Source organism: Parasteatoda tepidariorum, chromosome 6, assembly GCF_982258835.1.
Source record: "Parasteatoda tepidariorum strain Cologne lab strain chromosome 6, Ptep-v5.0, whole genome shotgun sequence".
In the NCBI taxonomy this organism is placed as follows: domain Eukaryota; kingdom Metazoa; phylum Arthropoda; class Arachnida; order Araneae; family Theridiidae; genus Parasteatoda; species Parasteatoda tepidariorum.
The window spans coordinates 37,191,149-37,263,237 of NC_141760.1; the positions used below are offsets into that span (position 1 = coordinate 37,191,149).

General features: G+C 30.2%; 2 protein-coding genes and 1 long non-coding RNA gene across 9 annotated transcripts in view; 1 reads left to right on the plus strand and 2 right to left on the minus strand.

The window, feature by feature from the left end:
* The window catches only part of LOC139425161 (uncharacterized), a 4,223-nt gene extending 176 nt beyond the window's left edge, over nucleotides 1-4,047 (minus strand). The window contains exons 1-2 of one of the 2 annotated variants that reach the window (XR_011636434.2): nucleotides 3,731-4,047; nucleotides 1-558 (exon numbers count right to left, since the gene is read on the minus strand). The exon at nucleotides 1-558 is cut by the window's left edge and continues 176 nt beyond it. This is a non-coding gene — a long non-coding RNA (uncharacterized LOC139425161). Of the gene's footprint in view, nucleotides 634-3,730 lie in introns of both variants that reach the window. The other variant, XR_015434579.1, reaches the window with a different exon arrangement.
* Nucleotides 4,048-13,767: 9,720 nt separating this feature from the next.
* On the plus strand, nucleotides 13,768-57,774 carry LOC107444022 (sulfotransferase ssu-1). 5 transcript variants are annotated; one of them, XM_087165645.1, is made up of 3 exons: nucleotides 35,490-35,665; nucleotides 42,090-42,159; nucleotides 56,662-57,774. In XM_087165645.1, the coding sequence occupies exon 3, from the start codon at nucleotides 56,676-56,678 to the stop codon at nucleotides 57,639-57,641; it is 966 nt and encodes a 321-aa protein (XP_087021771.1). In that variant the 5' UTR covers nucleotides 35,490-35,665; nucleotides 42,090-42,159; nucleotides 56,662-56,675; the 3' UTR covers nucleotides 57,642-57,774. The 5 variants fall into 5 exon arrangements, with proteins under 5 accessions (XP_071034931.2, XP_071034930.2, XP_087021771.1 ...); XM_071178830.2 differs by lacking the exons at nucleotides 35,490-35,665; nucleotides 42,090-42,159 and adding an exon at nucleotides 13,768-13,919; XM_071178829.2 differs by lacking the exon at nucleotides 42,090-42,159 and having other exon boundaries at nucleotides 35,476-35,665.
* LOC107444972 (uncharacterized) lies at nucleotides 17,701-28,638 on the minus strand. Of its 2 annotated transcripts, XR_015434580.1 has the most exons (4): nucleotides 27,369-28,638; nucleotides 26,299-26,349; nucleotides 18,659-19,379; nucleotides 17,701-18,619 (listed from the first exon to the last, which is right to left on the minus strand). XR_015434580.1 is itself a non-coding variant. In XM_016059262.4 (3 exons), the coding sequence occupies exons 1-3, from the start codon at nucleotides 28,004-28,006 to the stop codon at nucleotides 18,806-18,808; spliced, it is 1,263 nt and encodes a 420-aa protein (XP_015914748.1). In that variant the 5' UTR covers nucleotides 28,007-28,638; the 3' UTR covers nucleotides 17,701-18,805. The 2 variants fall into 2 exon arrangements, 1 of the variants encoding a protein (XP_015914748.1); XM_016059262.4 differs by having other exon boundaries at nucleotides 17,701-19,379.
* Nucleotides 57,775-72,089: the final 14,315 nt, after the last annotated feature.

Below are 72,089 nucleotides of genomic sequence, written 5' to 3' on the forward strand. Positions count from 1 at the left end.
TACAGCAAGAGGGAACTTAGCCATATTCACCCTTTGACTCACTTTATGGATGTTTTTGGCGCACTTACTATTTTGGGACTCCTTGCTCTGCATCATCTCTCCCCCGCCACAGACAAGGGATTACCGAGAAATTCATTGACGCACGTGGTGAGGAACCTAGTTCTTTAAAAGTGAAAAAATTTAATTAGTGCCCAAGGCAAAAGTCCACGAGTTCAAGAAGTTACAATCCTTGAAAACATCTTCTGGCACTGGAAACAATGTCGAGCTGGATCTCGCAAGCTAATGTCCAAGCTTTTGCTTCGTCTCTTGTAGTCAGATGTATTCTGCTGAATACTTTCGGAGGAAGTGGTGAAGCATGTATACTGGGTGGAGCGTGTATTTGAGATGCAGCTGTTTTTGGCAACGAAGGTGGTTGTGGAGGAATCCTACCAAATGATAAAACTGGAGGAGCAGGGAAATCCAGTTGAAGGATAGGTGGAGGAACCATGTGAGTGGGAACAGTCGTGGCACCAACAGTACGTGGAGGCTCAGAAAACAGTTGAGTACGATCAGCAAACACTTCATGAGAACGATCACCAAACAGTTCATGGGGACGATCAGATAAATAATAAATTATAAATTTATAATTATTCACTAAAATAATAAATTTATTTTAGTGAACTAAAAAAAAAGAGTATTTTACAAGCATTTATGAACATTGAAATATTTTATTTAGAATTTATTTATCATTTGTATTTAATTCTTACTGTGACGTAAATTATATTTACCAACCGGTTCATTTGTCTCTTTGAAATTTGCCTGCAGGTGTGCAATGTTTTTAGGAGTAAAATGAAAATAATTATATCTTCGAATATACGGTGCCAATCTGTTTACGTGACAATTAAAAACTTTTCAATTATTTTCGACACTTCTCGATAATTCACTTTTCACTCGATAATTCACTTTAGAAGAACACTCTATTATGCGATATGGCCAGTCAAATTTTTTTAGTAATTTATTCGACAAACCTTACTTTTTTAAATTTGGAGTTCTTACGAAACAGAGGAAACCTATTGGATAATTAAATTTTTCAATATTTTTCCCGATCTCACTTCTCCCAATATTTTTCTCTTCTTAAGTTTTCAAATTTTCTAAGACTTTTGAAAAAATTTCGTCTAAGGACCGAATTAATTTAGATTATATGAGCACTACGTCTGGATCATATTCTGATTGGGATTGAAATTCTTCACCCTCACCCAAACTGTAGGGCAATCTAGTGTCTCTAAGGTGTTCTATAAAAGATGTAGAAGCTTGTGTGCTTTCGTTAATTGCCAACATAGTTAGTGAAAGTTGCTTGTCCCATTCGTTATTTTCATTGCAAATTGTTGCCAAAATATTTGCAATTGATTGGTTTGGTTTTTATATTCTACCGTTAGCCCAAGGTGCATACTTTGAAGTATGAATTTTCTCGATACCTTGGATCTTACAAAACTCAGTAAATTCATTTCCTGAAAAATATTTGGCGTTGTCGGTTACTATAATTTTAAGACAACCCCTGTGAACTATATAATTATCAAAAAATGCTTTTGAAATGGTTTCGGATTTTATGTCTGGTAAAACTGCTAAATGTATGTATTTAGAAAATGCATCAATCATTGAGAAAACATATTTGTTCCCCGATGTGGTAACTTTCAATGGTCCAAAAATATCAGCGTGGCAACGCTCTGAGGGATATGTACTTTGTTCGACCATCTGCGTCGGGGTTGATTGCATTTTAAAAACACTACGTCTGGATAAACAAGTGTAAAAGTGTGAACGTGAACATTAATTATATTCTTATTACATATTTATTATTCCATGTTTTGGCAACAGCAGTTCTTGTGTACAATATAGATTTTGAGTTTTTAGAATGACGGTGTGCGTAAATTTTAATAAAAGTAAACAGTAAATGAACTGCGTTTGTTTTGTTTTTCTTTTAAAAGTTGTTTCTTACACAAGGAATACAGGAATTTACAAAATTTTTCGTATCTTTATACATTTTATCCCAAAAAAAATTTCAGTTAATCTATTGCAGGTTTTAAAAAATCTGAGATGACTTCCTATCTCTGAATGGACTGATTCTAATACTTTAGGTTTTAAGGAATTGGGTACACAGATTTGCTTTTTAACATCTTTTCTTGGAGATTTACTGTTCCGTTTGGACAAATGAATTAACACTCCATTTTCATCTAACAAATAATTTGGATATTCAGAATTGTTATTTCCTTTTAGTTTATCAATAATTTTCTTCAATTTAGGATCTTGACTTTGCAAATTAACTAGTTCTGATTTTTCTGGAAAAACAATTGTTAAGTTATTGACATATCGTGATAAATGGTCAGCGACCACATTGAGTTTGCCTTTGATATAAATTATTTTGTAATTAAATTCCTCCAGAGCTAGTTTCCACCTCAAAATTTTAGACGAGGGATTCTTATTGGATAAAAAACCTTCGAGAGGTTTGTGATCAGTGTCAACATTAAATTTTCTACCTATTAAGAATGCTCTAAAAAAATATTAATGATGAATAGATTGCGAAAAATTCTAATACCGTAGCACTATATTTAGCTTGAGAAGGATTTAATTTCTTTGAGTAAAAATAAAGAGGCTTAACCTCCCCATTTGGATATTTTTTGTTCGAGTACTGCACCGATCTTTGAAGAACTGGCATCTGTTGTTAATTGTAATTCGGCTTCCGGGTCAGGTAGGGCTAAAACAGGTGGGCTCAAAATTGTATTTTTTACATCGTCGAAAGCGTTTTGTGTTTCATCATTCCAAACAAAGAGTACATCTTTACGGAGTAAGTTAGTGAGATGTAAAGCACGTTTTGAAAAATTCTTCATATATCGACGATAAATCCAGCTAACCCCAAGAACGATTTAATCTGATTTTGATCTTTAGGAACTTGAAATTAATTTATTTTAACTGTTTTATCGCGGTCTATTGACTACCCTTGAGGTGTTAAGACAAACCCAAAAAATTTACGCGTCCTCACATACTATTACTTTAATACTGCCAGTTTATCGTTATCATTCCAATTATTGATGCGTCCTACTTCTTCTATTTTTTTAATAAAACTATGAATTGAATCTTCCTTTCCTTTAAATTTTGGGATTAACTCTATGAAATGTTTCGTAATCCTTGTTCCGCACCCGCGTCGTACGGCTCCGGTTGCCGCCTACCTGCTCTATTTCTGTTCATAATCATTCAAAATTTAAACAAATTATATGAAATAAATATTTCCTTAACTTTTATAAAATACATAAAATATTCCTATCATACATATTTGACCTGCAAGCATTTAAAACAAGAAAATGAAATCGCGTACATAAAATTTTCAGCACGTGCATAATTAAATATAAGTTTTTTTTAAGCATATTAATTCAAAAAATTTTAAAATATATCTAAAACTAAAATATATCTAAATATAAATAAATGAATTTTAAAAAAACACTGCGTGCATAAAACTTAAAATTTAAGCTGGGTGAATTAAGATTAGAAAAATAATGCGTTATACACCTTACCCGCGTGGTAAGGTGTATCGGCACCATTGATACAACTATTGATATGACTTTAGTATGTATCATGTTAATTAGAGTTAAAATCTATTACACATATTAAAGTTAATTTAAGATTTTAATGATTAAAATTCTCTTGATTACAATATTCAAAATTTCAGAACATAAGTGGGGGAGAAACTACGATCTCTCACCAGGGCATCATGTCTCCATCGAATCAACCTTCGTACTCCAAGGCAACGCTTCAACTGATTCCTAAAAGGATGCAACCCCTACAGCAAGAGGGAACTTCGCCAAACTCACCCTTTGGCTCAGCAAGAGGGAACTTCGCCAAACTCACCCTTTGGCTCACTTTATCGATGTTTTTGGCGCACTTACTATTTAGGGACTCCTTGCTCTGCATCAATATGTTAACAAAAATAAATAGTAGTTTGCGCTCTGCAACAAATTAAAGATTTTGCAAACTTTTTACTTATCAGTAAACTGAATCACTTGTTTTTTGTTTACCCCGATTAAATGGTTCGTTTGTATTTTTTATCAATTTCGCTCCTTTCCTATCTCCTTTCTTCAACCCCATCGATGAAATGACCCAAAAAATTACATAGTCGACGAAATCAGCGAATCCGTAAAACTACCCAGTACACTAAGAAAAAAAAATTACAAAATAGCCCTGTTGACAAAAGGACTCATTATGCTCAGTTATCATCTGAGGATAATTTAGGTCTCCGTTATACGCTTCCCATCTAATTGTCAGTTTATTAAAAAATGAATTAAAAATGCAATTTCCTGTTCTTAAATTATTTCTGTATCCAACAATATCAGATTGCTTCCGCCGATTTATTAATTCAGTTTATTTTCCCCCTTGTTTATCTCTTACTTTACTTGCTCTATAAAGATTTATTCAAAGTAGTTACTACAAGTGCCTTTACCATGCTAATCCATAAAAACCTGTTATAAAATTAAATCGAAACAATCAAACTCAAAAATAGATACACTGAAACTGCAACTTAAATACCGAATGTGCAGGTATTTCATTTCTGTAACGTGATGTACAGCAAAAAGAGTAGTATTTAAAATTTAAAAAGAAAATGCTTCCTCTTTGGCAATTGCAACATAGGATAGGGGAGAGTGGGGTCAATTGTAACATTTTTTACTTAACTATTTTTAACTAACAAAAAATCCAACGTATTATTAGTATTAATTGACAGACGAGTAAAGTAGACTATCCTCTAATAGAAAAAAAAATAAACACCTTTTTTTAAATGTTATTATATTAGCTATTAACAATTTTTGACAGTCGTGCACTTGTTTCAATTGTCCCCACTAAGGGGGTCAATTGTAACAGTTCTTAAATTCAACTAAATCATAGTTAATTATACATATTATCATAGTTGTGATATATTTTTTTATTGATCAAAATAGTAGTGATACTTTAGGAGTAAAATTAATAATGAGCAGAGACTTAAAGGGTTAAAATTTTAACTTTAAGGGGTTAAAAAATTTAATTTATGCTGTGAAAAGTGACAAATAAAATAATGCACATGCAACATAATATAAATGATACAGGAAAGTATTGGTGGTTCTCAAAGAGTTAAGTAATGGTTCGTAAACATAAGATTATTTATTTTCAGCTGTTACAATCGTCCCTCTACTTATTGTTACAATCGTCCCCAAGACGCCATTTCAGCTTCATTTGTTATAAACTATGGTAGTTAATTAACAAAACTAATTTTTTTTTATTTAAATGTCAATTAAGGTGTCCACTTTAATATTCAGTTAATAATTTTTATTTGTTTAAACAAAATTGTTTTGTTACAATATAATATTCTAATACCAAAAAAAGTGCTTACGTAGCGTGAAAATATCTTTTGTGATGTAACTCTTTAAAAAGTACATAAAAATGGTTGCCAGCAGGGGTGTACATATAGATTCATTAAATACATCTTGTGCGCCACTGAGGAACCAAATCTGGAACCCGACACTCGAAATGTTTGCTCTGTTACAATTGTACCCTGTTACAATTGACCCCACTCTCCCCTACTCATTTCGTTTTAGATTCAGTTTTAAAAATTTAGACACGAAAAAAATTAATGACGCAACCCGCAACCTAAAAAACCCTAAAAATAGTTTCAGAATTGCACATGACAATGAAATAGCCCTATCGGCGAAATGCTAGTTAATGAAATGTCACTGTCAACGAAACAACCCCGCCGGTGAAACAGCCCTGTCTTTAAATAGACTTATCGATTGTCAACGAAATGACCCTGACGACGAAATGACCCAGTCGATGAAATGATCTGTCGAGGAAGTGTTGTTGAAGAAACGGCATGTCGATGAAGTGATTGTCGATAAAATGAACCAGACCCATTAATACGATAGAACTTATATTAAGACTTAAAGATCATTGAAACAGCCTTAGCGGGTGGACGAGCCTCGTTTCTGTTCAGCACAAGTGACGGCATAACCAATCAGGGATCATTTTTGATTGAATCACTTACTGGGGCCTTTTGGGGCAATTAAATGTTTAATAACTAAATAAATAAGCATTTGGAGGAAAAAACAATCAGATTTTTGGTTTCAGGAGAGAATTTCTAATAAGTTGGAACTGAAAGTGAGAAAAAATTAAGAGTTGCTGTAATTATCCATTTTAACTTACAAAATCTGAAATTAGAAATGAATCAGTTGAATGTTTCTTGAAAAACAGAAATTTAAAAATACAACTTTTTCTGAAATTTCCCTACTCCGAAACTATTCAGCCGATTTCATTCAAGTTTTGCATTTTTCATTAAATTTAAAAAATTTGAAATGAACTAAAAATTTTATGCCTTACAGTTCAACAATTTTTCCACTATTATTGAATAAAATAGTAAAAATGAGCAATATTTTGAAAAATTATATTTAAATGAAACTATCCTTGGATAAACCAATAAGCCACAATCATAAACAAGCGAGGTTTATGATTGAGTGCAAAATGCATTTGATCTGTTTAAATAGTCTCACTGATCTAGTGAAGAAAATAAAATTAAAATTATGAGGCCTAATTTTTTGACAGTCAACTATTTTTTAAAACTATTGAGTAGAACCCCTTCCCTTTAATCTAAGAGTTAAGAATCCAAATAAGTAAAAAAAAAGGCATGTTTATTCAAAGAAAGTACGTTTTTAGTCTGATTTCGTAACTAAAAATATCATCTGCATTGATTAACATATTAAAAGTGAACCTCTTGAATCACAAAAATTGTTATTTTGAGCGTGAAAATCTTTTAATGAGATCAAAAATTTCTTAACGTGTTTCCTTTTTTATTTTAACACACTTTAAACACCAAATTTTCCTTTATCAATCAAATAGGTTTTTTTCGCATAAATACAGTCTTACAAAGTACATAGTTTATTTTATTTTTTATTTTTCAGAAATTTATTATCAATACAAAATTGCGATGTATTGAAAAGAAATAATTTGTAGTAAAATATTATGCCGTCAAAAGAAATGTCTAGTGAACTCTACAATCTATAGAAATAATCTGCTATGTGAAAGAATATGTGTAGTTTCGGCGACTAAATAACAAAAAAATGTCAGAAAAATATTGTCAATAGTTTAATTACATAGTATTATTGGCCTCTGTTCATTTTCTGAGAAGCTAAGAAAAAAGCAAGAGCAGCTTTCACTAGTTGGAACCACGAATTTTTTATTCCTTTTTCTGATATACAACCAAAAGTGGGAGATAAGTAAAGCAAAATAATGAATTAACCATTTCCAAAGTTTCCAAAAAAAATCTTACTGTCTTATCTGAATCAAAATTGGAAATTAATTTTTGGAAAAGGACTAGCTCAATGTCTGCCATATAGCTCAAGCTGGTTATGACTTACAACTCTCTGTAATGGTAAATTACTGACTTCAAACGACACAGAGAATGACCATTAAAACCTATGCTAACCAATACTGACACCAATCCCACCAATATTGACACCAATGCGACCGTAACATTGGCACTAAAACTACCGTAGCATTGATACCAATGCTTAATTAAAATTGGTAAAATGTATTAACATAGTATTTCTGATGAAATTAAAAAGCAGCAGGCTTATATTGGAACGCCAGTGCATTCGATCAAAATTTGTGGAACAGTTTTGACAGGGCATTCATATAGTAGAAAATCAATCTCATTTGAAGAAAATCATGATGTTCATGGAAAAAAAATAAGCAAATAAAGTTATGGTAAAAACAGGAAATATGTCATGTAAAAGAATATTTCCGAAAACTCTCTAATTATATTTCTCAGACTAAATTTTACCCAAAGCCCTAAATCAGTGAAATTATGAATAAGTAATTACCTGGCAAAAGATATTAAGCTCATAAAGGAGAGTAAGAAAGAGAGGCTTATTTTAATATCGGAACTCACTGAAGGGCTCTGCATAATTATCTAATGAGCTGCAACTTGACAAGCTCTCCATTGAGCTCATAAAATATCGAAAGGATTGTAGCGAACAGTTAATAAATTCTTTAGTTCCTAAAACAAAATTTTATCGTGAAGAAAAAGCAATTAACCCTTGAAATTTGGCTAATATGCCAGGAAAAACATTAGTCAATTGAAAACCATTGATTATAAAAACTAATAAGAGAGTTCTGGAGAACTGCAACTACGTACACTGCTTGACAATTGCGAAGAAGTAGCAGATTTATGCAAAGTAGCGTTGCCGATAGCCCACCAATTACCGTAAAACTAAAGCACATAGGGCTTTATCTGTATAAAAGGCAGTTTATATAAGCTCTTCATTCATTCAAAAACTCATGCTGCTATGCGTTTAATTTAGATAACACCGTAAGTTGTTGAACTTAATTCTGTGAAATTGAAGGTGGTGTTGCAATAATTAAGTACAAACTTTCAGCGAGACATCACGTGAGTGTTCACGATCGTGAACGAGCAGTTGAATGATTTGCAGCTGGCTAAAGTGTAAATTGTGACCATAGTAATGGGAGTGTCAAAAAGTGTCACAACGCGATCAAAAAAGTCACTGAAGCTGGAAATGCTGTGTGAAGGCATGGCGGTGTTGGTAATAACATCACACCTGAAGAAGATTGATAGGCATCCCTAGTGGATGATGAAGGAAAGATGATGCGGTTTTCATAAAAAAGGCGGCGTGTTGCTGCAGCTACGTATTCGGGGCTTTAGCCGACGTTCTAACGTCTAACGTTCTGAAATGGGAATGTAGCGGTTTCGTACCCAACTGTAACCTAAGATGTACCATTAAGCTGTCCATTTTTAATTTGTGGTACCTTTTTTACAACTTGACAAGCCGCTCTAAATCAGTCAGCCAATATGAGATCCTGAAGATCAGGATTCAATGACATTATGAGATTCATTCCTATAACCAGAAATTCTTTGCCAGTAACTCAAAAGTCTGGTTGTTTTGTAGAATTACAGAAGTGTTTTAAGAAAGTTAAATTATTGGCCTGACTCATAATTTCTGAAAATATGCCATTCTAAGGAAAAGTCTGTCATGACACTACTTAGGATACGAACAATCGTTAACATAATTTTTGTTTAGATTTACACTTATTGTATTTCCAATCCCAAAATTTTGACTGCTACGCGAGGTTTTAATTTAATAATTTCATTTAGTTCCAAATTCAACGAATTGTGTTGTTTCTAAAAAAGACTCACTATGAAAAGCACCTACCTTAAAATAGTGGAAGCACATTTGCGATGATTAACACCAATTGGGTTTAAAATTTTATTTGCACGTGGTTTTAGAACTAAATATAGATTTTAATGATATTTATTCTTTTTTGGAACATACAAATATTTCGTATGTTTAAGATAAATGCTAATCATAATGTAATAAATTACCAGTCTTTAGCTTTTTGAAAAAAAATACATGTTATAAAATTGGAACAATGGTGTTAGGGTGTTCACATTCGGCCACTTAAAAAAGTTTGAACTGATATTTTCCTAAGAAGAATATATTTGCTAAAAGACTGAAAAAAATAATATGATATAAATCAAAACTAAAAAATAAATTCTTTTAACTTTTCTATGTCTAGAAGGTGTATCACATTTACTTAAAATCAATTTAATGCGTATTAAAAAGTTCTGTCACTGTTAGGAAGTAAAATAAACTTGAGAGTTATTGGTGAATATTTTATTAAAAATATTTAATTGATGTAATCATTAAAATAAAAATATAAAAGTGTAGGGAAAAACTTATTCATAGAAGAGTATTTTTAGAACTCTGTTTTAAATCCTTAAGGTGTCGAGGGAAAAACTTGCAATCAAAATATCCACCACTTTCTGACTAGCTAGAGATCTGGAAAGTCTGCAGGAGTCCAGTACTCGGCAAAAACGTAGTTTTCTATCATTTTATTACTGCTACAGGCAGAATTTGAATAGACTTTTTATTTTATTTTAAAACCGGTGTTGAGCAGCAGACCCAATTCTAAGTTAATAACTATCAATGTTCAACTCCATAGCCTTGTAATATGAACCCAACCTAGAAGACAAGGCAGCTTCAGAATCAAGTGTTGAGACAAACTAGTCTTAGTGGAAATTTTTTTTACTGAACTAACCATCATTTGTGTAGCATGATGAGTAAAACCACGAAAACTTCCCACGGTTAGCCCGCCGTCAAGGAGATTTTAACCCATGATCCATCCGCCACTGAGAATATTTTTAGTCAGCACTGTAATAACTGCAAGTCTGGAGCAGATTTCATATCAAGCAGACAACGCTGGAATTCGAACTTGGGTTTACTTCATTGGGATGCGAACGCTCCCTCCACTGACGGGGCTTTGTGTGGACATTTTGTCGCCAATAAAGCTTTATTTTCAAACAACATTTCGACCACTATGCGACTAACTACAACACAAGAGCACGTAAATTGCTGTTAGAGCTCCATGCTTGAAGACAATGTAGGTTTCAATCATTTGTTTACTGTTACAAGCAGAAGTCAGAATAGAATTTCAAAAAAATACTGTATGAATCTGCATTTTATACGCATTTTTCAAAGTATTCATTTCATGACTAAAATCTAACTCTAATTATCAATAAAAGTTTTTAAATTTATCATTAGTTTTGAAATTTATTATTTGTAAGTATCTTAAAAGTAGTTTTATCAACTCTCATCACTCATTTGGGGGAATTCTTAATTTTTTTTCTTTAGTATTACTATTTCAACTAATTTTTATCCCTGTAACCAAAACAACTAGAACAGAAATTCTATAAATAATATTTTCTAGCAAAAACAAAGCTATAAATAAACCACAAAAAAAAAACCCCACAAGATTTGACGTTTTGAGTACTCTGTTTTCTAATTCCTATTACATTTAATTAAAAAAAATGACTTTGAATTAATAACTTTCGTGACCTCAATGAACCAAATACTGTGAAATTTAGTCTAAATATTCAAAAAACTGTAAAAATTTCAGACTCTGCTGATCAGCTGAATGTAGCAATAAAACGAATAATCTCTTAATAACGCTATAATGTTACAAAATTTTAGAATTTTAAATTCATATCTTCTACTAATCCTCACTGAGGTTTGATTCAATCAATATTTTGTTGGAACACAGCCTTTCAATTCTGCCACCTCAATGGACCAAACAGAATATCGATGCCGTTGAAGCTACAGTGAAGATAAAGTTACAACTTTAAAAGTTGGTGCAATTGGTTTTGCTATTAAAAAGTTAGATTTTCAGAGCTATCCGATCGACAAAATCTTTTTTTTAGTTTTGGACGTCTTTAGTCAAACTTTTACAACTTTTGAGCAGAAGATAAGAAGATAAGCGGCAGAAGACAATAATTCAGACATAATGTTTCAATGTTAATTTAGCAATAAAACGAATAATCTCTTAATAACGCTATAATGTTACAAAATTTTAGAATTTTAAATTCATATCTTCTACTAATCCTCACTGAGGTTTGATTCAATCAATATTTTGTTGGAACACAGCCTTTCAATTCTGCCACCTCAATGGACCAAACAGAATATCGATGCCGTTGAAGCTACAGTGAAGATAAAGTTACAACTTTAAAAGTTGGTGCAATTGGTTTTGCTATTAAAAAGTTAGATTTTCAGAGCTATCCGATCGACAAAATCTTTTTTTTAGTTTTGGACGTCTTTAGTCAAACTTTTACAACTTTTGAGCAGAAGATAAGAAGATAAGCGGCAGAAGATAATAATTCAGACATAATGTTTCGGAAGATTCTTAACGCTGGAAGTAAACAACTCTTTTGCACTTTCTCTAAAAGATCTATGACACTTTGATTTTATTGAATCCGACCTAATGAATTACTTAGTGCCATTAAGCTACGAGTTTTAATTTAAAATAATTTCATTTCAAGTGTAAACAAAAATTTACCATATAGATCTTTTCCATATAGATGTGAAGATATTTTTCATTATCAAGATGGCTCTTGACTAATTTTAGGCAATTCCAAACTTGAAATTATCTATGGATATATTTTGTCGAAAAGGATCGATAGTGAAATGAAAGATTTTTTATAATAAAAGAACTGTTTATGATAATTGTTAAGAATAAATTGTTTTATTGTTACACTTTAAAGATGCATAAAAAAATATAGATTGTTTTAAAATTGTTGTTTGTTCAAAATTGATTGTTTGTTCAAAAAATATAGATTGTTGTAAAAATAAAGATTGTATAAATTTATATTGTTGATTTATATTAACAGTATAGGTATAATATTGGTATACCTTTGTTATCGAGAGGTCGTAAGCCGCACATGCGCCCTTCGCAATAATTTAACAAATCAATCCTAATTTACCATTTCATCCCCTAAACAAATTATTTTTGTAATTTCTGAAAAAATAAAATAAAAATGTTAGATATTTTGCATATAATTTAATAAAGTAGTCCACTGTCACTTTTTTTACGCCAATCTTAAAAGTATATATTGATTTATCTTAAAAGTATTTATCTTAAAAGATATCTTATATCTTAAAAGTATTTATTGATATTTTTAAAAAAAACTATCTGAGTCTGCTTGCTGCTCACTCTGCTCAACAATTCCCGTTTTTGGTCCTCAATTCATCATAGATCTCAATCAATAATAAAAAAATCATTTTATTTATGAAATATATAATTATAATATTTTTGATTTACAACATGTTGTTAATATATTAATTTTTACAAAATGAATGATTTATTTGATCTGAAAGGAAATCAATTATATTTAAAGAAAATTTTTTTTAAATTTAAGAATATTGAATGCGTGACAAAATAAAAAGCAATAAATAAGAAATAATTTTGCTGGTTAACAATATGTACAATTTTCAGCACACAATCGTTAAATTTTCTAAATTTTGAAAAATTTTGTATAGTAACGCAAGGCAAAAGAACTTAATATAACGTAATATAAAGTAAAGCAAAAAAAAAAGAAGAAAATCTCGCGAAAATAACTCTTAAAATTGAAATATCTTTTGAATAAAACGTGTCTTAAATTGATAACAAATGGCCCTTCCAACACGTCAAATTTCAATTCAGTTTCCGTGGCTTGCAAAGCGCCCCTGTGGCATATTTTACTACAAGTTTAACAGTTAATAATTCTCGAATTAGCTATCTAAGGTCAAATTATTTTATCATATTGTGCTTCCTGTACATTTTTCTATTCTTTTTCGGAATTCCAAATTTTTAAGTTTTGCTAAGCAGCAAAACAAAATCTAACGAAACTCGATACAACAACGAAGCTTACAATTTTTTAATATGATGGAAGACTATGGCCCTGCACATATCGTTTGCCAGCTGCCCTTGTATTCTCTTATTTTTAAATCTCATTTTTATATTATCCATTTATTTATGTCTATTCTTCCTCTTAAAAACCGAATTATAAAAAAAAAGAAAGAAACGAAGACATCATTTCGGTTTATAAAAACATATAACTATAAGAATTTTACGTAAGAACATATTATTAATACGCTTATCATATAACAAAATGGACGATTACTTGAATTTCGCATATGATCAATTCAATATGAAAAAAATATTAAAACTTAGGGATACATAATGTATGACACAATAAGAAATTATTTTACTTGTTAAGGACACATAACGATAACTAAACTCTCAATTTTACATTTTCTTACGTCATTTATTAATCTTTATTTGTTCTTTTGATATCAAGTCAAGCACGAGCTTATAAATCGAAGATCTCGAAGGGAGATAAACTTTCATTATTTAAAGCAAACAAAGGGGGAAATCCCGAAAAAGCACTTAAAATTGCTTTTAAGTGCTTTCTGGATCGTGAAATTCAGTTTTTTCCCCTTTATTTTTTATCTTTATTTTGTTATCAACTCTACTAGTATTGGAGCCATTAAATAATAGAGAAGCATATATTGTTGCACAGATATGACAAGTTTTAGTTATTTTTCTAGGTAAGTTCCAGGTTTGTTTTTCTACTTTTAATTTGATTGTAACTGGTTTGAGATTTTTTTCCAGAAAGAGGGGAGGAAAAGAGGATTCCAATTTCAAAACTTAGTTGCTGCATTTATATACAAGCTCTACAGCTGTCATGATAACTAAATTATAATGTAATTATTGAATGAAATTATTTTTTTATCATGCTAAAAAGTCATGCTCACTATAAAATTAAAATTAGCCATGAAGTAAATTATTAATTCAGAGATATAGCCTCTGCAATGCCTGTCAAAAGCCATTAATTTTTTTTATCTGATTAAGAGGTTGAAATATAATAATATAAGTGATTATCTTTAAACATATTTTGTACGATTTAAAAAATAGTGTGTAAATTTCATACTGATTATTTCATATTGAAAAATTTCAAATTGCATATTAAATACACATATAAATACTATTTCTTAGGAACATAAGTTATTAAATGGCATATAGGTTATTTTATTTAGAAATATAAATAATATTGTCTGGATATCATTTAAAATATATATATTAGAAAAAAATATGTATGTTAATTTTCATCTTTTTCTGTTTAGATGTAATACCTAGCTTCCTTTTTTATTCCCACGTTTATATAAACTTGCCTTCGTGTATGTCTGTCCGGGTGGAATTTTGCAATCGATTTTAAACTAACTTCCCGACTAGCCACAAACTTCAAATTTGGCGCATAGTTCAGAATTGGAAGACAATGCATGAAAATGAAGAGAAAAAAGACATACAAAGTAAAATAAAATTAAAATTTAAAAAAAAAATCATTTTCGAGAATGTCTTTTGTTGTCGATTCCATTATTTCAAATTAGTATTACATGTCAGGTGAAAAGATTTTTATTGTCGGAGTATTTTTATTGGCTGAAAAATCACGTGGTAGGATCCAGTTTTTCCTAATTCATTTCCAGATCGTTTTGGTTGTCATCAGCATAAAACTAATGAAAGTCGTAAAGGTATTCGCGATCGCAACGCTCGAGTACGCCGTCTAGCGGGAGCCTGTAAATATCAGACATTAATTTATCACGTTTTCATTTAGTTCCATCGAAATCATTGACATAATCAGACGCCATTTTTTAGCAGCAAATAAGAAACAAAATTTCCCTAAGGAAAAGGCCGAAGAACTTGAAAAAAATCTCCAGAATATTAGTAAATCTTTCAGGAACAGAACACGCCAAACATTTGAAGAAAAATTCCTCAATTATTTTTAATTTCCATTATCAACAAACTTGCAACTGATGACTTCCGATTTCGGATACTGTTATACAGATGTGTGTATTAAGGTAAAATGCATTTCTTCTGTCTTCAATTCATTACGAATTAAAGTGAAGTCAACATTGCTTTCGTCATTCCAGTGAATAAATATGAATTCAGAACATACAGAATTGTAATAGTTATAGCATATTCTTCTTCGTTATAGAATAGTATATATTTCTGTATCCATATAATTCGGAAAACAACAATAAAAAATTATCCAAGTTACTTGAAATAGTGCCATTTGTGCTGATTCTTAATTAATTTTAGTCGTTTTCTCGGTAAGTATTTTTTAGTTTTGAAAGAGTAAGTTCAACTAGAATTCAGCTATTCTGTTTTTAGCTACATATTCAAATTCATATAGATTATAAAATTTTGCTGTGTAGTATGTTATCTAAAAGTAATGAAGGGATAAACTATGTATCTATTATTTGAGAATAAAGTTTTCAAACAAGGAACTTATTATTTTGGAATTCTCCGGGAATTATAAATCAGGTAAGTGCAATGATTTTTACAATAAAAAATATGCTTGTAAATATTTTTTTTTCATTTGATGATGGTTCTCTACAGAATGGTTTTTTACGTCTGATTAAGAACTATAAGAATAATAAAAAAAGAAACAATATGAAAGTTTTTAATTCAATGTAAAGAATTCCTAAAATCGTTTTTTTATCCTAAGAATTCTTTATTTTCCGTTTTTTAGTTTATAATTTTTCGATAAAAATTGTTCTCAAAATACTTTTTTTGAAAAATTAAATGGTATAACATTATGTGTTTATGTATACTTCTTGTATATTCCAATGCTTGAAGTAATATGATTCAGAAAAGTATGGAATAAAAATTCGGTACTTACGTATTAACGCCACCGCCGCTACAGATTTGGCGGTTTTTAAGTGCCGCTAATTTACACTTAAAATTTTTGCGACAATTTATAAAATAAAACACTTTATTTAAAATCAAAATAGTCAATCGGATTTCGGTGGAAAATGAGCCGATATAGAGTTTAGCATAGATTCAAAATAATCATATCGCCATATGAACTCTAAGATTCCAAATGAAATAACATTTCCAAAACGTACGTTTACCAAGATAAAGTTTTATGTTGTGGGAATTGGTACATTTTCGTTTCTTCGGTAAAATATTTCCCTCCTGAAAATATAAAATTGCATCTTGTTTTGTTTTTGGCAAATCCCAAAGACGAATTTTTGTAGCACTAAAAATGGCGACAAAAAAGAATTGTTTTTTTGTTTTTGTTTCGTCAGCATTCTTTATTTTACGTTTCTTAGTTTCTAAATAATGATTTTTATTGAAACTTGAAATTTTTTGATAAAAATTGTTGTCAGAAAACTTTGTTTACAAAATTAAATTTCATAAAATTATGAGGCTTATGTATACTTTTTGTTCATTTTAATTTTTGTAAGTAATATGATTCTTAAAACTATAGAATGTAAAGTTTAAATGGGCCTTTCATGTTATATCATTAAATTTAGTAAAACTATTTCTCGGGCATTAGGTTTTAACTCTTATAAGAATATACATGTTTTTTTTCTGTTAATGTACAAATATTTTTCCGATGTGTTTTGGATATTCTTTCTCTAATAAAAAGTGATACCATTTTGTTTTCGTTTGCATAAGAAAGAATATCAAGCATTTTTCTTTTTTAAATTTAATTAGCCCCAATAAAGAAGGAACGTTGCAATGCTACGTACTACATTAACGACGTCTCTAGAGTAACTGAATGACTGTTCATATAGAAATCGCAGGTATTAGTCTCATACAACAACGCCCCCTGTAGTTCGTTGCGATCGCGAATTGTTTTTCTATAAAGATTTTCGTATCCCTAATTTAAAGCGAAAGTTCTATTATTTTAGTAGTGATCTTGTAGTAGTCTTGACTACTCTTGACTAAGAAAAATAATCTAAATAAAAATATATGTTTTTAAAAACCACGTTTTTTGTAGTGAAGAATAATAATTAAAAAGTAATAATTTTTAAAAAATATAAAATAAAAATTAAAAAAATTATAATTTAAAATAAAAAAATTCAAAATAAAAAACAATTTTTTAAAAACCACGTTTTTGTAGTGGAGAATAATAATTAAAGAAAAATTGAAAAACGAAAAACGTGGGGCGAATGAAATACATAACAGTACATATACGTATATATATACACATTTTCTATACACATTTACACATGCACAGCTACATACATATGCATATACGCAAACATATTCAACATCTACATTCAGATACAATTACAATTACTGATATACATACACATATTCTCAAAAGCACACATACACACACTAATATAACATTACTGTTATGTATTTCATGCGCCCCACGTTTTTCGTTTTTCAAACTTTTTTTAAAATTATTATTCTCTACTACAAAAACGTGGTTTTTAAAAATATTGTTTTTTATTTTGAATTTTTTACTTTCATTTTTATTTCAAATAATACTAAATTCCAATTCAAAGAGGCGAGAATTACTAAACGTAAATATTCAGTTAAACATCTTTAATGAACAAACAGTACAACTGAAATTATATATAAATAGGCTCACACATTTAAAATTCCAGAGTTAGATATAATTTAATATTTGAGAGTGATTTGAATAAAACGCACTTAGGTTCATAGATTAGCTTTAAAAATCATCGAAAAAATGTAAAAGAGTTTGTTTATATGCATTGCATCGTAAAACAATTTTACATACTTGCATAGATAATTTTCGATTTTTGTGTTTAAGATAAATTTTTGATCAAAAGTCCAAAATAGGTTGAAATACGCTTAGTACTCGTTTATATATTTTTATTCCTTTTTTTTAGTTTTAAAAATCATTGTGAAGAAATAACGAATTGTTTGTTTTACATGCATTGCATAGTGAAACAATTTGCATAAGAACAGTGCGCCAGGAAGAAAAAAAATGGACAACCCTGAATAACTTTTTATCCAATGATTGGATCTTCACGTTCTGGGATTCAATCTTAATGGGTCGAGGGGGCGACTTTAAATATGTTAATTATTTAGACGATATTTTAAGTTATGAAGTTATTAAGTAGACGATATTTTAAGTTATGAAGTACAAAAATGTATTTTCTCTAATCAAACATATCTGATTCAGATTTCTGCTTTTTAAGAGATAGGGAGTAGCCGCAATCTGGGAAATATGGTTCCAATAATTTGGTCAGGACAGCTGTCGAAAGTTTTGACCCCTTAATGTTCAATTAATTTTCAATAATGTTAATTTTTAATATAATTTTAATAATGTAATGTAATATTAATATTAATTCTTCAGTCTGTTAAAAGATTTCTCGAGATATGGTGAAATACGAAAAAAAAAAAATTAAATTAACATTAGGGGGTCAAAACTTTGGATCGCTCTCTTGACCAAACTATTAAGACAATATTTCCCAGATCATGGCTACACCCTTTATTTTCGAGGCAGAAATCTGAATCCAACGAAAAAAAGTATGTTTATTCAGAAAAACTACGTTTTTGTGTATTTTTTGAGCACTGTACTTAGTTTTTATCGTCTAATAGAAATTTATATTTCTATAAATATTAAGTAAACCATCAATTTCAGAAATAAACAAATTGTACTCCGGTTTCATCGTTCTAACAGCAAAAAAGATTTGAGTTCTGATGGCATGATTAAAGCATGCACTCCATTAGGTAACTGATGGTTTTTTGCGAGGCAATGTCTTATTTCGCATCGGCAAAGATGTTTCAAAGATCTAGGGTTTGCGATATTGTTATATCCGAGAATTTCACTTTTGGCATATTCTTCTTGAGTTAAAGAAACACTTTCTTTTTTCACGAAATATCGACCCTCATAAAGAATATTCATCAACTCGAATGGATTAACATATGTATCAGGTATAGATCTCCAAATTAGATCTAAAGTTTCCAGCATCCTTTTCTGTTCGCAATAATTACTGGCAAATGCATGGAGTGTTTGAAGAATTAAGAAATTCCTCCTCACTTGAAGTGAGCACTTTCTTGTTGTTGTGGCATGACGATTTTCAAATTCTTCTGACATATCGGCCAATGAAGCTTCTTTTAAACAGAAAAAAATTTCCTGGAATGCTTTGAAGCGATCATGACGTTCTGTTTCTCTGTCTTCAACTTGAAAACACAGATCACTCAATTTATATATGGTTGAGTTGTCATCAATTCTTTTCCTGTAATAATGAAAAAATAATTTAAGAACATCAATAAATTTTTTGATAAGTTTAGCAATTCGAAGTCTACCAAGAAACTTGAAAACTGTTTTAATAAGTAATCTAAGTGAAAGGAATTAGCATTATTTTAAAGAACTATTTTCTAAAAAAGATTTTATAAAGGAAAAAAGAATTATTTTAGAGAATTACTGTTTAAAAAGTTATTTTGTAAAAGAAAACTAACATTATTTTAAAGAATTAGTTAGTAAAAAGGATTTCATAAAAGGGAGTAAAATATTTTAAAGAATTATAAGCCATAAAAAATTTTGTGAAAAAAGAGAATCTTTATTTTTTTACGAAAATTACTAATAAAAAGCATTTTGGAAAAGAACAAACTCACTTTATTTTAACGAATCATTAGCCAAAAAGAATTACGTAAAAGAAAAAAAAACTTCACTTTAAACAATTCCTTACTAAAAAGGATTTCGTTAAAGAAAAAATAATATTTAAAAGAAATGCTAACTAAAAAGGATTATGTAAAAGAAAAAACTTTATTTGGGAGAATTAATGCATAAAATAATTTTTGTAGAAGAAAAAATATTTTAAAGAATTACTAACTAAAATGGATCTTGTAAGAGGAAAAAAAGTAAATAAAAAAATGATTGTGGTAAATTAATCATATATTTTACCAAAGGAATAATTGCAGGAAGCATTAGTGGAAAGATGTATTTAGTTACGTGAAAACTTCATTTTCTTAAAAAATTATGAAGTTGGCACGTTTCGAGCACTCAAAAAGAGACATTTATTCTCATGGTTTGTCTGACTTATATGAGGGAATGACGAAATGAAAGAACTGCATATAATGAGTATGAGAAAGTAAATAGGCCTGAAAAAAATATATTATATTGTAGATTAATGTTGAATTTATTGTATGGATTAAGTAATAAAATGTAGTAACAGACGTATCACATATTTTTTGCATTATTTATAATGTGAAATTTGACTACTTGAGATGTGGAAGAAATGTAAAATAAATAGGAGTTTTAACCCCTGCTCGCTCTATTCGCTAACTCTCGTATATTTATCTTGGCTCTTTGCTCTTAAAACCGTTAAAAGTTGATATTTTTCGAAGAAAAAATTATTTTGTGCATAGAATATGTAATTCTTTAAATTTTATAAAATAATGTTATGTTAATATGTTAATCGTAAACAATGAATGCAAATTTAAATTTGCAAAATGATCAGTTGAACTTAATAAAAAAGATTTCAAATGTAGGAATAAACAATGTGTGATACAGTAATAAATAATAAATGAGAAGAAATTTTTCTTGTTAACAATAGATAACGATCACCTTACATTATATTATAATAGTTCAAATTGGAGGCTGTTTCTTCTTGAGACATTTCCAATTTAAATGTTTTCAAAATTTTAAAGGTTTGGCAGCATCATTTGAAAACATTTAACCTCTTTCTCTTGTTTTTTTTTTAAGAATTTAATTTATTCTTTTTTTATTACTTTTGACATCAAGTCAAGCACGAGCTTATAAAACAAAGATCCCCAGAGAGAAAAATAAATTTTTCTTCAATGTATGAATAACCGTTAGATAAAGTAGAGAAAAACGGAAAAAAAGAACTGGTGAGAAATTACTTTAAATTGCTATATCTTTGGAATTTCGGAGAAAATAGTTACCCTCTTTTTGTTTATAGAAAAGAAACTAGCTCTTTCAGCACGTAAAATTTCAACTCTGTGGCCTACAGATATTTTTAAGGTATTTTTTTACTATGAAGTTTGGCAATTATTAATTTAGTTAATTATCGAATATTAAATTTTTTATTTGATTTGACATTTTCAATTTTTAAAATTTCAAATTACTGGGCAAAAAAAAGCTTTTTTTATTTTTAAATTCAAATAAAAGCAGAATTTTTTTTTCGATTCCCCCACCTCCAATTTTAGAGTAAGTTACAAAACCAAAGCAAAATCCTTATCTAGTTCAACGGTCATTATGAAATATAAAACAGATCTATTTATTTCTACAGAAAATAAGTATCTTGAAAAATGTGCGGAGATAGATTTATTTTTATCAACTTTCTTCCTTTTATAAGTGTCTATTATTCGTATTTGAACAAAATCAAATTATAAGTCTCAAATAATCAATCTGAATCAGTCTCATTGCGCGAAAAACAAAAAAAAAAGATTGCTAAAGCAGAAGCGAGAGCGTGAGCTCTACTTCTAATTGGCAAGATGCAGTAGCATTAAAGGTCCTAAATAGTGTCTGTTTTAGAAAGGCGCTACCTTCGTCCCGGGCGTTCTTATTTTCAATCATTGTTTGTAATGACTTAATGAAGCTCAGTGAAAAAAAATCTTGGATGTTACTTTTTCTAAAGAAAGTGTCTAATTTTACTAGACTATAACAACAAAACTGAGTTTTTTATATCTTTGAAAACCTATATAACTTCTTAAATATTCGTCTGATTGTATCTAAAGTGGTTTCACTTCAATTTACATGAATCAATTACATGAAAAAATATACCTTACATGTCCAAATAGTCTCTGGAGTTCGTATTTTCAATCATTGTTTATAATGACTTAACCCCTTAACGATCAGTTAATTTTCAAGAAAACGGTCATAAAAGTGTCTATTTTATTGGCTTTTATATTTGTATTACGTATTTGGTTAGTGCTGACATCTAGTTTAAAATAAACGAACTATCTGCAATTACATTAAAAGTATCCTGGTACTGCCATCTGGTGTGTAAAATGAGAAATAAATTGTTTTCCGGGCAAAAGAAATGAATCAGTTTTATTCTTATTGGCGCGTTATTACTGAACACTCCAGCCCGTCAATATCACGGGAACACGAAATAGAGGGCGAAACCTCATCCCGTCATTTTCACGGGAGAGAGAAAAAAGGGGTTAATAAAGCTCTCAGTAAAAAAAAAAAAATCTTGTGTTGAAAAAAGTTTTCTCTGAAGAAAATGACTAATTTTTCTGAACCATGGGTACAAAATTGTGTTTCTTATACTTATGAAAACCTTTATTATTTCTCAACTTTTAGTCTGATTCTAACGAAAGTGGCTTCAATTAAATCAAAATAGAAAATTACATTAGAAAAATATACTTCACATGCCCAGATAGTCTCAAGATCTCAAAAGTTACTATTATCATAAGAAAAGAAAAAGACTGAATTAAATATCAAATGTAATCTATAAAGCAATTCTTAATAATTCAAATAAACTTAGACATTCCGATATCTTTCAAAAACGATTTAAAATATTTTCGTAACTAGTTTGCCAGATTATAAAATATGAAATTGGAAGCGTAAATAAAAGGCTAAAATCGTAAGGAGAGAGGTCATTTTATGGTGCGTTCTTACTGCAGTACTGAAGTGCATTGAATTTGTTAGTGACTTTGGATTTGCCTGAAAATAGATACGCGCAAAGTAATAATACTGCACTAGATAATTTAAAGCTTATAATTTATAAGGTTGCCATTTAATTATACAATTTTAATGACTTTAGAAAATTATTAACATTTATTAAAACAAAGCACAATTAGCCCGGTATGTACAGATTTTTAGCCATGGATTTTCCCGAATTTGATTTGCATATGGTAAAAATATAAATTTAGTTAACAAGGAAGTTTTTAATAAATTTACAATGAATTATTACTTAATCATCAATAAATCTAAAAACAAATTTAATATTTAGAGCATAATAGCGAAAAAAAAGTTAGTTAAGAGAGATGAAAAATTTTATCCTAGTGGCATTCCAATAATTTGAATAAAATATGTTTTTCATTGTAAAGATAATAATAATTATTATTTATTGTAAAGATAATTATTAAATTAATTTGATTTTAAAAATTGCAACTAAGGATATTTTTATAATCATAGTAATAATTCAAAAAAACATCTTTTAATTTAGAAAGCATAATGCTATTAAAAAGATTTTGGGATTTAAAGATCTCAATAGGATTAATATTATTTTGTTTAATAAATTCTAAAATCTGTTGATTATTAGTGATAATCCAAGAAGAGCTTTCCTTATTAGCATTGTGAACAATTTTATTTCAATAGCTAGAGAAAATAGTGACAGGTTTGCTTAGGTAAGTACCTACTACTAGACCTACTAGTGTTTGTATAAATTTAATAGGAATTTTAAGAAAATTTGGACTAATAATTAAGTATGGAAATCCTATATCATTAATTTTAATTTTTAACCTCTTATATAAAGCAAAAATTGTTTATGATACTATCATTATTGTAATTAGCACACTTAAATTTTTTGCATTTTTTAACAATTTATTTGAAAGTTCAATACAGATTTTTTTACAGAACATTGCATAGTTATTGTTAGTTTTGGGTTATAGTTAGTTGTCTAAGGGGTTAATCGCCAATATTGTTTGTAATTGCTTAATTGATCGATCAATTTTAGAATTTTTTTTTGAATTGTTATTGTTATTTAAATTTTCCTTATTATTGAAAACAAAGTTTTTAAAGTAATAATAAACAGGCAATTTCCATTCTGTTAACATACTTAAAGGTTAAGAAAATCTATTTGACATCTTTAAACAAAAATTATTGAGCTCATTGAGAAAGTATTTTAGAATTTTATTAATTTATATATGGTAAATAGGTTCAAAATTTGTGCATTTTATCATTAAATTTCCTTGTTAACAATTTTTTTTTCTGTTTCCATTAAAAGATTTTAACATTAATCTTCATTAAAATCTTTTAAAATAATAATTTATTGGTAGAACTGTTTTTAATTATAATGATGTTGGTAAAAGTTTTAGGAAAATTAATATATTCGAGTATTCTCTGTGAAGAAGAGAGATATTTTGAATTTGTTAATAAACATCATAAACATATTATTACTGGGGATTTAAATATTATAGAAAACTTATAATTAAGTAATTTAATGATTAAAAGGCACAAAATTTAGACCCGTTTACCATATATCAATCAATAAAATTTCCAAAATACTTTCTTAATGATCTCAATAATTTTTGTTTAAAGATATTAAGTAGATTCTCTTTACCTTTATGTATGTTATCAAAATGCAAATGGGCTGTTTATTATTATTTCAAAAAATTTTTTTCAATGGAAAATTGAAATAATAATAATAATTCAACAAATTTTTCTAAAATTGATAATTCAATTAAGCGACTGCAAAAAAAAATTAGTAATTACCCCCATAAATTAAGTTAAAAATAATTATGCAATCTTCTGCAAAAAATTGATTGCTTAGGCATTTTTTGTTTAGCTTGCAATGATAAGGTATGATGAAGTCAGGCCGCAACTGCTCACACATTTATTCACAACAATGTAAAAAACGAGGCAAAAAAAGTAAGTAAATAAATAAAAATTAAGTAAAGAGTTAAAAATAATAAAAAGTTTAAGCTTAGTAATTTGGATAATAATATTATAATTGAAAATTTTTTAGATTCATATAAGAGACTTAAAATTAAAATTAATGCTATACAATTTCCGTACTTAATTATCAGTCCAAAATTTCTTAAAATTCCTATTCAATTTTGAACTAACACCTCTGGGTCTAATCCCTATCTAGCTAAACTTGACACCATTTCCTCTAACTACTTAAATAAAATTATTAACAATCTTATTACAGAAGGTTTTTTCTTGGGTTAACACTAATAATCAACCGATTTTAGAATTTACTAAGCAAAATAAAATTAATTATATTGCAGCATTTAATTCCCAGGATCTCATCAATCCCATTCCCTTTTCTGAAATCAAAGATGTTCCTTTGAGTTAATACTATGATTATAAAAATATCCTTAATTGCGATTTTGATTATTGGGAAATTCTATTTATTATTTGTCTTTATAATAATTATCTTTTTACAATGGAAAGCATATTTTATTCAAATTGATGGAATACCACAAGGATCTAATTTTTCATCTCTCTTAGCTAACTTATTTTTACACTATTATAAAAAAGAGTTCTACTCATAATATTAATTTTTTTAGATTTATTGATGATTTAATTATTTTCAAATTTATACTTACTATGTTCTATCTTTTTGCAATTTTTTTGGGTGCTCCTCACACTATTGTATTGATATATTTTGCTTTTGCTATAATTAATGCAATATTAGATAGCATCTTTTTTACAGATAAAATCGTGTGAGCTGATGACGAGATTACATCTCTCCATTATTTTATTTTCTGTTTTTTTTTTTTTAAATTTGTTTTCAAGCAGATTCTTTTAAATATTTTGAAATATTTTATTTAAATATGGTTTCTTCTTCTTTCTGCATTAATATTTATTATATTTTTTCCATGTTTTCCTTTTCTTTTTAACTTATTTTATGAGTTCTACATACTTGCAACTTATGCGCAGTAAATAAAACTTTTTATCTTTCTTAATTTTCGTCGTCATTTCCTCTATTCTTTTTGTCCTTATTGTGCCATATATATATATATATATATATATATATATATATATATATATATATATATATATATATATATATATATATATATATATATATATATATATATATATATATATATATATATATATATATATATATATATATATATATATATATATATATATATATATATATATATATATATATATATATATATATATATATATATATATATATATATATATATATATATATATATATAAATATATATATATATATATTATATTATATATTATATTATATATTAATTATATTATATATTATATTATATATTAATATATTATATATATATATATATATATATATATATATATATATATATATATATATATATATATATATATATATATATATATATATATATATATATATATATATATATATATATATATATATATATATATATATATATATATATATATATATATATATATATATATAATCTAATATATATAATAGTAAATATGAATAAAATGCTTACCTTTTCTCCAATGTTCTCAAATATTTTCTGATTGTCAGGAATGTATTAATTCTGAAATAATAGATTAGATTAATCAGTATTTGTTAGTCTTAATTTTTAACAATTTTTTTTCTTCAAATATTAGCTTAAACATCCTTTTTTGATTCATTTAATGCCCTGCCAACATAATTGGAATTTGGGACTGTTACAAGCCACGGAAATGTAGAGAAATATAATTTTGAAATCACGGCATCATGACCTATAACTAAGATGTCGTTTTAATTTGCTGCAGTCTGAATGAGATATTAAATATTACTATGTTACCTTTCAATCGAAATCATATTATAGATTAATAAAATTTAAACTTGTTTAATGTACTACATATTAAGTTTTGCACTAAATTTGCTCGTTATTCTGATTCAATGCGCTCTGAAAAAGTAACAATGTTTAGTCAATCTCAATAAATTAATCTAGTAGTGGTTTAAAGTGGATCTCAAACAGTTCTTAATCTATGTCTACCTAATAAAAATATTAATAATGTTCTCATAATTAATAATGCATTCAATAACATAAGCAACTTGTTCAATACCTGTATTTTGTACAGGGTGAAAGAAAAGGGATTAATCAATCAATAGGTATTGATCAAAACTAAGAAATCATGCACTCATGCACGAAATATGCACCGGCGCAACTATTATTATTCTATGCACCACACAACTATTAAAGCTGAAATAATTCTAATTATTTTACATATTTGCTATTATTTGTTATCTTCTCCTTAGCTTTACGCTATTAGATTTAAAAAAACAAACAGATTTTTACAAGTTAATCCCATCAAAATAAAAGTTAATTTAATTTGAAATTTTCTATAGCTGAAGGTCAACTCTGGATAGTCAGCATTTTCCACTGTCAAGAAGTTTTTCCAGTGCATATCCCTTCACGGGAGAAATGTAAAAAACCTACTACTACAGTACTTATATTTGGCTATGTCGAGTGTAAGTAGTACGAAGCATAGTTTTAGCTTAAGGACTTATAATCAATAACTAGAAGCACTTATTTCAACATTACCCGATTAAAAACTTCTATATTACCTGATCAAATACTCGAAGTTAGCAATACGTCTTTGTCCTCTGTTGCAAGAGAAGGAAGTGTAGAATAGCCTTTTAGTGTCATTAAATTCCAATCTATATCCACTATTTAAAATTATAGATAACATTTCAAAATTTCCCTCCTTAAAACTTTCATGTAATGGGCTATAACACTCTGACATAACCAAAGATAATGGATCAAATGACCAATTCCCAGTTTCTTTATGTAATTGATGCAGCGCACGGTGATAATGATGCAAAAAGTATTTCAGTTTTTGACCACTGAAGCTTTTGAACATATTTTCTCCGAATCGGTCATCCTTTAACCTCCAAAGCGTTAATTTTGCAATAAACTCTGATTCTTCAGAATTTATTTCGAACATTTCATCTACGATGCAATCGAATAGAGTCTGAATTCCCGAGTTTAAGAAATATCTTCTGTAGTCTGATAAAGTAAGTACTATTCCTTCATTGAAGATAATTTTATAATATATTTCTGAGTTCATGTAAACACGCTGATAGTAAGATTTGGGAAAAAACTTCAGATCCAAAGCTGAATTTTTCTTTAATGATTCGTTTTCTGCATCTGAATCCGATCTGTAAAAAGTCTCACGAAACCATTTGAGTAGACTAAGTATCATTTTTTAAAGTAAAAACTTGGTAATTAGATGAATTTATTATATCTAAATGACTATTATGCCTTGCTCAAATGAAAATGTCTAACTTTACGACACTCCGTTTGAATACCAGATATGCGTTATATTGTCATCTCATGTTCAGATAGTTCGTTAAAATTTATGAATTTTAGATGGCGTAGTTCTGTCTCTGAATCTACAGATTTAGATCAAGTAAAAAGAAATTTCAAACTTATTTAAAATGGGGCTTAGCTATATGATAATCTAGAATTGATTCCGAAATTCCTTGATTGTTTCCTTTCAATTTAAGCATCCATAGGCTTAACTATCAAGCATAAATAACCTGAATCTTATCAAGTGGACAGAATCGAAAAGTATCAAGATATCAACAGCAGAATCGTATAACCAATTCACTTATTCCGAAAAATTACAGAATTCATCAGCTATTTCACATATCAATAGAAGAATCACTAAGTCGTTTTTTGCTAATCACAGGAAAAAAACCCAATTCGACGAATGAGGAATATATTTATAAAAGATATCAGAATATCTGTGATTTCGCAGTGATGTGGTAAACGGGATGAGCGTAGCATGTTTCCATAGCAACGATACTGCATTTGCGCTATCAATGATGCTCCGTAAAAATGATTATTGAATATTTTTTTAAATTACTATTTATAGACAATGCACTTTTAATAAAAGTTACTTCAAAATAATTAGTTACTTCAACTTACTTCATCATTTATTTAATTTAAATGCTTTAAAATAATTATAACTATGATAAAAATAATCAATATTTGTCATTTTTTCAATTAATCGATTAAACTTTAATATTTTTAAAGAGTATAATTTTGTTATAAATGAAAGGAAGAGGTAAAAAAAAACTGGAAAAAGAACATTAAAATAATGAAGAATTTAATAAGAAAAAACATGAATTTTTGTCACGAAAATTTTTTAAGATTCACGCTGGTGGAAAAAAAAAAGAAAACCAGCGTGGCATGCATTACTTCTGAAATTTTCTGTTGTAATCCTTCTATTTATTTTCTTCTTCGTTTTATTTTTCAGTCAACATTTCTATATCTTTTATAATATATTTCATATTTGAAAACAACGAAAAATTCGTTCACAGTTGGTTGCATTAAAATTAAAACATTTATCTTTACAAATTTCATCCTTTGACGCAGAATTTTTATTAAATATATTTTTCATACTTTTTCATTCTATTTATTTAATTTAAGTCAAAATAAGTGAAAAATATTATATTTAGCATTTTAATAATTTATGATTATAAAGTACATCATGACACACAGGTATCTTTTTCTGCTTTAAAGGTAAAATCTTCAAAACACGTCTAATTTCCAAAAATGATTTTTTCAAACCTGCATTTATTTGCCGTTATTTTGATCTAAGAGAAACAGTTATTTATCATTGAAATTTATTTAATTTACAGAATAAATTATTTTTTAATTTTTAAATATGAATAGAGGGAAAAATCAAACCACTTTTTTCTATTTATATTTTAGTACGAATATAAGATTTGTTTAGTAACTATTAGACTGCTTTTTATAAGCATTAGAAAATATATATATAGCGTAAACCAACCAGTGAAGGAACATTTCCTATATATTGATTAAAATGAGAATTTGAAAGTTTTTCTTCAGATTGATTGGTAACAATAGCTTACTGTCAAACAATAGGAAGTCATCTAGCAATGTTTTGGTTTAGCTGGTCAAATAGACTTCTCTGGAAATTTTTTTTAATTTGTTATTATCCCTGAAACACCTTGTTTCTTTGAAAAAATTATAAGGTGAGTGTTTGTATTTATATGCTTGAAGTGGAATTAATTGCATGAAATAGTTTTATTTTTTCTTACTGTGAAAAAGAGAATTCAAAATATAGTTATTGAAGTTACGTTTTATTTTTTTTAAGCATCATAGCATAAGCAAGTACTGATATAAGGGGGTGTTTATTCACTGGATCACCAAACGATGAAAAACCAGTGAAGGAACAAGCTTTCCTTTACTGGTTTTTTTTTTCTAAGTTAATGAAAATAAAAGATAAACTTTAATTTTGTTGTGCTTTTAGTGATGTCCCGCATCAAAAGTATGTTAAAAATACGAAAAACAACTTCTGACCAGTGAGGGAACAGGCATGTTCCTTTACTGGGCATAGACTTCCCAGTGAAAGAACAGCATGTGTTAATATGTTGACACTTTAATTTTCAATTCATAATTACAAAAAAAGTTAAAATTTCCAAGTATTTATATGTTATAATTTCAAGAATAGGCTTGTTTTTAAATATTTGTATGGCTTATGAATTCACAAGGAGCATTAAAAAATAACCAAAATTAAGTGTTCCTTTACTTGGTGTTCACTCACTGGTAAGAGCTGTTCCTTCACTTGGTCTTCTTACTACTTGTTATTTGAACCTCCAAAACTTTAAAACAATATTATGTAAGTTCTCTACAATTTTTTTACATGATTTGCAATTAGTAGCAAATATGTTGACACTGTCATTTAACTAAAATTACGAATTTTGAAATTAATATGAATTTTTAAAAGGCAAGCGAAGCTCAAGTGTTCCTTCACTGGTTAGTTTACCCTATATATGTATAAGGGACACCGGTGTCGCATCTGAGTGAAGGGATTAATTGTTTTCAATTCTATTTTACTTCTACAAATGCCATATAACAAACGATAAAACAATAATTGTTTCTATATTTCTTCGTTTATGCATTCTGCATATTGTATCGCTGTATTTATGTGATCGAGTTTACGCTCTAGAAAAAGAACAAGTTACATATTTCAGTCTTAGTACTTTTCAGTTTTAAAAAATACTGCATCATACCTTTACACTTTTATTCTTTCTTATGAAGAACCTACAAAAAGTTCAGCTTTCTGCGCATCAGAATGAATATAAGTTGTAAAAATAGACTTATATTTTAATATTACTTATTAAAAGTAGTATATTTTCTGAAGAAGTATATTCACGAATTATGTTTTATTCTAATTAGCCACCAAATTCAGCTATAAAAATCGTCATTTGTACTGTTGGAAATTTTTCGGAAAAAATTAAATAACTATTTTTTTAACCGTTATTTTACCATATTCAAGCAAAACAGTCAAATAATCATAAATAAGATGGTATGGAAACTGTTACCTGCGAGAAAAACCGTTTATTAACTGCTTTCACATAATTAGGCTTAACAATCAGTGTTTTATCGGACCAATTATGCAGACCTAATGAAGCCGTTTAATTCTTTACAGCTGGGTACATAATATAGCCACGAGGACTAAACTGTCAATCTCATGCCTGCTGCTATAGCATCTTCACCACAATATTTCCTCTACTCTCTTCAACACATGAAGAGTTTCCAGTGTCCTGAACTCCCTAATTTGTGACCCTGGACTATTAGAATACGATGCTCTCATCCACGCATAGATGGCAGCACCATAAATCTGCTTCGCAAAATAGTCTACTATTTTTCCTCTCTTACGAAAGGTGAAACAACCTTGTAAACTTATTAAACCACATTTATCGGTTCAGTTAATAAATTGATAAAACACAACTCAACCACAATCTACTTTCAGTGCCAACTACCTAACAAAAAGCCTAGCTTCAATGTCTAGTTAAATTTCGTATTTACGGTTTTGAAACTATCCTAGTTGTGAATAGTTAAAAAAAATCCGCATAGTTTTGTATTCATGGTTTTTTAACCATACTAGTTGTAAACGGTTTCTAAACAGTAAAGGTGAAAAATGCTTTTTTTTACCATAAGATTTACGGATAATTGGATAGACAGATTGCTGCCTGTTATTTTACCGTAATTGTAGAATGAAAATAATTCTTACAGTGTGATAAAACCATTGGAAAATGGAGCAGGCCAGCTACTGTAGCTTTGATAATGTTTAAAGGTTAGTGCATTGAGTAAAGCATTTAGTGCATTGAGTAAAGCATTTAGTACAATTATAAAGCAATATGTTCAGCTGTGTGAGTATAAAAGTTTAATATTGTTAATAATCATACAGCAGAGTTTTTTTTTAATATTTTTTAATATTTTTAAATCGGCTATTTTGGTAAAATGCTCTGTATAATTACTTCTTGTATCTCCTCCTTGCCGATACAAATCACTGTAACAACGCCAATAAACCATGAAAAGTATTAAGAACGATAAAGGAAATATTATTCACGAATAGTAATCAAGATGTTGAGGTGAAATACATTATTTGCTTTTTCGATTTTGAATCAACGGTTTTATATATATGTCCATTTTTCTAGAAGGCTCTAAAAGGATCTGGAAAAATACGAATGATATTAATAAAAATGAAGTGTCACACTAATATTAAATAAAAAGGATGTTTTCGAGGGCGAAAGTTTGCCTTTTTCACTATAAGAAAGTGTGTTATTTTCATTGGTTCTGCCATCAAGTATAGGACTCCAGTTAATTTTTAAGCGCTATGGCTTAGATGGACAGTGGTTAAAGTTTTGATTGATGATACATTTTCTCATAAAGATTATTAGAAAATAAAAATACTATTAAGAGTAACATTCCGCTTTTTTATTTAACATTTAATTATTTTATGAAATTAAAACAAATGTGCAAACTCTTAATTTAGGGGTTATATATAATTTAAAGAAATATAATTATGAAATCTGATATTAGTTAGTGGTCAAGAAACTATGGAAGCTTAAGTTGTCATCCGGCAGAGAGTTGCAGATGATATTTGAGCACTTTAATTAATCGTTATTTTGATTGACTATAAGTTCCCCCAGGCGATAAATTGACGAGAATTTTTATATGTGAACCCAGCTCCCGACTTAACCTAATTAGATCCCGGGGCAAAATATTCTTTGGAGGCCCCCTTCTGTTTTACTACTTCAGCAATGTAAAACCGAACTTATGGAGGTATTTAAATTTTTCACCTCATTATGGATAACATAACAAGAAAACTGACTAGAACCTAAAGTAGTTGCAAAGTCTCTCCCCCCCCTCCTCCGATGGCCAGACGAAATATCGTTCGTCCATTTTATTGATTGACAATTCCATGTCCATCATGTCAGTTTTCTGATTGTCATCTAGCTGCGAAAAATTTATATCCTTGGATTAGGAGGGAATTCAGGAAAATGTTCTCAATTACAATGGCCCAATTAAGCCAATCGAAAGCCAGTATTTTTGTAAACATATCGCATTTTATAAAAATACAAGCTATTGATTGGCCAAATTTGTCCATCGTAATTGCGAAAATTTAGCTGGATTACGCCCTAGAAAGCCATGGATTTACGAAATATAGACTTTTTGTGTTCATACGATAGATTAATGAAGATGCTAACGTAAAACTGACGGATTTTACACAGTACTGATATTTTGCTTAAAAAAAGTTTATTAAAGAAGGAGGCGTAAAATAAACTTTCTATTCGATTTGGGGCCCCTTCTGATGTGGGGGCCTGGGGCAACTGCCAGTATGCCCCTGCCTTACTCAGGCTCTGTGTGTACCTACCGTTAAAGAGTTGCAATTTGCATTGCTATGAGCACTATTGTAGTAACGCGCTTTTCAGTAAAATGCGATAAAAATGCTAACTTTCTTGCAGATTTTTTTTTTGCAAAATGCGATTTGTTTTTGTTTCCAACTGCATTTGATTTAAAATTCTCTAAATTTATATATTAACTACCTTAATATAAAGTCTTATACACTCGTTTTAATTTAACAACATAATTTAATGCTAAATTAAAAAAGCGAGGAATGTTATCCCCCCCCCCCATTAAACAGTGCTTTTACTTTTTAACCATCTTAAAAAAGCAAAAGAATTTTACAGTAATAAAAAATGCAAGTAAATAACAGCTGCAGAATTGAACGAAATTTACCACTAACAAAAAATTTGTAATTCATAAGAAACTGAAATATTGACGAAAAAATAGGAATCTTTCGAAGTTGATGTACGTACCCTCTCCATTACACCTCTGTTATGGAGCTCCCAAAGAGATTTAAGCTCTTTTTGATAGCCAGGAAATCATCAAAATTTTGGTTGTAACATTCCATTTTTACGCACACGAAAGTGACTTACAACGTTGTAAAAATACTACGTTTCATTACAAAATTATAATAATAGTGCATGTCTCGGTGTATCATTCAAACCCTTATTTTGCAATACAAAATGCGTATTCGATAGATAAGTCAAACCGTGAATTCACACTTATTAAAAACAAATTTCTAACCGACTATTAATATCGTTTTCTAAAGACATGAGTTAAAAAAACAATTAAAGTACCTGAAGTATTGTACATAATAATAAAGTACATAAAGTATTGTATATAATGCTCTGAAACGCTTTGAAAATGAATCAATTCTTGCTCTTTTACTCTTTATTAGTAATAATTGCACAGGGAAAATTTTTTCTTTGTATTTATACAAATACTTGATTTGCCTATTTCGGGTGAGAGGGTTTTAAATCTGAAATTAGTCTTACTTCAAACGTTACAGATTTTTTTAAATGGCACTTTTAGTGTACTTTTTGTCGAAATGCACAAGTTTGAAAGCGTTATATATAACAGGGGTTTGAGTAAATGTTGCGATAAACTTTTAGAAAGAGTTAGGCCACATCAACGAGATTGCATTATTAATAGGAAACCATTCCTAGAAATACCGTCTAGGCACGCTTCCCTATTATGGCCTGCTTAGAAGACCTCAAAGAAACAGCTCATAATAAGGAAGCATCCCTAGCGGCGTCTGATGACATTTCCTAGCAAAAGTTCCATTGCGACTTTTCCACTTGAAGTTCATCGCAACATTTAAGTGATCCGCTTATAGCGTTTTTGAACTTGAATACATTTCAATACAAAGTAGACCAAAAATGTCAATTGAAAAAACATGGAGAGAGAAACCGATTGCAAATTTGAAATCAGCGATAAGAAAGTAGATAAAATCTTTTAAAAAAATATCATGCAACAGAAAAGAAGTTGTTCCAGAGTGTTATTTTGTTATGTTCTGATTTCGACGAATTCTTGACGTTCCGTCTGTTAGAATAATCTAATTTAAGGACTGACATGACTGTGCAATAATTTCTTTATTTTTCTCATGCAAATATTTTGGACTAGGTTAATTTTTTATGCTGAGTGACAAACTTAAGAAAAGAAAAAAAAATCATTGTGTCCAAACACGTTACCTGAGCATCCACCCTCAAAATTTTATTACAATTTAGGGTTTCAAAATGTCGACGGAAAGACCGGAAAATACGCTAATTATAATAATAATATGAAAAACATACAAAAGCATTAAAATAATACTCTAAGATGTTCAAAAACATACCCTAAAAATTAAAAAAAGGAGAATGGCATTGAATGTTTCATTTGATACCTTTGAATATCCCAGCTGAAAAAAAAAGGAAGTGTATTATCATCCGACTAAAAAAAATATATATAAAAAAAATGTTGCAATATTCTTTAAATTGAGATAAAAGCGTGTGGATAACCAGATAGCGAAAGTTGATTATGAAGGTCATTTTGAATCAGAATAATCATTTCCGTCCTGTCTTTAGTTAGATAGTGACAATCCATGAAACGTTTATGTTTGGCTACCTTTAATAGATTATAGTATAAAAATGAAAATATTCTTTTAAACCTAGAGCTACATAAGAAAACTGAAAATTTTTTTTCTCCACCTTCTGAGGTAAGTAGAAGTTAATAGCATGTAAAGTATTGTGGTCGCTATTTTTGTAAATAATCATTTTTTGAAAATTCTTTTAAAAAGAAGAATTTTGCTATGAAAAAATACAATTTATTTACTTAGTATTATGAATCATACTTTCTTTTCCTAAAAAGAGGAAGGAAAAAAAAGTTAATAATTCCTTTAAATTTTCAGTTTGGAAAATCTCACTATTACTTTTTACAAATAATTCGAAGGCTCTGCTCACCAGCCCCTGTAAATACTTCGCATTCATCATAGTTTTTATTTTCTTAATCTTTTACAATCCGAGTACTTTGATATCTAATATAAAAACTAAATAATTTAAGCTATATTTTTATATAATTTTCAATATTCATAAAAAATGTGGTTACTAATTATTAAGTTATAAAAATGTTAAGTTGGCTTGCATTTTTATACCTTAATAATTAGCAACTACGCTGTAGTAATTAGTTGGCAATTAAGTTGGTTTCAATGGTGATTTTCGATGTCTGCCCAAACTGTAGTTAGAAAATAAATATGAACATAGAATGCAGAATGTGTTACAAAATAAGAAAAAATAGATGAGAAGTAATTTTACTCGCTTACGTTAATCTTATATCCAGAATAATTTAAACGTGTTTTGTATTGTCCTTGAACGAAAGCTGTGATTAACTTTTTCAAGCTACAATTTTAAATTGGAATGATTTAACGAAAAAACTTAAGGCTTAAATGCATAATCGCCATTTAGAACGATTGCATTTACTCCGATTTTTACTTGAATCAATTCCTTACTGATCATGGAACCTAGGGTAGCTATCAAAATGTTAGGGTAGCTACTTAATAAGCCCTCAGATTGCAGTAATTGCCAAACTTATGATGACCTAGAACATTTCCTCATGCACTATCCTTTATACAATAGTATTCGTAAAAAGCATTTCCCGTAACAACTTTCTTTCCAGAACCTTCTACGGTTCTGGAGAGAACCTAAAATAAAGAAAGGCATAGTAAATAAGACAAGTAATGAAAACTCATTTTGAAAACCATACAGATATTTAAGCCAAATTTTGAATTTCCTTCTGTAACAGATCGTCTTTTCATTTGTTCCTTTTATTAGAAATCCGTTTGTTAAGTGACTTCGTTATATCTGTTATTATCTTTTGAATTTTCTTTTGTAACGGAACATCTTTTCCTCTGCTCTTTATTTTATTGGAATTCCGTTTTGTTAAGGGACTTCTTTACATCTGTTATAATTCTCGATTTCAAAGCATGTAGTATTGACTTTTCATTTGGATTCACGGACCTGCTAGATTTTTCTTGATTTGCACCATGTTTTTGTATTTGAACACTTGTTCACTGATTAGTACCCTGGTGGGCTAACACTACGCCTGGATGCTCCCCAGTGGGGACGGCTCTGGGTAAAGCTTGTATATATCTAGTACGATTGCTTGGAAAGTTTTTCTTAAGGGTAGCAATACTTAGGTTCGAATGTGAAAAGATTAGTTTTAAAAGTTTGTTACGTAAAAAATTGTTTGAGCATAGTAACAAATGCAAAAATATTAGTGTTCAAAGTTTATAATTAAAAAAAATCTTGATTTAAGCACAATGGCAAATCATTAAAACAAACATGCATATATAAATTCTATTGGGTAATTACGAAGCTTTAAAATCAAAACTAAACAGCTTAATTGTTAAAAAAATATTTTATTTAATTTATTATTTTACTAGGACTTAATCAAATGACCTTACAAGTTGGAAATTGTACATCTGTAAAACGAGAATTCTAAGTTGTTATTTTTACCAGGGTTTTAGCCCATCGCAATAATTTAAGTTGTAATAAAATCATAATTATGACAAGTAAAAATTTGTGAAATTTCTGTAGACATCGTAACATCTTTTTTAAACATCTTTCATTTATGTCTTTGAAATATTTATGTCTTTGAAATATTTTTGTGCTGTGGTCGTAAACGCAGTATTTAAATAATTATATTTATTAAACCAAAAATCAAATTATACAACCAGAGATCCAAATTGCTCCCAGATTGTGGATAAGTATTTTCTGGTGGTAGCAAAGCATATGTTTTAATGCGTGATTCTTTGCTTATACATACAATTTAAAGGGGTTTTACCCATTATTAATAATAAATTATTCAATGGCTCATATAAAGTGCCATTTTGTTGGAACCATTTCGTGTTGAGCCTTTTTAAAAGTTAGTAAAATTGACCAAAAATTTGCAAATTTTAGTGTATAGTTTTCTACCGTTTTTTAAAGCATTTTGTAGGATACGGGGCAGTTGGCTCCTCTGATTAAAGCATACATTTTGTTACCACTTCCAATATCTGGCTAAACATCGTATTGCTTTTTTAAAAATGTAAGGCAAAGTTGTGAGTTAAAGAATATCTTTTAAAAAACTTTTTACGAATATCTTGTTTTTCCAGGATAAATTTTCAAGGATAAAGAAATTAAGTTATCAGTCCTTAGTTTCAGTTAAAAATTTCATCGGAATGTTCAAATTAGGGAGACGGATCCCTTTGACAAAAATTGGATACCAATCTTCCTTTTATAGATATTTTTTATTCTGAAACTCAAATTACAAGTAAAAATATATTTGCGGATTTTTTAACTATAAGAAGCAATCTAACAGTCACTATAGGAAATCTGTTAGATTAACGAAATTATTAGTAAAATATGAAATTAAAAAAAAGTAGTTTGAATTTTTTTTTATTCATATTCAAAATCTTATCACTAATTGATTTCGTAAATTAAAGAAATTTCAATGATAAATAACTGCTTCTCTTAAATATATTTAAGTGCAAATTTGAAAAATTATTGTTTGCAAGGGAGCCAAGTTAGGAAGATTATACCATTAATGCAGAAAAATACGCAGGTGTTATGTGCTGTATTTCATAACCATAAATTATTTAAATGCTAAATATTTGGTGGTGGTAGTGGTAGTACTTATTCCTCTTGGCCCAGAACAAGGCTAGACCAAGTCCAGGAGACCGTTCACCGACAGAAAATCAAACACCATCTGCGGATCCTCCAAAATAAAATTTTTCTCCAGTCCCATACAGGACAGCAAATGATCAGGTGAAGCCTGGTGAGCATTACATTTTAGGCATACAGGGAACGTCTTTTGGCCCTGAACAAATGTTAGTCCGCGGGTATGACCCGTGATTACTCTTGTGATAGCTGTCTGCAGTTTCCTATCACCTTTTAGCTCCAGGGCAGCCCCAGGACTATTTTGTTGATACCATTCACGACTAGGTGGAATCCTCCAAGTCCTATTATTGTCGGCCTTTACTTTTGCATAGATTTCATTGTATGTTAGAAGGCCACTACTATCTATGGGATCATTGGAGCCCTCCTTGGCCAGTTCATCGGCCAGATCATTAAAGTGAAGGTTCACGTGAAAGGGGATCCAATGAAGATGTATATCATTGTGATAAGAGTAAGTCATCGAATTGTCGATGATATTTAGGCCAATTCTGTCACTGATGTTTTGCAAATTACTTAGGTATTGAACTGAGTTCTTACTATCCGTGAAAATCCAGATATTCTCTGTACTCTCAATGGAAATCATGTGTTCTAGAGCCCCCCCAAGTCCTATTATGCTGCCTCATCGTGGCGGAGGTGGTGGCCCTGGGTGGAATGGGTGAAGTACGTCCGGAGTTTTATACTCCTGGCGGGGTGACCCAAGGCGTGAAGGCCATTCCACTATACCCAGCTGAAGCATAAAGGCAACGGACAAAGTCAGACTTCTTCCCTCGGGCGTCCACGGTCCTAGTACCAACAGAAGCTGCACACTTCTCCTTCACCATGAACAGCTAAATACTTACATTAAATATGCTTTTTTACTTATTTCGGCCTAAATTAAAAAAAATACAAGTACCAAATACAAAATAATAAAAAAGTATGCTTCAGAAAAATTCTGCTCCGAAGGGTTAACAGTACAATTATCTACTTTTTATATATTTATTTTTAATATCATCCTCAACTGACTAGGTCTTTCTAGAGGTGATCTTTTTGTGGATCTACGTTCTTGATATGCTCAAAGTTGGTGGTGTAACTGACTTGATTTAGTTTTGCTAACAATTGAGAGTTAGCAAAAATAACAACACTTTTGATAATATGGTATAGGTGTCAAAGGTTCTTGCATTCAATTAGTTATTCCTTTGAAGGACTGACTCATTACGTTCGAACTGGGAGTCTGAGGCTTTAGATAGGCCTTTCCCCCATTTATGATGAAATATTTCATTAATTTAATCGTCAAAATTTATTGATTGACAAATTTATTCTTTCGCAATTTGTTATTTAAATGAACAAAGTACAATGGTATGATGTTAGAGAAAAAAAACGTTACTTTCTGAATATGAGTCAGATGCTTAGTTTCAATATCTTATATGAAGTGAAAAGAGAAGATATGAATGTTTATCTTTACATGTATGGCATACATGTATGGCAAATTTTTGCCATAGGCAAAACCCCATAGGAATATTCTATGGCATTTTTTTGAATGGCAAAATTTTGCCATAGGCAAAACCCCATAGGAATATCCTATGGCATTTTTTTGTATGGCAAAGTTTTGCCATAAGTGTATGGCAAAATTTTGCCATAGGCAAAACCCCATAAGAATATCCTATGGCATTTTTTTATATTGCAAGTTTTTGCCATAAAACTAAGATGTGCTACAGTTTATGAAGAAATATTTTTCCATAGGTTATGGTATACCTTTGCCATACAGCTATGGCAACATTTCTCGTTGATATTTTACCATACGTCAAAAAATAATTACTTATCTTCTTCGCAATGGATATTAAAATTGCAAAACTTAATAATTGTAGAATAAATATATATCCAGAAAGCTTTTTTTTTAATTTCTTTGATAAACTTCTCCTGTTTTACTTGCAGAATCCTTTTTGTATGCGGTTCTTATTCAAATAAATTTCAAACAGTTAGTACTAACCGCTAGAAAATGGGTCCGGTGGACGGAGCGAGTGGGGAAAATATTGGTTATGTTGATTAGGAACAAAATATATTGAGTACAGGCAACTAATATTTGTTAAAGCTGTAAAATCAAGAAAATAGAAAGTGGGTCCGGAGGTCGGAGCGAGTATAAAAAACGTTAATTTGATTGATTGGTATCATAATTAGTTAGATAAGCCTCAGATATTAGAGGAACCTAAAGGAACGCGAAGCAAAATAACGGTCCGATGGTCGGAGCGAGTATGAAAATTCTTTAAATTTTGATATGCGATACTAAACTAAAAATTAAACAGACTACTAAAACAATAAAATACTATTAAAACTCAAAAGATAAAGAGTGGGGCCGGTGGTCGAAGCGAAACTAGTTTAAAATAGATCAAACGGGACAAAAGCTGAATATGTAACGGTGCAACCAGTGGTGGCATGTGAACAAAATTTTATCCATAAAAAAGATGGTATTAGACTATGAAAAGCTAAGAATAGAAAACAGGCTAAATTAGTTGATCCCCTACTAGTGAGGGATAAAAAAACTCAGAAAATTTATGTTGAGTTGTGTTAAGCACATTTAGAAAAGAGAACACAATATAGAAACATTGGCAAATACAAAACATGTTTAAGACTTGATTAAAATTGGTGAAATTAATAATTGTTATTGACAAATTTACACTTGGTCAGGGATAGTAAATAAAAATTAATTGGGTATAGGGAATCACTATGACGAAAAAGTTGTAAACTTAAGGAAAGATTAAATTGTTAGAAGCATTTTTGGTTATAGCAGCAGATGATATGGCCAGGGACTGTTCAGTTGATGATATTGAAGCAAAACAATTGTCAACCAGTAATCCAGCAAATCTAGTTAAGTGATGACTCTAAGCTATGTATAAACATGTAACAGAACATTGTACAAATATATGTGGATACTTAAGAAATATTAGTTGTAAAATAGTAAAACACAGAGACATGATAAAAACAATTTAATGGCAAGCAAAAATTAAACACAAAAAATAAATATAAAGCCCTAACATATGTAAGATAATGTAAAAAAGCATTGCAAGAACCTAAGTGGAATTAAAATAAAAAAACTAATGAGAATGTAAACACTGATAAAAGTACCAGACAGCCGGAAATTAAAAAACTTAATAAATTCAGATAGATAATCGCATAGGCGTTTGCAATAAATTGTTTTTGACCAAGAATGAGATCGAAAAAATATTAAAATAAGTAGCCAAAGTTTGCGAAAGATTCCACTTGTAGTGGATGACACTTTAATATGGCGGTCTGATACTCTAAGCCTAAATCAATGGAACATCTGATTTTAAACACTCAAAAATGGAAAGATTGGCCACCCGGAGGCCGGAAAAGACTCACCAGGAATGCCTTGTGGGTTTACATGTTGAATTTAATTAACTTCGGGGTGAAATAATGGATATTTATTTCTTTTAGAAGATGCTTTTGAGGACTCCATAGAAGTTGTTGTTTCGTTGGTGGAGATCTAGATCAACTTTTCTCTATGGTATACTTTTTTTTTCTTTCCTCCAAGCCCTGAGCATGTACCTAGGTTATGAAAACCCTTAACCATATAGCCCAGGACTTGGCCGCTGGTCCAGCTCCACTCCAGCCTCTAAATAACATACAATTTAAAAAATTTAAAAATTTAAAAAAAAAAAAAAAAAAAAAAAAAAAAATATTTTACTGAAAGTGTGGAATTTAGGAAGAAATAAGACCAAAAAAAATATTATACATGTAAAATGGGAAGTTATTAAAATTTTAATAGATAGTCATTATCCGCTAAGAAGTTCATAACTGTTATTAATCTTTTGTTTAAGGTATTGTTTGTAATAAAAGTTTTCTGCCAAATTTCTAAATTTGTTGGGCTAGGTTGACGACTGTGCCAGGAGACAGTGTAGGAACAACTAGTGAGATAATGTTCAGGCGAACCTTGTTGGCCGCAGGTGCAAAGATCAGTATCTGTTATATGCAGGTAATTAAAGAATGTTGGGAATGGTCCATGACCCGTCAAGAACCAGATGACTTGTTTTGGAGGAATTGTTTTAAAAAAAGTAACATTGTTAATAATTTTGAATAGACGTCTGCCTCTGTCTGAATTATTCCATTGAAATTGCCATTTTGTTAGAAGAGAATCTTTAATACGTCGTTTAAGATATGAAACTGGAAGTGGGTATACATAATTTTTTGGTTGTCTCGTAGATTGTTTAGCTAAATCATCTGCTTTTTCGTTACCTACTCTATCGCTGTGTGCTTTAATCCAGGAAATTTGAATTGATGTGTGTTGTAGTTCTTGTTGAATATCAAAAGAAATTCTATTATTTGTGTCAAAATCAAGTATTGATGATATTGATGATTTTGAGTCTGACCAGATTACATAAATATCGTTATTATCGAAGTTTTTAGTGCTCTTAATGTATTTAATACATTCAAAGATTGCCAACTGTTCTGCTTGAAAGACCGAATTTTCCCTGTCTAATGTGTAGCTTTGTGAATGTGTAATATTGAGGAAAGCGAAAGCTGTGCCTGTGTTTGTCTTCGAGCCATCTGTAAAATAGTTTGTTTTTCTGTTAAAATCAAAATTATTCTGTTCTACTAAAGTTATTTTGTTAATTATGTGAAAAGAAGGATGGCGATGTGGTATTTTTAGCTTTTTCTCATAGTCTAGTGTATTATACGTTATATTATTAAAATTGGCATCTTTTTGGAGGTGAGTTACGGTTGTTGAACAAGATATTGACATAATCTGTTCTGCGAGAGGAGGAATATTTGTTAGTACTTGAAGTGCTGCCGTTGGGGTAGAATAATATGCTCTACTCATGTTTAAAAGAAATTTTCTTTGAATAGATTGTAAAGAGCGATAAATACGTGGAGAGATATTCGTAGCCCATAGGCTGCAACCATGAGCTAATGCGGGAATTATTACTGTATTGTATATTAATTTTCTCGCTTTTTGGTTGATACCCCATGATTTTTGGTTGATTTTTTGAAGCGAATTTAATAATGTTTTAGATTTTTGTTTTAAAAGATTAATGTGAGAACCCCAGTTTAATTTTTTGTCAATGACTACTCCTAGATATTTAAAATGATTAGAATGTTTAATTTTAATATTGTTGATTTTAAATATTGCACTGCGATCTGTGTTATAAAAATGGATGTAAACTGTTTTTTCTATAGAAAGATTTAGAGCATTTTGAATTAGCCATGTGTGAATTTCATTAAGGGAATTATTTGTAATCTCTTCCAAATTTCTCCTTGAGTTGGCAAAAGTCAGTATAATCAGATCGTCTGCAAAAGCTTGGATCATATAATTTTCAGAATGTATGTTAAGCAAACTATTGATAGTAAGATTCCATGCTGTAGGACCAATACATGACCCCTGGGGACAACCTTTTGAAATGTTTTTAGTTACGTAACCTTGATCTGTTGAAACAATTGCTTGTCTATTTGTGTTTATACTTTCAATGAAAAGGCAAAGATTAGAGGGAATATGATGTTTCGACAACTCATGATTAATTATACTATATTGAATGTTGTCAAAAGCACTTTTAATATCTAAAGATATAGCTGCAACGTGTTTGTAATTATTTTTTAGGTGTGTTAAATTATCTTTAAAATTATCCAAAGCTAAATGGACTGACTTGCCGAATCTGAAACCGTATTGAAAATCTGAAAGGGCGATTACATTTTCCAAATGAAAATTTAGTCTTTTAATAATAAGTTTTTCCAGAAATTTACCCAAGCAAGGTAGAAGGGTGATTGGGCGATAAGATGTTAAATGCTTTGGATCTTTGCCCTTTTTTAGAAAAAGTAAAACCTGACCTTTCTTAAAATGATCTGGAAAATAATTTAGAGCAAGACATTTGTTGAAAAATTTAAGTATTAAAGTACTGAAAAATGAGAATAAAATTTTAACTACAATGTAATCTATTCCATCGATGCCGGGTGCTTTTTTGCTGTTAAGAGACTTAATTAGGCGTTGTAACTCATTGTGTGTGAATGGGGGATCCGGTGTGTTATTACTGTAAATTAATGGACGTGTAGGAATAATATTATCGTCAGGATAAAGATTTTTTAGAATGCTGTTTGCTTCGTCAAGTTGAGAATTGTTGTTGTATATATTTGTGAGTATTGTTGGATATGAATTTGTTCTAAATGTAGATTTATAATGGGCACCGTAAATATTCTTAGTGTTTTCGCAAAGAATCTGCCAACTTTTATATTTAGCTTGTATGATATGTTTTTTATACTCTGCTCTTTTTTTCTTATAAATTGTTTTATATTTATTAATAATCTCTGTATCATTTGATCGTTGAAAGCGTCTTTTAATTGCTTGAAGTTCTTTTTTGTAAATTGTTAACTGTGTTGTCCACCAAGTGGCATTTGTTGGACGATGAAAAAGTTTAGTTTTGTAAGTTTGTTGACAACTTATTAAAATTTTATTAATTAAGTTATTCGTAAAACTGTTTAGGTCTGAATGATTTTGTATTGTATTTAAATCATCTATTAGGTCAAGGTTAAAAGTTGAAAAAACTTTTCTGAACTTATTGTGATTTCCGTATTTCGTTTTGAATCGCGTGAATGAGGAAAAAGAGAATGTGTTATTTACTTGGATTAATATGTACTTATGGTCAGAATTACTGTTTATATCCATTACATTCCATGTTGTGGATGTTAAAACATCTGGATTATTTGTTAAAGTAAGATCAGGAAATGATGAAGTTAAGGAGGTTACAAATGTCGGTGTCGCGGGCTGGGTATTAAGAATATTCAAATCATTAGATGTTATGAAATCCAGTAAAGCATCGCCCCTGGCATCACTGTTGTTATATCCCCAGAAGTCATGATGAGCATTAAAATCCCCACAAATTAGAGTAGGTGAATTATAAAAATTTTTGTTGCTGTAATAGATTAAATCCTTCATTAAATTTATTTCGTTATTACTTGGAGAGTTATAAAAAGAGATTAATATTAATGGAGAATTATTTGATGAATTTATCGAAATCGAAACTGAATTTTGTAGGATATCTAACTGTAGAGGAGTTATTGTTTTATTTGATATGAATATACCACTTTTACCATCTGCCGACACGAAAAGTTTCCAAAAGCTTGGGTATCCTATTATTGTTCCTTTAGGAGAATATGGTTCTTGAAAACAAACTATATCGATCCCGTGCTCAACAACCGTTTTTTGCAATAAAAAGATAGCTGCTTTGCACCTTTGAAGATTAATTTGTAGAATGTTAAGTCCGTCAAGATTTGTTGATATAGTATACTGTTTTATATCATTATTAAATTGATTAAGCATTACTAAATGAAATTAAGATGAAATGCTTAGAAACTAAAGTTTAAACAAGAATGAAAGTTGCCTTAAAAATTTAAAAATAAATAAAATGAGGAAAAGTAAGAAATGGAAAGAAAAAAAATATGGAATGTAAAAAGAAATGAATAAAATAAGTTAATAAAAAAAAAAGATAGCGCTGAAAAAAAAACTAATAGAGTTAAAAGTATCACTAGATATAGAAAAATGTTAACAAGCAAATATATATGTCTTTTTAGTAGGGATTTGTGTAGACTTGATTGGATTGACGTAGCTCTTTAAGTTCGTGCAGGTAAGTTGGGCAGGAAGGTGAGGAGGCTCTGTGATTACAGTCGAGATTTAAATTGGAGTCTTTGTTGGATGAGTGACAGTTTATACAGTATTCTTCTTTTTCCGTGCAATGTTCAATACTATGACCTTGGTATCCGCACTTCTCACAATAACAGTGTGACTCAATACATGTGTTTTGGTGATGGCCTATTGTCTGGCATTTTCTGCATCTTAATAAGACCAGTCTTTTTTTAATTGTGCAACGTTGTAGTCCAGCATAGAAATAATTAAGATTCAAAAGCTTGATGGAGAGTTTTCTGTTGACTCTTATAATAATATGTCTCTTAGAATTATCTCTTTTATGTGGGATTTCTTTGGTCAATTTGATGATATCGTAGGCAGGATCGAAATTGCCATTGATTTTTATCAAGTCAATAATCTCAGTTTCTGTGAATGTGGTAGGTGTGTTGAGAAGAATTAGAGAGAACAACTTTACGTCTTTGTCGTGATATTGGATGCCTGTCTTTTGTAAGGTTGAGAGGACCGTTTCTTTATGTTGATTGTTATGAAACTTTAGTTCTAGCATCTTGCTGTTTCTGTAGACTTTTTTCACGGGCAGTTTAGGTTCTTCCTGAATCAGCCTTTCCACGATATCAGTTGTGGAGCAGTCCTCTTGTGGTCTTACTATTATTGGTTTTGGTGGTATTATTACTCGTGGAACATCAACATTGATAGAGGTGGTATTTTCTAATTTTTCGAGTCTTGCGTTGATGGTCCTTAGATTCTCTTCAATTTGATTTAGTGGGTTTGAGGAGTGAACATTTAATGAAAAGTCAGCAAGTTTTATTCGTATGTCGTCAATTTTCTTGTCTAGGGATGTTTGGAAGTTTCTAGAGTTTATCAAGTCATGAGTTTCTTGTTCCGAAGTTATCTTCCTTATTTGTTGAATTGCGTTGATACAAGCAGATCGTGGTTCCTGCGGAAGGAATATTTTCTTATGATAGCTGTAGTTGATGTTTTTCTCTATTATTTGCAGAAGGCGCTCGATATCCGTTTTAGTCTGTGACATGATGGAGGTATTTTTGTTGGTAGAAGTTGGAGTATCACTGATGATGTAGTCGTTGGTTACCGGAGAAGTATGTTCATAGACAGAAGTGAGATCAACGATTACTGAAGGTGATGTATTAGTATCAGGACATTGTATGATTTTATTATCTTTTCGATGAGAATTTTTTGGTCTGGCAGGAGTTTCTGTGAGTGAGATATTGTAGTCAATTCTTTGTAAGGTTTGTGTAACTCTGCGTTGGGATCTTGTTGATCTTGCAGGATTTTGACAATTGTCTGTAACTTGTGAATTAGCCATGAAAGAAGGTAGTCAATATGTAAGCAGAGATTTTTGTCAGTCAATGCGTAGAGTCAATACGTCAGAGGAAAATGACGTTTCGAGAAACTAAAGTATTAGTTACCAATTTTTTAATTTTTATTTTAAATGGCGAGGGTGAGTCCCAACCAGTTACCCAGAAAAAATCATTCCAAGAAGGATGTAAAAATTTTTATTTAAAAATTTGATTTGATGTGATGCTCCATTGATGCTAGTGTGCGCCGATGCCAGTGATTCAAAGATTAGTGAAACAGTCGAAAATTATGATAACACTGCATTAAGTGCATAAAAACAAGTTATGAGGAAATCGTGGGGTATTTACGCTTAATGGCAGCGCTAGGCTGAATGAAAACATGAGCGAAAACAATAAAGTATTGCTTATGTGAATTAAGATATTTTGTTTAGGCTAAAAAACCTATCAGTCTAGTTTAAGAATTCATCCATCGTGTCATTAAATTGTAAATTTATGATTGACCAAGAGAATTACAGCAATGAAACTGTAAACGCAATAAATAAAGAAAAACGTTATTGCGGCGCTAGGCAGAGACAAAAATATTAAGATCATTACATTATCAATGTTAATTAATATGATAATTGCAAGAACTAAAGCATTTATAGAAATACACTAGACAAAAAACTAATATAGTCGAAGACGAAGCTAGACAGTGCTAGACAATCCTAGTTAATTGATACAAACTATGATAACTAGTATTGAGCCACTGGCAACAGCACACAAAACATGAGAATAAATGAAAACCAAAATATGTATCAGTTAAAATAAAATAAAAGATAGATCAATAACTATACTGAAGATAGATAAGAAGAAGAAGAAATAAAGAGGAATTACAATGGGCCATGGAGTGTTACAGCAATGTAAAAAATTACTTTAAGGTGATAGGTCATCGCTGTGCTAATGAAACATAATCAAACTTAATGATATAAATTAAAGTGGTGAGAGTAGATATGGCAATTTATTAATTAGTACCGGTCTTGAATAGTTGGCCTGAAGCTGACCATCATTGAGTTGAGTCTATATTTCAATCATTTGATTGGGAAAAAGAATACTAATTGACCATAAGTTATGTAAAAAAAATGCATGAAAGACTTAGGTCGTAATAAAAGTACACACAATACGTAATTTAAGGAAAAAAAAAAAAAAAAAAAAAAAAAAAAAAAACATGTGATTAAACTACTATTAGAAAATATGAATAGCCCTAACATATGTAAAATGATAATAAAAAATGCATTGGAATAATGTATGTACAAAAGGAAAGGAAGAAAGGAAAAAATATTAAAGAATTGTAAACTCTGACTTTAATATTAACTGAATACAACATGGAATTGGAAAAGATATAGAGCAGCATAAGGTCTAATTTATAGAAATTTAATAAAAGAACTTGGATGGCACGTGATTAAACGCATTTAACTGTATCTGAAATCATGAAGTTTGTTTACAAATTGCTATGGAGAATAGAACACCGTTAACATTGAAAAGTGAAGTCTCTATAAAAATCTATGAAAAATCAAGGGATGGGAGAAAATTAAAAAACAGGGTTTCGGGCAATAAAGGACATTTAGGGGAACAACAAATATAAAAAATAGATTGAAGCGAGAACAATAAGACATTAATTACAATGACCAAAGTCAGAGTTTACAAATGGTAAAATTTAACACAGCGATAGCCTATTCACATTTACGACACTTTTAAAATGATATTGAAATAAAGAGTACCAGACCGCCGGAAGATATATAAGTTATAAAAACTGAAAGATAATCGCATGGGCGAATGAAATGATGTGTTATAAGTTAAAAATGGAAAAGTGTTAGTAAAAATAATTGATTTCAAAATTACCATTGAAATCAGTTAGCATTGAAAGACATGTTAATATGGCGGTCTGGTACTCTAAGCCTACATCAATGGAACATCAAAAACTGAAAATTAAAAATGGATAAATAGACCTCCCTGAGGCTGGAAAGGACTCACCGTAGATGCCTTTGGGAATTACATGTTGTTTTTATGTAGATTTAGCTGGGTAAAAGAATTATATGATGGTTTTAAAAGAATATTTATAGAGCTCCAAAGAGTTGTTGCATCAAGCGTGGGAACTAGATCTCTCAAAGTTCTATGGTATACTGCCATACAAATCTTTAAGGTTACCATTGGCCTATGGTATACTGCCATACAAATTTCTGTGGTTGCCATAGGCCAATGGTGACGTGCCATACAAATCCTTATGGTTACCATTAGTCTATGGTATACTGCCATACAAATATTTATGGTAGCCATAGGCTTTTGGGGTTTTGCCATACAAATCTCTATGGTAACCATAGGCGTATGGTATCTTGCCATATAAATTTCTATGGTAGCCATAGGCTTATGGGGTTGTGCCATACAAATCTCTATGGTAGCCATAGGCTTATGGTGTTGTGCCATACAAATCTCTATGGTAACCATAGGCGTATGGTATCTTGCCATACAAATTTCTATGGTAGCCATAGGTTGCCATAGATTACCATAGGCTTCTCTATGGCAAATTTTCCTAAGGGATTTAATTAATCAGAACTCATTATTTACAAATATCGAAGCCTCGATTATTAAATATTTCTTCAGGATTCTGATTGAAGTTATGATTTAGTTCAGGATTTAGCTACTTCAGATAAGGTAAATGTTATTTAATTTCAATAAATTAAGCTAATGTTTAAATCCCCTTAGGAAAATTTGCCATAGGTTTGCCATAAAAAAATGCCATAGGATATTTTTATGGGGTTTTGCCTATGGCAAAAATTTTGCCATATACGTATGGCAGAATTTTGCCATACATGTATGGCAAATTTTTGCCATAGGCAAAACCCCATAGGAATATCCTATGGAACTTTTTTGTATGGCAAAGTTTTGCTATAAGTGTATGGCAAAAGTGTATGGCAAAATTTTGCCATAGGCAAAACCCCATAGGAATATCCTATGGCATTTTTTTATATGGCAAATTTTTGCCATAAAACTAAGATGTGCTACAGTTTATGAAGAAATATTTTTCCATAGGTTATGGTATACCTTTGCCATACAGCTATGGCAACATTTCTCGTTGATATTTTACCATACGTCACAAAATAATTACTTACAAGAATCTTTCGCAATGGATATTAAAAATGCAAAACTTAATAATTGTAGAATAAATATATATCCAGAAAGCTTTTTTTAAAATTTCTTTGATAAACTTCTCCTGTTTTACTTGCAGAATCCTTTTTGTATGCGGTTCTTATTCAAATAAATTTCAAACAGTTAGTACTAACCGCTAGAAAAAGGGTCCTGTGAACGGAGCGAGTGGGGAAAATATTGGTTATGTTGATTAGGAACAAAATATATTGAGTACAGGCAACTAATATTTGTTAAAGCCGTAAAAACAAGAAAATAGACAGTGGGTCCGGAGGTCGGAGCGAGTATAAAAAACGTTAATTTGATTGATTGGTATCATAATTAGTTAGATAAGCCTCAGATATTAGAGGAATCTAAAAGAACGCGAAGTAAAATAACGGTCCGATGGTCGGAGCAAGTATGAAAATTCTTTAAATTTTGATATGTGATACTAAACTAAAAATTAAACAGACTACTAAAACAATAAAATACTATTAAAACTCAAAAGATAAAGAGTGGGGCCGGTGGTCGAAGCGAAATTAGTTTAAAATAGATCAAACGGGACAAAAGCTGAATATGTAACGGTGCAACCAGTGGTGGCATGTGAACAAAATTTTATCCATAAAAAATATGGTATTAGACTATGAAAAGCTAAGAATAGAAAACAGGCTAAATTAGTTGATCCCCTACTAGTGAGGGATAAAAAAACTCAGAAAATTTATGTTGAGTTGTGTTAAGCACATTTAGAAAAGAGAACACAATATAGAAACATTGGTAAATACAAAACATGTTTAAGACATGATTAAAATTGGTGAAATTAATAATTGTTATTGACAAATTTACACTTGGTCAGGGATAGTAAATAAAAATTAATTGGGTATAGGGAATCACTATGACGAAAAAGTTGTAAACTTAAGGAAAGATTAAATTGTTAGAAGCATTTTTGGTTATAGCAGCAGATGATATGGCCAGGGACTGTTCAGTTGATGATATTGAAGCAAAACAATTGTCAAACAGTAATCCAGCAAATCTAGTTAAGTGATGACCCTAAGCTATGTATAAACATGTAACAGAACATTGTACAAATATATGTGAATACTTAAGAAATATTAGTTGTAAAATAGTAAAACACAGAGACATGATAAAAAACAATTTAATGGCATGCAAAAATTAAACACAAAAAATAAATATAAAGCCCTAACATATGTAAGATAATGTGAAAAAGCATTGCAAGAACCTAAGTGGAATTAAAATAAAAAACTAATGAGAATGTAAACGCTGATAAAAGTACCAGACAGCCGGAAATTAAAAAACTTAATAAATTCAGATAGATAATCGCATAGGCGTTTGCAATAAATTGTTTTTGACCAAGAATGAGATCGAAAAAATATTCAAATAAGTAGCCAAAGTTTGCGAAAGATTCCACTTGTAGTGGATGACACGTTAATATGGCGGTCTGATACTCTAAGCCTAAATCAATGGAACATCTGATTTTAAACACTCAAAAATGGAAAAATTGGCCACCCGGAGGCCGGAAAAGACTCACCAGGAATGCCTTGTGGGTTTACATGTTGAATTTAATTAACTTCGGGGTGAAATAATGGATATTTATTTCTTTTAGAAGATGTTTTTGAGGACTCCGTAGAAGTTGTTGTTTCGTTGGTGGAGATCTAGATCAACTTTTCTCTATGGTATACTGCCATATAGAGATACTGCCATATAGAGATAGATAGAGATATGGTATATCTCTATGGTATACTATATGGTATACTGCCTATGGTATAAAGATTTGTATAAATCTTTAAGGTTACCATTGGCCTATGGTATACTGCCATACAAATTTCTGTGGTTGCCATAGGCCAATGGTGACGTGCCATGCAAATTCTTATGGTTACCATTAGTCTATGGTATACTGCCATACAAATATTTATGGTAGCCATAGGCTTTTGGGGTTTTGCCATACAAATCTCTATGGTAACCATAGGCGTATGGTAACTTGCCATATAAATTTCTATGGTAGCCATAGGCTTATGGGGTTGTGCCATACAAATCTCTATGGTAGCCATAGGCTTATGGTGTTGTGCCATACAAATCTCTATGGTAACCATAGGCGTATGGTATCTTGCCATACAAATTTCTATGGTAGCCATAGGTTGCCATAGATTACCATAGGCTTCTCTATGGCAAATTTTCCTAAGGGTCCATATTTTATAACAATACAAAAAGTGCCTTTATGAAAAAGTGATTGTGCATTATTGTTTAAATTAAGTGGACGTTTTCTGACTGCAGTTACTACCTTGTTGTAGTAAGAATAAAAATGAAAGCATGATTTTAGATCCAAATATTTATTTTTTCTATATCTTGGCTGATCATCATATTAACAGTCGCTAACGGCTACTAGAGAAATATAACAAGTCATATTGTAGTTACTTGATTGGGTAGATAAAAGTAAAAAAAATTGATAAAAGTAAAGGCATTTTTTATTATTTAAAAAAATTGTTTTAGCTTTTAAAATCTGCCATTAGTTTATTTCAATTTCTAACTTTTTTAAGTAACGGAAAAAAACGAATTTTCTGAGGAAATAATTGCATTGTTACGAGTTTGTAAATATTTGTATAATTTTGTGAGTATTCTTTTGTTAAATGGTAAATATCTGAAGTGGACTCCAAATGAACAGTTTAATTTGAAATTTTTCAAGAAAATCGAGTATTTCTAACGTAGTTAAGAAAGAAAATAACGCCTTTATTTATTTCTTGTGGAAGACTCGGTTTGGCGACAATTTTTGCCGATATGGAAAAATTTCGGTTACCATTTTGCGAAACTTGGCATCCCTTTTGGCAGCAAAATGATTGTTCTGGAAAATTCGAGTTTTGAAGTGATGGGACTAATCAACACCTCCTAGAAAAGAGTAGGCCTCTGCACGGGTTACCATAAATATCCTTTAGTAGTCCAAACGTAATGACATATGTCGTATTTTCAACCACTGCGCAGCTTAGTACCCGGAACGTAATGACATCTTTCTTATTTTTCATCTACTGCGCAGTTAACTTCGTCACATCGGACTACTAAATTGATCCGTGCTGAGGCCTTCATACTTCTAGGAGGTGTTGGACTAATACTCACGGAGTTATACGAGAATTTTCTTGAATTGCATCGAAAGTTCTGATATTTCGTCGGCAAGCCTATATAAATAGGAGTGCGCCTCGCCCAGTAGAGAGTATTAATCTGTTTGTGACGGTAGCTGTGTTCTGACTTGAGTTAGTTCATTGACTCATCTTAGATTGTTAAGCTTTTGCTTTGTTGTGTACTACACTTTATTTGAGCTGTAATTGAGTGCAAAAAATTGCTATTTTCTGGAAAATTCAGCTATTAAATGTTTGGAATCTTAAGGACTGTTTTATTAATCTCCAATAGTATACGGTAACAAGTGACCAAAATATTTAATTTTAAGCAATCAATGTAATCGATATGTACGATTCTAAGCAGTCATTTTTACCAGCAATCATAATCAACGAATAATATTAAAAATAGTTACTGCGAGAATACATAAACATGTTGTACATACATGAGCACTTAAATACACTATATGTCTATGCGTATATATATGCACGAAAGAGCACTGTATATAAATGCTTGCATGAATAAGTAAAAAAAATTGAATGCTTACATACATTCTAATCCTTACATAGTTCATAGTGCATAGTATTTCCGTACTTACGTACATTTTATGTTCAACTGTACATGCATACGTAAGTAGGACACACTGTGTATTTAAGTTTGCATGCATGTACACAAAGTATGTAAGCAAACATACGTATGTGTGCATAGATACACATACAGTGTACGCATGTACATAATGTACCTGCACACATAAAATGTATGTAAAAATATACAATGCGCAATGTGTGTATGTAAAAATATACATACGTACCAGGGGTCTGTCCAGACATTTTGTGAAAGGTCCGTTTTTCGTGAAATTGTGAAAAAATTACTCAACCAGGGTCCGCTTTTATGAATTTGTGCAAATAGGGACCGGTTATTGCAAAAATTTTTTTCAAGGACTTTTTAAATTGTAAATAGATACAAGATTATGCTCGGCACTGTAAAATTATAATAAAAAAGATAAATTTTTAAAAATAAGCAGCAATTGTTGCTTCTAAATTAGAGATGCAACATTTGATATTTAGCCTATACTGCTGAACGCAGAATATTCATTTCGGACGAATAATGGAAGAATCGTCTGCCGAAGACAAAACTTAATTCGTTTACATCCATCTTTCTTGTTTTCTGCCCAAGGAAGGGTTTATTCGATTAACAAAACGATAATGAAGATAAACAAATTTGTGAAGGGTCCAATTAAAAGAAAAACCATTTTGTGAAGGGTTCGTTTTTAAGTTAAAATATTTTGTGAAGGGTCCGCTTTTAAGTTCCAAATTTCCTCTAAACAGACCCCTGCGTACGTATATGTAAGTACATATGCTTACGTATAATTGTACATACAAAACACGTACAAAGGAATATATACAATACGTATGTTCATACAATATACTTGTAATCGGGATTACTATTTTCAATGTATGAATTCACGTAAGCAAAATATATGTATATACAATTACACATGCAATCGGCATATATATATATATATATATATATATATATATATATATATATATATATATATATATATATATATATATATATATATATATATATATATATATATATATATATATATATATATATATATATATATATATATATATATATTGTATATATTGTATATATTGCAACTTGCTATGAAAATAGCATAGTGCTTGCATTTTTTACTGGTTATTCAAAATTTATTCAGAAAAATTAGTCATGACTGATGAATTTATTCATCAATCATTATTCAAAAATTTACATAATGAATGATGAATAATGACTAAATTTACATATGAATAATCATTCAGAATAAATTTATTCTGACTAAATTTTTGTCAAGAATAAAATTTCCGTGAATGATGCCCATCACTGCTTGTAAGGAATTATGTGCGCATTCTTCCTTTAATTTATAGCGGAAGCTCATGTTAACTTAGTTTAATTGTAAAGATCTAACCACTTTTGTAGTGGGAGAATTTATTGAAATTTGTGTGCTAATGTGCGAAATACGATCAGAATTTCTTTAATTATTATATTAACATTTTAATGGTCCATTTAATGCTTGCAAAGGTAAGCTAAAATATTTTTGGAATTGAAAGTGTGATATGAGAATGAAAAACTCAAATAGCTTGTTAGATAACATTTAATTAAATTGTAACGCAATTTTTCATTGTAAGTATGTTAATCCATTAGGTGTCATAATAAAGTAAGCAATTTACTGAATTTTATTTACTTATAAAATTATTATGCATATTATAACTTTTTACAAGTATTTTAAAAGTATTACATGGTCACCAGTTTTATTTCAACTTAGTTTATCAGTGCTGAAGTTATTAAGAGATAAAAACCTGAACAAAAATTTTCAAAATAGTTTAACATAGAATTTCAAAAGTTGGTGGTAAGTTTACTTATTACGGCCTTATACATGGTTCAGTTACTTAATTCGAATAAAAAATATGTGAATGTAATTAATCTCATTTTCCCTTTTAAATAGTTCATTAATGTGAGTTTAGTAGGTTCAACTAATGTTAGTTAGCTCCTGACAAATGTAGCTCCAGCGTGAAAACGTGGTTTCATGTTGGAAATCCTGCGTGGTTTGAGGCCTGTATATCTGTTGGAGATCATCCCAGTCTAAATTCATTTTTTTGGATTAATTTTGTCACCACTGTTTCATACCTTACGACTCAGATGAATGTTATGCGCAATTATGAGTGTGTATATACCATAACTTCTGAATGTTAATTTGCAAATGAATTTATTTCAGGAACAACAACAATTATGGCTTCAACAACAGAAATCGTGTCGAAAAAACCGTTTTATTTGAAAATGGATGGCATTATATACCCAGGTGTCTTTTCACAAAAATGTTTCCGTGAAGCTATGGATTACAAACCTCAAGCGGAAGACGTTTTTATCGTGACTTATCCAAAATGTGGGACAACATGGATGCAAAATGTAGCTCTTTACATTTTTCGTAAAGGAAAAGAGCTTGAAGAAATGTCTCAGTTTCTGAGGCATTGCCCTTTTATAGATATGTGTGGCAAGGAGAGCATTGACAAGATGCCAAGACCTGGTGCATTTAAAACTCATCTTCCTTATACCCATATGCCATATTCCTCTGAAGCAAAATACATTTTTGTTGCCCGCAATCCCAAAGACTGCGTCGTGTCTCTTTTCCACCACACTAGAAATCAACCTGGATTTATGTACTGGGATGGTGAGTTTGATGATTTTTTCGAGCTTTTTATGGCTGGTCAAGTAGAGTTTGGTGACTACTTTGATCACTTATTGTCTTGGTACCCACATAGAAATGACCCCAATCTTTATTACACCACTTACGAAGATATGAAGAAAGATATAAAGAAAGTAATTGTCGATATGGCTAAATTCCTTGGTGATGAGTTCATTGGCGCAATTGAAAAAGACAATTCAGTTTTGAATAACATCGTGAATTTTAGCAGTTTTGAATACATGAAAAAGAATTTTGGTGAAGTATATAATTTAAAACCAAAGGAAGGTGAGACACTTACGGAACCAAACACTTATGAAGGTTTGCAGCATGTCAGGCATTTAATTTCTGAAATAGATTTGCCGAAAGAATTACCTGAATTAAAATTTATTCGGAAAGGAATCGTTGGAGACTGGAAGAATGCTCTGACTGAAGAGCAAGCTGAAAGGCTGGATCGGAAGTTTAAGGAGAAAACTGAAGGGACAGATATTCCGAATTGGTTTTCCACTTCATAAGAATGATTACTACATATGTAAATACTGTTACACATGTTAGAATTGTGGAAGTTATTAGAACATAAATTTCATAAGAAAAAAAAAACTTTTAATTTAGTTTATGTTAAAAATGATTAAAGAATATTGAACATTAGTTATGACATATTTTCTTAGTTGCGGTCGATCAATTTTTCTTAAGTACACTAAGAAAAAAAGGGAAACAAAATTTTAGTTTAATTAAATCATATAAAGTAAACTACGTTTAACTAACTTATACAGGGTTTCTTCATGTCTTACATTTTATAATAGTGATAGTAAAATTACGTTAATGCCAGTTAAAAATTCCTTTTTTTTAAAGGTCCCACTGTAGCGTTTAGATATCTGACACGTAAATAAGCCAGGAGACTCAAAACGAAAATGAAGAAATTTAAAAATAAAGAATATCTATATATTTGAACTTCATAATTGTTTAGTTAACGAAAAATAAGATAATTAATAAAAATTTCGTTTTCAATTTCTTAAATTCTTCTTAAAGTTTTTTTTTACGACGGTTAAAATACCGTAAAGTTTTGCATTCATTGTTTTTCAACCATAATAGTTGTAAACGGTTTCAAAACCGTATTGGCAAAAAGTGTTCTTATGTTAACATAACGGTTAATTGGATGGATAAACAACTCCCGGTTATTTTACCATTACTTTAGTGTAATTCTAACAGTGTGCATGAAGCCCTCATTACTTCTTAACTATTAGTTCCATCAAAACAATAATAATTCTATTCTCTTCATTCGATTCAGCATAAAAAAACATCAAAGCGACACCAAACTTCTCCAAATAGCAAGACTTATATCCTCTTATCCCTGTCCTCACTTCATCATAACTTTCTGAGAAAGAATATAAAGTAACCCAATAACTCGAAATTATGTTCATATCATGTACTTACAAAAATGAAGAATTCATTGCTTTTGCGAAAAATTATAATAAATTTTTATAATATATCGCTCCACTATCTTAACTAAGTCAAAGTAATTTCATACTGATGACAAAAATAGCATTTAATTAAATATTTGAAAAATAAAAAGCAATATTCACATATAAAAATATGTAAGATCGTGAATTTCATAAATGTTTTATTTTCTTTCATATTTGCAACTTATACTACTGTTATATAAATCAAGAGATCGAAATTCTAAAAATAATGTAATAATATTATAAATAAAATAAAATTATGTACCCTGGCTCTAATCTATATATTAACAACTCGTCGCTGATATGTTAGCAAAATTAAATAGTACCTTGCGCTCTGCAACAAATTAAAGATTTTGCAAACATTTATTCTTACTTATCAATAAATTGAATCACTTGGTTTTTGTTCAACCCGGTTCAATGTTTCGTTCGATATTTTTTTCATCCATTTCGTTCCATTCATTTATCTTTTCTTCAACTCTATCGATGGAAGGATCCAAAAAATGACATAGTCGACGAAATCAACGAATCGGCAAAACTACCCAGTGCACTAAGAAAAATTTCTACAAAATAACACTGTTGAGAAAAAGACTCATTATGCTTAGTTATCAGAGGATAATCCTCGTTCATAAATGAGCATTGCTTTATTAAAATTTAGGTCTCCGTTATACGCTCACCATCTTATTGTCAGTTTATTTTATTTTATTTTATAACCGTCGTTGAACAGCCGACCCAATTTCATGGGTTTACGACTACTTACGTTTAACTCCGTAGCCTTGTAGTTTTGAACCAATCCAGAAGACAAGGAAACTCCTAGATCAGTACCCCCAGAGGTATTGATTTGTTGTGGGAACATGGAGGACTTTGAGACTCGACAGATTTAACGTGCATCAGTCACCATTTACTACACGGGGAGTCTTCGACCGGCGAGGATCGAACCCACGACCTCTTGTATATGGGCCCAGCGTCCTACCGACCAGAAAATTAAAAATATAATTTTCAGTTCTAAAGTTATTTCTGTATCCAACAATATCGCATTGATTTCGTTGATTAATCGCGTGTGCATATTTCTATTTATTATGGTTTATTAATTCAGTATATTTTTTCCCCTTTATCTCTTACCTTACTTGCTCTATAAAGAACCATTCAAAGTAGTTACAGCAAGTACCTTTACCATGCTAATATATAAAAATCTGTTATAGAATTAAATGAGAACAATGAAACTCAGAAATAAATATGCTTAAACGGCAACTTAAATACCAAATGTGCAGGTATTTCATATCTTTCGCGTGATGTACAGCAAAAGGTGTAGTATTTAAAATTTGAAAAAAAAAATGCCAAATCTCTGGCAATTGCAACATAGAATACTCATTTCGCTTTAGATTAAGTTTTAAAAATTTAGACACGAAACAAAATTCACCAAATTATGAAGAAAAAGAAATGACGTGACCTGCAACCTAACAAAGACCCTAAAAATACTTTCAGAATTGCACGTGACAATGAAATACCCCAATCGACGAAATGACTAGTTAATGAAAATTCACTTCCAACGATACAACACCGCCGACGAAACGACCATGCCGACGAATAGACTCGTTGGTAAAATTAACCTGTCGACGTAATGACCTTGTTGATGAAACGACCCTGTCGACGAAATGATCCCTTGTCGACGAAATGGCCCGTCGACGAAACAGTCTTGTCGACGAAATGACCTAGTCGAGCAAATCATCTGTCGACGAAATGACCTTGTCGATGAAATCATCTGTCAAAGAGGTGTCGATGAAACGGCATGTCGATGAAGTGATTCTCGATGAAATGAATCAGACCTGTTCATACGATGTAAGTGATATTAAAACTAAAAGAGCATTGAAATAGCATTAGCGGATGGAGGAAGAGCGTTTCCGTTCAGCACATGTGACGTCATGACCAATCAGGGATCGTTTTTACTTACTTACATCACTTACGGAGGCCTTTTCGGGCAAATTAAATGTTTAACAACTAAATAAATAAGCATTTGGCGGAAAAATAATCAAATTTTTGGTTTCAGGAGAGAATTTCCAATAAGTGGGGATTAAAAGTGAAAAGAAAATTAAGAGTTGTTATAATAGTCCATTCTAACTTACAAAATCTAAAATTAGAAATGAATCAGTTAAATGTTTCTTGAGAAAGAGAAATTTAAAAATACCACTTTTTCTGAAATTTCCTTACTACGAAACTATTCAGCCGATTTCATTGAAGCTTCGTATTTTTCATTAAATTTTTACAAAATTTGAAATGAACTAAAAATTTTATACCTTACAGTTCAACAATTGTTTTACTGATATTGAATTAAATAGTAAAAATAAGTAATATTTCGAAAGCAATTATATTTAAATGAAAATATCTTTGGATAAGCCAGTAAACCACAATCATAAACCAAACGAGGTTTATGATTGTGTGCAAAATGCATTTGATCTGTTTAAATAGTCCCATCGATCTGGTGAAGAAAATAAAATTTAAATTATGAGGCCTAATTTTTTGACAGCCAACTATTATTCAAAACTATTGAACAGCAGCCCCTTCTATTTTGAGAGCTAAGAATCCAAATAAATCGAAAAAATACAGGTTTATCATGCAAAGAAAGTACGACTTTAGTCAGATTTAGTAATTTAAAATATCATCTGCATTGATTAAAATATTGAGAGTGAACCTGCTGAACCACAATTGTTATTTCGAGCATGAAAATCACATAATGAGATCAAAAGTTCTTAACGTGTTCTCTTTCTTATTTTAACATACTTTAAACATCAAATTTTCCTAATTTTATGAATCAAATAGGTTTTTTTTGTATAAATACAGTCTTATGAAGTATATAGCTTATTTTTTTTCATGTGCTGGGAAATTTATTCCCAATACAAAATTGCGATGTATTAAAAAGAAATAATTTGTTGTAAAATATTATGCCGTCAAAATAAATATCTAGTGAACTCAGCAATCTATAGAAATAATCTGCTACGTGAAAGAATATGTGTAGTTTCGGCGACTAAATAATAAAAAAAAATATCTGAAAAATATTTTTAATAGTTTAATTACACAGCATTATTTTCCTTTATTCATTTTCTAAGAAGATAAGAAAAAAGCGAGAGCAGCTTTTCACTAGTTGGAACCACGAATTTTTTATTCCTTTTTCTGATATACAACCAAAAGTGGGAGATAAGTAAAGCAAAATAATGAATTAACTATTTTTAAAGTTTCCAAAAAAAAAGTCTTACTGGTTTATCTGAATCAAAATTGGAAATTAATTTTTGGAAAAAAAAATTGCTCAGTGTCGGCCTTATAGCTCAAGCTGATTATGACTTACAACTCTTTGTTATGGTAAATTGCTGACATCAAACGACAAAGAGAATGACCATTAAAACCTATGCTAACAAATACTGACATCAATCCTACCAATATTGACACCAAAGCAACCGTAACATTGGCACTAAAGCTACCGTAACATTGATACCAATGCTTATTTAAAAATTGGTAAAATGTTTAACATGGTATTTTTGATGAAATCAAAACGCAACAGGCTTAAATTGGAGAGTCAGTGCTTTAGATCAAAATTTGTGGAACAGTTTTGACAAGGCATTCATGCAGTAGATAATCAGTCTCATTTGAAGAAAATCATAATGTTCATGCTAAAAAATAAGATGAAAAAGTTATGGTAAAAACAGGAAATATCTCATGAAAAAGAATATTTCCGACAACTCTCTAATTATATTTCTCAGACTAAATTTTACCCTAAGCTCTAGACTTGTAAAATTATGAATAAGCAATTATCTGGAAAAAGATATTAAGTTCATAAAGGAGAGTAAGGAAGAGTGACTTATTTTAATACTGGAACTCACTCAAGTGCCATTTGTAATTATCTAATGAGCTGCAATTTGACAAGCTCTCCATTAAGCTCATAAAATATCGAAAGGCTGGTTGGGTACAGTTAATGAATTCTTTAGTTTTTTAAACAAAATTTTATTGTGAAGAAAAACCAAGAAAACCTTGAAATTTGGCTAATCAGCCAGGTAAAACGTTTGTCAATTGAAAACCATTGATTGTAAAAATTAATAAGAGAGTTCTGGAGAACTACAACTACATACACTGCTTGACAATTGCAAAGAAGCAACAGATTTATGCAAAGTAGCGTTTCCGACAGCCCACCAATTACCATAAAAGTCACGCACAGAGGTAACATTTATGCGAGCTCTTCATTCATTCAAAAACTCATGCTGTTATATGCTTAACTTAGATAACGCCGTAAATTATTGAACTTAATTCTGTGAAATTGAAGGTGGCGTTGCAATAATTAGGTGCAAACTTTCAGCTAGAGATCATGTCAGTACTTCTGATTGTGAACGAGCTGTAGGATGATTGGAAGTAGGTTAAAGTGTCTCCACTGTGATCATAGTAATGGAAGTGTAAAAAAGTGCTATTTCACAAATAAAAGAAGTCGCTGAAGCTGGAAGTGCTGTGCAAAAGCATGGCAGGTGTTCGTGGTATTAACAACACACATGAAGAAGGTCGATAGGTATCCCTAGTGTGCAAAAGGGATAGAAATGGTACTCCAAGTAAGAGAGCTGCAGACATTGCAATAATACCAGTACACAAGTTTCAGTCGGAACGAAGTCACTATGATCAAATCAAATTGGTTTGTTTAAACGGAAGCCTGTTCAATGCAGCTAACTTTCCACACCATCGTCAAAAGAGATTACGCAGATATAAGGAATGTATTGGTTGAAGACACCAACAGTGGCACAAAGTGATGCTCGACATTAATTTCGTTTCACTGTGACAAGTTATTCTGACCACCAGTTAGGATGGAGAGAGGGAAACACGTTATGGACAACAGTATGCTCATAAACGTGATCAGCAAGGCCCAGGCGTGGCGTGGGCAAGCATTGCGCACAATGGTAGAATCCCGCTTCACACCTTCAAGCGAGTTAGCGCTACATCTCAGCGGTATTGCAGAGAAATTATTCTGGACCATGTTCGTCTTTTTATGGGTCTGGTAAATCTGGAATTTCTGTTTATAAACGACAAAGCACTGTCGCACAAGAGCACTGAGGTATCGAGCACACTAGAAAAAGAAAGTATTTTGTGTTATTCTATTTTATTTTATGACAGTCGTTGAACAGCCACACCAATTTTTGGGGGATTACGACTATTAATGTTCAACTGCGTAGCCCTGTAATTTTGAACACAATACAAAATTCCAGAGGTTTCCTAGATCAAGTATTGGGAGAAATTTGTCTTCGTGAAGGACTTTTTGATGGAACTAATTCGCATTCGCGTAACGTGGAGAGGAAAAACATGAAATGCTCCCACGGTTAACCAGACAGCAAGGGAACTCTAACCCATGATCGGTCTACAGCAGAGGATATTTTACGTCAGCGCTGTGGTCGGTACGAGCAGGGTGCGGATTTCGAAATGACTAGCTGTCGCTGGGATCGGACCCGGGCATCCTCATATGGAAGTGAGATCTCGATCCCTTGAGCCACCATGGTTCCAGGTGAAGTTGTTTTATTTTACTTTTTTTCATAACCGTCTTTGAACAGCTGACCTTATTTAGGGTGTATGGCTACTATTGTTCAACTCCATAGCCTTGTAATTTTAAAACCTAATCCAGAAGACAAGAGGACTCCTGGAGCACGTATTGAGAGAAATTTGTCTTCGTGAGGGACTTTTTGATGGAACTAGCCAGTATTTGCGTTACATGGAAAGAAAAACCACGAATACCGCCCGCGGATGGCCTGACGGCAAATGGATTTTAACCCATGATCCGTCCACCACTGAATATATTTTACGTCAGCACTGTGATCTGCGGAAGCCGGATGTGGCTTTCGCATCGACCAGCCATCGATAGGATTCGACCCCGGTTCACCTCATTGGAAGACGAACGCTCTATCCCCTGAGCCATCACGGCTCAAAAGAAGGTATAGTCCTATGCAATGGCTTGCGTACTCCTCGGACCTGAATCTTATAGATTACTCGCAATTCCCGAACTGTGTAAGACCTGATAACCGCCTTGAGAAATGTATAGGACACTATCCCCCAAGGATACTCCGATAGTTTTGTGGACAGCAGAAATAATAGATTTAAAACCTGGATTACGTGTACAGTCCGCAAAAAAAAAAAGATATCACCCTGAATAACTTTCGTTCTAATGATCCGATTTTCACGAACTAAGTGTTAATCTTAATGGTTCCTGGGGGTGACCTCAAATATACTAATTAATTAGTGATAACTATTAATTAAGTTACGAAATCAGACACAAAAACGTACTTTCTCTGAATAAACATATATTTTTTTTTTACATATTTGGAATCTAGACACTTGAATTAGGGGGGGTAGACAAAATTTTAAAACAATTGGGTCATAAATTGGGTTGCAATAAAGGTTTATATATTTGGCGATAGTCCAGAAAACCGCCAAAAAAAATCGCCTGCGCAAATAAATATTTTAAGATAACCCATTGACTGATTCAAAAGAGAAACGCTTAATTTTACTAGGTTGCTAGGCAACCGATTTCTGACTGTAAAAAAATTGAAATAATGTTTTGTGATTGCTCTGAGAGGTTTAATTAATAGTTAATTCGCGATCGCAACGCTCGAGTACGCCGTCTAGCGGGAGCCTGTAAATATCAGACATTAATTTATCACGTTTTCATTTAGTTCCATCAAAGTCATTGACAGAATCAGACGCCATTTTTCAGCAGCATATAAGAAACAAAATTTCCCTAAGGAAAAGGCCGAAGAACTTGAAAAAAATCTCCAGAATATTAGTAAATCTTTCAGGAACAGAACACGCCAAACATTTGAAGAAAAATTCCTCAGTAATTTTTAATTTCTATTATCAACAAACTTGCAACTGATGACTTCCGATTTCGGATACTGTTACAGATGTGTGTATTAAGGTAAAATGCATTTCTTCTGTCTTCAATTCATTACGAATTAAAGTGAAGTCAACATTGCTTTCGTCATTCCAGTGATAAAATATGAATTCAGAACATACAGAATTGTAATAGTTATAGCATATTCTTCTTCGTTATAGAATAGTATATATTTCTGTATCCATATAATTCGGAAAACAACAATAAAAAATTATCCAAGTTACTTGAAATAGTGCCATTTGTGCTGATTCTTAATTAATTTTAATCGTTTTCTTGGTAAGTTTTTTTTAGTTTTGAAAGAATAAGTTCAACTAGAATTCAGCTATTCTGTTTTTAGCTACACATTCAAATTCATATCAATTATAAAATTTTGCTGTGTAGTATGTTATCTAAAAGTAATGAAGGGATAAACTATGTATCTATTATTTGAGAATAAAGTTTTCAAACAAGGAACTTATCATTTTGGAATTCTCCGGGAATTATAAATCAGGTAAGTGCAATGATTTTTACAATAAAAAATTTGCTTGTAAATATTTTTTTTTCATTTGATGATGGTTCTCAACAGAATGGTTTTTTACGTCTGATTAAGAACTATAAGAATAATAAAAAAAGAAACAATATGAAAGTTTTTATTTCAATGTAAAGAATTCTTAAAATCTTTTTTTTATCCTACGAGTTCTTTATTTTCCGTTCATTAGTTTATAATTTTTTGATAAAAATTGTTCTCAAAATACTTTTTTTGAAAAATTAAATGGTATAACATTATGTGTTTATGTATACTTCTTGTATATTCCAATGTTTGAAGTAATATGATTCAGAAAAGTTTGGAATAAAAATTCGGTACTTACGTAAAAACGCCACCGCCGATACAGATTTGGCGGTTTTTAAGTGCCGCTAATCTACACTTAAAATTTTTACGACAATTCATAAAATAAAACACTTTATTTAAAATCAAAACAGTCAATCGGATTTCGGTGGAAAATGAGCCGATATAGAGTTTAGCATAGATTCAAAACAATCATATCGCCATATGAACTCTGATAAATAAGATTCCAAATGGAATAACATTTCCAAAACGTACGTTTACCAAGATAAAGTTTTATGTTGTGGGAATTGGTACATTTTCGTTTTTTCGGTAAAATATTTCCCTCCTAAAAAAATACAATTGCTTCTTGTTTTGTTTTTGGCAAATCCCAAAGACGAATTTTTGTAGCACTAAAAATGGCGACAAAAAAGAATTGTTTTTTTGTTTCGTCAGCATTCTTTATTTTACGTTTCTTAGTTTCTAAATAATGATTTTTATTGAAACTTGAAATTTTTTGATAAAAATTGTTGTCAAAAAACTTTGTTTACAAAATTAAATTTCATAAAATTATGAGCCTTATGTATACTTTTTGTTCATTTTAATTTTTGAAGTAATATGATTCTTAAAACTATAGAATGTAAAGTTTAAATGGGCCTTTCATGTTATATCATTAAATTTAGTAATACTATTTCTCGGGTATAAAGTTTTAACTCTTATAAGAATATACATATTTATTTCTGTTAATGTACAAATATTTTTCTGATGTGTTTTGGATATTCCTTCTCTAATAAAAAGAGATACCATTTTGTTTTCGGTTGTACGAGAAAGAATATCAAGCATTTTTCTTTTTTAAATTTAATAAGCCACGATAAAAAAGGAACGTTGCAATGCTACATGCTACATTAACGACGTCTCCAGAGTAACTGAATGACGGATCATATAGAAATCGCAGGTATGCGTCTCATAGAACAACGCCCTCTATAGTTCGTTGCGATCGCGAATAGAAAACATCTCGAAGTTTCTAGGCAATAGACAATTTTTAAGTTCATTTATGTCCAAAAAGCAAAAAAAAAAAAAAAAAAAAAAAAAAAAAAAAAAAATATATATATATATTATTATCTCCTTTGAAAAGAAAATTGGAATCGATTTATAAGTTTTTAGAATTTAAATACATGAACTTTTTATCTGATATTATTTAGATTATGCTATTTTTGCTATGTTTATTCGAGGATTTCATACTAAAATCAAATTAACATAACTTATAATAGCTATATGCAAAATTTTAGAGATAATGATTTTTACAGCTTTAATCGAGTCTTCTAGGCATGAAAGTTTTAAGAAAAAAAAAGTGCTTGAAAAATAAAATGTAGATTGTATAGTAATTCTAATGCACAGTCACAAGGTTTTCTATAATTTACGATATTTCCTTTTTCTATAACTCAATGAGTTTCTGAATGTTTAGTGGCATTTTAAAAACATTGAAATATGTTATGTTTAAGAATAAGATATTGAAATAATATGTTGCATATTGTATGATTCATTGTTTAAAAAATTGCTTCATTTTGCTAGATATTTACGTTACATGGTTTTCTTTGGATAAAGATGATTAGCAAATAGCATCCACATGTTTCGATACATTCTGAAACTTACGTTCGCAAATTCACAATAAAATGTCGCACAGCATATTCTTCAATTACGATAAGCTACATTTAACACCAAATACTGCTACTATGATTATTTTTGTTTTCTTATATATATATATATATATATATATATATATATATATATATATATATATATATATATATATATATATATATATATATATATATATATATATATATATCTGATATGATACTCTCTTTTTAAACAGAGCTCGTAAGGCCCTTAAGATACTGAAATGGGGGCACGAAAACTTAAAAGATTTTTTTTTCCTAATGCCCGCCCGTGTTAACATCCGTCAATTCAGGCATCTACAGGGCGACAGATATCTGTGAGGCCTAAGGATTCCTAACGAGCATCAAACATTCTCAAAATTAAGTGTTCATTCACTGGAAAATTTAGTGTTTATTCAATTTAAGAACTGTTCCTTCACTTGGTTATCTTACTACTTATTATTTAAACCACCAAAAGCTTAAAACAATATTATGTAAGTTATCTAAATTTTTTTTTACATAATTTGCATTTAATAACAAATATGTCGACATGCATTTAATAACAAATACGTCATTTAGCTAAAATTACAAATTTTGAAATTTTTATGATTTTTTTTAAAGACAAGCTAAGCTTAAGTATTCCTTCACTGGTTAGTTTACCCTATAAGATTTTGAGAAATTTGCGATGTTGTGAGAGATGCTTAAAAATGTTGACTACGTATTTTTATTAATATTTATAAAATATATATTCAAGAAATTGATGAATATTTTATTCCAAATTTATTCATTCGTATGTATATTATTGAAATTTTATCAGTTATTGAGAAAAAAAAAACTAAAAAATAAAAAATAATCACATTAAAGAAGCACAATCTGTTGTATAATCATATTCTATCAGAAGCATGCTTTTATAAAACTCCACATTCTCTGAATAAAATGTATTTTATTCAATAAAATGTTTTATTCAAATTTCTTTACTAAATTGCAAATAGAATTTTAGACGACTAAAAAAGAAACATCGTATTTTATAGCTTAAAAAAATAAAAATGAAAAGATAAGCAAACGATTATTAGCGAAAAAAATCTGAATGAAATTTTATGCTAAGCGTGCGAAGTCAAGTTCCTCGCAAGTTTATCACATTTTAATATTAATCGCCCCATTTAATCATTTCTTCATTGTCGCCAAATTATTTTTTTAAAAATAATTAATTTTAATTTTTCTCAGCTTCTAATAAATAAAAACAGTTGAAACTTTAGATTTTTCAATTGAAAAATATGTAGATTAATATGGTATAAAAAAATCATACCTTATAATTCTAAAATTTTTCATCCTTAATTTAATTAAATAATAAAAAATAATTAACAATTATTAAAAATTATTTTTTTCGTGAAATTATCTTTGGGTAAATGAGTTTTATGACTGGGTGAAATTTTCTTTGAATTGCTTTATTAGTTTTTAAAATATGACTGAAAACGCAAAAAGCGAAATTAACATTAAGGGGTACGAACTTTGGATCGCTCTCCTGACCAAACTATAGGGACCATATTTCCCAGATTGCGGCTACCCCCTATATTTTGAAGGTTAAGAATCCAAATATGTAAGAAAAAATATATGTTTATTCAGAGAAAGTACGTTTTTGTGTCTGATTTCGTAACTTAATTAATAGTTAGCACTAATTAATTAGCATATTTGAGGTCACCCCCAGGAACCATTAAGATTAACACTTAGTTCGTGAAAATCCGATCATTAGAACGAAAGTTATTCAGGGTGATATCTTTTTTTTTGCGGACTGTACAATAGTGTCAGATATCTTACTGAGATACCCTTACCTGTTCTGTTCTAGCAAGAAGATCCATTTTTCGTGGCTTTTCTGGAATTTTCTACTTAGCATACTTTTTAATATTTAATTTTCTTATTTGTCGATGTGACAATATTTATACCATTTTGGATTATAATAAATGCACATAGTCTCCACTAAATACTAAGCTTCATTTCTTCAATCAATGTCTATGAATAATTATTCCGAAAAATTTAATTGTTCCTGTTGTTTCCTGTTATTGACAAGCAGTGTATAATAAGCACTCTTCAAATAAAATAAATGTAATATTTTAGTATTCTTCGGCTCCTATTTGAATCCCACATTTCAAATGCCGTTTCAAAATTGTACAAATCCTTAGTAGGATTAAAGACATAACATGGTTGATATTTTTTACAAGCATTCGATTTCTTAGTATTGCTTTTGTTGAGTTCATTACGCTAACCCCCTCAGCATATTTGCCTGAGCGCAGTGGTATAACAGCATTAATGTGTACTAAGTTTCACAGTACCGCATAAAATTGATGATGATTATTATTTTTTTCAGAAAACAATTATCTTTGCCAATTTCATAACCCTACATCGGGAACTGAAACAATTTTTGAGCAATTTCCTTTCCGTGAGCCCTTTGAGGAAATCATGCGCATTATCCAAAAGTAAAAAATAAAAATCAGTTTTATTTCCTTTTTGCAGCAGTTCGAAAATGCATTATCAGTTGCCAATAGAAAATTTTGTTTGAAAAATTTTCTAGACTTCACTAGTTTGCCAAAATCGAAAAACCTCTTTTTATAGATCTCGCATTTTGGCAAGTTTGGCTCTGAATGCGATATTTTGTTGATCGGCATCAAGAACCCTGGAAGTAAGTCAATAAAACAATAATTATTTAAAATTATTCGCAAGAGAATTTTGAAGTTGTTTATTTATGCCGTAAAAATTGAATTATGGAACCTTGTTAATTTGAACAGAGATAAATTCCAAGTTTTTCTTTTACTTCTTTTGTAGAATTCTTTATTTTAGGGGAATTTTCTTTCTTTTTCTATTTCTTTTTTCGGTTTACTCTTATTTTTTTCTGCAGAGACTCAGGACATATTTCAATACAAAGGACAATAATATTATTTATTTATTTGGTGTTTTTCCTTGCTTGATAAACTATTTTGTGAACGCGCAGAACGTCTTTCTTTTTCTTAGACCTACACTTGCACATTCCCTATCCTTCATAAAATCTCAATCTTTTCCGTACTCAATAATCTGTCCTTGATGTTCCGTGCAACTTCGTTGAATGTTCCTTTTTCTTTCTCTCGTAGAATTGATTATTTTCTTACGAGTTTCCTTGTTTTTCTATTTTTCTTCCTTTTGCTCTAATTTGCTTTTTCTTCAGAGAATGCTGACTGTTTTCAAAGCAAAAGACCGATATATTTTTAATTTTCTTGTTTTTTTTTTATATCTGATCGATTTTTTTAAATGAGAGCACAGAACGTCTTTCCTTTTCTTAAATATCTCACCTTGTCATTTTCTTCGATTGAGCGACCAACACTTGCACATTCCTTATCCTTCATAAAATCTCAATCTTTACCGTACTCAATAATCTGTCCTTGATGTTCCGTGCAACTTCGTTGAATGTTCCTTTCTCTTTCTCTTGTAGAATTGATTATTTTCTTAAGAGTTTCCTTGTTTTTCTATTTTTCTTCCTTTTGCTCTAATTTGCATTTTCTTCAGAGAATGCTGACTGTTTTCAAAGGAAAAGACCGATATATTTTTAATTTTCTTGTTGTTTTTTTATATCTGATCGATTTTTTTAAATGAGAGCACAGAACGTCTTTCCTTTTCTTAAGTATCTCACCTTGTCATTTTCTTTGATTGAGCGACCAACACTTGCACATTCCTTATCCTTCATAAAATCTCAATCTTTACCATACTCAATAATCTGACCTTAATGTTCCGTTCAACTTCGTTGAATGTTCCTTTCTCTTTATCTCGTAGAATTGATTATTTTCTTAAGAGCTTCCTTGCTTTTTCTATTTTTCTTCCTTTTGCACTAATTTGCATTTTCTTCAGAGAATGCTGACTGTTTTCAAAGCAAAAGACCGATATATTTTTAATTTTTCTGTTGTTTTTTTATATCTGATCGATTTTTTTAAATGAGAGCACAGAACGTCTTTCCTTTACTTAAGTATCTCACCTTGTCATTTTCTTCGATTGAGCGACCAACACTTGCACATTCCTTATACTTCATAAAATCTCAATCATTACCGTACTCAATAATCTGTCCTAGATGTTCCGTGCAACTTCGTTGAATGTTCCTTTTTCTTTCTTTCGTAGAATTG

Excerpts from the sequence above, each read along its gene's own strand:
- LOC107444972 (XM_016059262.4), bottom strand. The coding sequence starts at position 28,006 with ATGATACTTAGTCTACTCAAATGGTTTCGTGAGACTTTTTACAGATCG. Across the intron at positions 26,350-27,368 it reads AACTTCGAGTATTTGATCAG|AATTAATACATTCCTGACAA; the intron begins GTAATATAGAAG and ends CTATTATTTCAG. Across the intron at positions 19,380-26,298 it reads TTGAGAACATTGGAGAAAAG|GAAAAGAATTGATGACAACT; the intron begins GTAAGCATTTTA and ends TCATTATTACAG.
- LOC107444022 (XM_071178830.2), top strand. The coding sequence starts at position 56,676 with ATGGCTTCAACAACAGAAATCGTGTCGAAAAAACCGTTTTATTTGAAA.